The sequence below is a fragment of the Oryzias latipes genome, chromosome 3 (assembly GCF_002234675.1).
Source record: "Oryzias latipes chromosome 3, ASM223467v1".
Lineage (NCBI taxonomy): Eukaryota > Metazoa > Chordata > Actinopteri > Beloniformes > Adrianichthyidae > Oryzias > Oryzias latipes.
The window spans coordinates 20502742-20574830 of record NC_019861.2 but is presented as its reverse complement, the minus strand read 5'-3'; the positions used below and the strand labels follow the sequence as shown (position 1 = coordinate 20574830).

At 40.2% G+C, this 72089-nt stretch overlaps 3 protein-coding genes across 3 annotated transcripts; 1 reads left to right on the top strand and 2 right to left on the bottom strand.

Moving 5' to 3' along the window:
• Positions 1-28740: 28740 nt before the first annotated feature.
• On the bottom strand, positions 28741-47499 carry dhx38 (DEAH-box helicase 38). Its single transcript, XM_004066986.4, has 27 exons — positions 47248-47499; positions 44890-45221; positions 44382-44569; positions 43918-44079; positions 43677-43839; positions 43320-43438; positions 43170-43246; positions 42924-43079; positions 42645-42806; positions 42108-42215; positions 40953-41074; positions 40721-40858; positions 40419-40605; positions 39817-40002; positions 39569-39709; positions 39200-39310; positions 38839-38955; positions 38632-38739; positions 38425-38537; positions 35860-36068; positions 34739-34893; positions 34265-34420; positions 33829-33963; positions 33288-33413; positions 33116-33211; positions 31959-32080; positions 28741-30340 (listed from the first exon to the last, which is right to left on the bottom strand). Exons 2-27 carry the CDS (start codon positions 45216-45218, stop codon positions 30259-30261), a joined length of 3768 nt encoding a protein of 1255 aa, XP_004067034.1. The 5' UTR covers positions 45219-45221; positions 47248-47499; the 3' UTR covers positions 28741-30258.
• Positions 47500-48378: 879 nt separating this feature from the next.
• On the top strand, positions 48379-54461 carry LOC101155998 (cytochrome b5). Its single transcript, XM_004066988.4, has 5 exons — positions 48379-48813; positions 50825-50953; positions 52005-52028; positions 52124-52155; positions 53329-54461. The coding sequence occupies exons 1-5, from the start codon at positions 48634-48636 to the stop codon at positions 53417-53419; spliced, it is 456 nt and encodes a 151-aa protein (XP_004067036.1). The 5' UTR covers positions 48379-48633; the 3' UTR covers positions 53420-54461.
• Positions 54462-55734: 1273 nt separating this feature from the next.
• On the bottom strand, positions 55735-61336 carry LOC101161474 (histamine H2 receptor). Its single transcript, XM_011489032.3, has 3 exons — positions 61291-61336; positions 60370-61178; positions 55735-58779 (listed from the first exon to the last, which is right to left on the bottom strand). Exons 2-3 carry the CDS (start codon positions 61172-61174, stop codon positions 58487-58489), a joined length of 1098 nt encoding a protein of 365 aa, XP_011487334.3. The 5' UTR covers positions 61175-61178; positions 61291-61336; the 3' UTR covers positions 55735-58486.
• Positions 61337-72089: the final 10753 nt, after the last annotated feature.

Genomic DNA, 72089 nt, shown 5'->3' with positions numbered 1-72089 from the left:
CATGGACAATTTGGAGTGACCAATTAACCTATGAAGCATGTTTTTGGATGGTGGGAGGAAGCCGGAGTCCCCGGAGAAAAACCCACGCATGCACGGGAAGAACATCCAAACTCCACACAGAAAGGTCCCCCATTGATGTTCTGTTTCAGGTCCCCCAGCCAGGACATGAACCAGGGGCCTTCTTGCTGTGAGGCAAACCACTGTACCACCGTGCAGCCAGTCCCAATTAGTGCAGACAAATATTTTAACAGGTCATAGCCTGTATGCTAAAATCTGTCTGTGAAAGCTACTTAACTGAGATAGAAAAATGTAGGCCAGGAATGATTAGGTTGAAGCTCGTACTAGATTAATGTTTGTAACCAGAGGCAAGAACTGAATAGTGAGATGATGTGTTTTTACAGCACAGTCTGGCCATGCTTTGGGATGGCAATAAACCACGGCCTTCAAAGAACAGCCAAGCGCCACTTACTGCTGAGTGCTCCTCTTGTGGTTGGACGAGATTACTCTCAAAACAAAGTGAGGAAAGGTTGATTAATAGAAAGGTCTGCAGGGGTGCGTGCTGCAATATTTTTTCACACTCGACATACACTCGTTCATTTCTCTCGCAGAGACTTTTATGGGCTGATGGTGTCACTTTGTGAGTTTTTTCACTTCATAAAAATGCGCCTTCGCCTTTGTGATGAGTGGAAATGCATCCAAACTCTTTCTTTACCGTCATTTTGGTTGTGTTCAAACGCTGTAGTCATAAAGGAACCTACTTGAATTTGTACTTCACATATTCTAAAAAAATATATATATATATTATGTATGGTCCTGATCTATTTCACTCCAAGTCTCCAGAAACTCCCACATAAATCTGGGAAGTTTACAAGTGAAGAAGCAGGATTAGTCAAAAATAAAGGAACAAAAAGCTCTAAATTACGTGTCTGTGGGACTCTGACGTCTAAGATCTGCATGACGTGTTTGGAGACATTGATGAGGCAAAAGAGGAGATGGCAGGAGGGTGGACCTTTCGTCTGGATGAAATGATAATGCAGTAATGATGAGCAGGCTCAGGGTGATTGCAGTCATGTAGAGGTAGAAGAACCGACAGCAGTGTGCCGTGAGGTCCCCCTCTCCTCACATCACAGTGCAGGGTTCTAATTAACTTCAGCACTTCTTCAGACTGCAATCAGCAGAATCGCAGAGAAAATTAGATTTTCTTTTTCCTGGCGTTCACTGGCAGAGTGTTAAAATGCATATTAGTCTTGTGTTATTTTTTTAATTAACATTTTGTGCTTAGGAAGCATATTAACAGTAGACCAAAATGAGCTTTGAAAAAGCAAGATGCATCAGGGACAAAGAGTAGCTTTCCACCACATTTACTGACAGGAATCTTTTCAATAATTGTGATAGTTTTTCACTTCGTTTCTGCACAATGTTTATCAAAAATCCAAATTTTCACAATGTTTTCTCAACTGTATGCATTGATAGAGCTGTTTGTTTAAACATGCATCCCTATCATATCTACTTCACATTTTATTAAAGAACCATGTTATACTCAGTGTGAGGTGGGGGTGATGTGTCACAACTTCTCATTCAAAGAGTTTTCTTTATTTTCATGACTATGACAATTGTAGAGTCACACTGAAGGCATCAAAACTATGAATTAACACATGTGGAATTATATACATAACAAAAAGTGTGAAACAACTGAAAATATGTCATATTCTAAGTTCTTCATAGTAGCCACCTTCTTCTGTGATTACTGCTTTGTACATTCTTGGCATTCTCTTGATGAGCTTCAAGAGGTAGTCACCTGAAATGTTTTTCACTTCACAGGTGTGCCCTGTCAGGTTTAATAAGTGTGGTTTCTTGCCTTATAAATTGGGTGGGGACCATCAGTTGTGTTGTGCAGAAGCCAGGTGGATACACAGCTGATAATACTACTGAATAGACTGTTAGAGTTTGTATTATGGCAAGAAAAAAGCAGTAAAATACAGAAAAACGAGTGACTATCATTACTTTAAGAAATGAAGGTCAGTCAGTCCGAAAAATTGGGAAAACTTTGAAAGTGTTCCCAAGTGTAGTCACAAAAACCTTTTTTATATACATATGTGTGTGTGTTTATTTATATATGTATGTATATATATATATATATATATATATATATATATATATATATATATATATATATATATATATATATATAATGCATCTGAGGATCTTTGTCTTGCTTTTAGTTTCTAAAATAGGCAGATATTTTCATGGACAAAAATCTTTATTTGTTTCAATAATTAAAAACAGATTTGCTTTGGAAAGTTTTTTGAAAAGATGATCACAAATATAAAAAAAAATAAGCAGAATTGCATCTCATCTTTGTACGTGTGCTTTTATGAGACTTAGATAATATCATCGATTCACAAAGTGTATTTGATTAATTTGTTAAAATCTTTTAAATGTAACTTTTTTTAAACATTTTTTTTATTGTTTCTCTTTTGTTCTGTCTTTTGTCCTTGCATTTATTAAATGGGACTTGCCTGTCACTTCAGTGCTGACAAGATGTGTTGAGTTCCTTGAAAGAAACGTATTTATTCATTTATTTCAGGTTAAATCAAAAGTCTTGAATAATACATCTCAACCTGCTTCATGTACTGTTTTTATCATTAGAATGCAGCCCAAGTTATCTGCAGAATACTTATGAGTACTGCTGAACTGTTTGTGATGTTATTTATTTATGTTGCCCCTTTCAATTATTTATTTGTTTATTTATTCATGGAAGAACTAACCGAAATTGGAAAATTCATTTTTGCTGAAGGGCACTTGGCCTCCCTCTATTCCCACCCTACACAAAGAGAAAGGAGGGGGTTGTAAGAGGGTTGTTAGTAATTGCTCGGTTCGGCGTTCCCTTTGACTCGACTCATTTTTATGCACAAAAAGAAGACACCAAGAGAGATGAGTTGAAGTTGAATGTAGGTAAAAGCAACTGAAGAAACAACCGCACGAGGCACTTAGCTGATCTAAAGTGGGTAAAAAGGACAGGTGATGAAATCCGATTTTATCGGTACTCAGAAAGGACACCACAGGTTGGACTGGAAACTCATGTTTTAAAAGTGGAGTAGGCTGTGGTTAGACCCTTCTGTTTTTATTAGTATTCTCAGGGTTTCTTTCTAATGTGCACTTTTTTTTTTAAAACTTTTTAACCTTTTTTTATAGGCACTAAGATTTTGTCTAGATTCAAACTTCCACCAACATGGCAAGTTGATTTGGTTATACAAAACAATCCAACCATAATCTCTCATAACCTGACATAGGTCTAAATTAAACCTGACATGCCAATGTCCAGCTTGACTATACAGCAGTTTGCTTTGATTCCCCGCACTCATCTGTTCATTACTTTTTTCTATGTTCTTCTCATCAATTTATCCCTCACCCCAAACCCATTCCTTCTGATCATCCAGTCATCAGTATGCTGTCCTCATCCATTTTTCCGCTCCTTACTATTTTTTTCATCCAGTTATTCATTCTTTTCACATTCTTTGTCATGGTGCCTCTGTCAGCTTTCCTCCCCTTCCCCTCTTTGCGTGGCTCCTGATAATTCCCAGCTGTGTCTACTCACCTCATTACCGTCCAGACCTACTTAAGGAGATCCAGAACCATCATTCATCGCCAGTTCGTTGCCCCTAATGGTGCATAACCTGGTCTCTCGTCCAGTTTAGTCCAAGTGTTCATGTTCACGGCTAACTTTTGTATTGCCTTGCCTTCAGGACATTCTGACCACAAGTGGACACCGGAGTCACCGGATTACCTGAGACACAGAACCTCTTGGAACACCAAGAACCTCCAGCCTCTCCTCGAGCCATCACTGACCTCCAGCCTCGCCACGAACCAACTCCGACCACCAGTCTCGCCTCAAGCCATTACTACCTCAAGCTACTTCCAGCAACTTCACCCGCTGCTCTCCAGCCTCTAGCCACATTAAGATCTCAAGCAACTCCGAATATCATTAAAACTTGACTTACCAACTTACTCTGTTTTCCTTCCGAGTTCCAGCGGCTGGGTCTGCCTCGCCTAGCTTGCCATGACATTCTTACTCTTACCTATCTATTACTGTATTTACCACATTGTTTTTCCATTCCTTCATTCATCCTTGTTTTGTTTTGTTTTTGTCACCATGCATTGCCCTCTGAAACAGTGTCTTCAGCTTTGATCGGAGAAATCCACCATCCTTGTTTTCCAGCTATCTTAGCCCCACTCCCTGCTGATTAGCTGGATCAGGTGATACAAGGTTTTGACTGACTGAACACACGTGATGCAGGCAATCGGCAACAAGTAGGACATAGTGTTTGGAATATGAGCTTTTGTTTATGAAAGGAAATCAGAGGAAATGCTGAAGGTTGTAGGTGGATGATAAATAGAAATGTTTCAGCATCTTTAGTATATTATTCAATTTATGCCAAGGTTTGTATGAGAGCCGGGGCAGCTTGTATCGCAGTTTTCTCTCAAACCTCAAGTCGAAAATTTTTAAATTAATGGATTTAAAACGGTTACCTAAAATCTGAGGAGTAATCAATCAGTGCTTTTACCCACCCGCACGCACAGCACACGTTAGCAACCAACCGGTTTAATTATATTGCTACATGCATGGTCAGTGTGCCAACATTTTCCATGGGAACTCTTGCATTGTCTCCCCTTTAGACTAGAAAAATGAATTTTCATTTTAAGATGTCAGCATCTAAAACCTTTTTGTCACAGTTTGTTAAATGTTCATGTAAGACTTGATTTTGATGTTTCGGCAATGCTTTTCTCCCCATGGTGTCAGCAAACACAGCACAAGCCATAGAATGAATTTGTATAATTTAATTAAGGCACACTTCTACGTGCACAGTTCATTTATTCCAATCTTATTTAAGCACCTTGATGGCTTCACAACAAATGTTTTCTAATTAATACAGATTGATTAAATTGCAATGATTGTGTATGCTTATTTAATCCCCCCCTCCCCATCGTTTGCCTTCTTTATTTTTCATAATTAACATTACAGTATGGGGCTGTGTTCATTGGGGGACTACTGACAGTACAGCAGATTTCTGTAGTCAGCAACTAATGACTGTGTTTGCGTTCCTAGAGGAGCATATCGACAGATATTAAAAAGTGGAAGAGGGGGTTCTCTGAGAGGTGTCAGACATGCTAATGCACAACAATGGTGTAAAGCAGAAGATAGCAGGTTGAGCTGAGGTTGCTTTCTTCTCAGTTCAGTTCAGGTCACCTCACCCATCAGCACTGACCTTGGGCTGTTAGGACCTGCAAATGCTGACAAGTATTCAGCCCTGCACACACACCCACACACACACACACACACAAAAGGTTCTCCTGCTCGCACAGAATCTCATTTCAAACCCAGCGCTCTTTTTAATTCTGATTAATGACTCGGTTTATCTTTGCAATGACAGCCCTGTAAAACCCCCCGCCAGCACCCCAGCAGCAACCTCGCTCGGTCTGCCTTGTAGATTCTGATCCCTCTACCCATCGAACCCCAAATATGGAAAGACCCCCAAGATGAAAATGATATTAGAAACAAAATGAGATTTGAAATGTAGTGTTTGACAAGCAGCTTGATAAAAGGGATTTATAGGAGGGTCTAATAGCATGGAAATTTTATGCTAATAGTGCTGCTGGCCAAGCAATCTACTTGAAAACTAATCAGTTGGCTGGACGGAAGGAGCGAAAAGAGAGGGGAGAAGAGAGGAGGTTACTTCATAAACACCCTAACCCCCTCTTCTCGCCCCCATTGCCTCTCCCCAGTTCTGACTCTCATCTGAAATAGCCATGGGGTGTTGTCTTTGTGATGGTGTGAGGAGAGAAATAGGCAGAAAGAAAATTACACTGCAGCTTAGCACTGATTGATGGGGTAACTTATGCAGCCATACAGCGAGCTGCCATATTATGGATTAAACCTAAACACTTTTTCCACCACTTCCCTCCTACACTGAGGACAGACATACACATAGGTTGCACACAAACACACCTATTCAGGCTTTTCTGTTGATCTTATCTTATTCCGCTTTTGCTGCTCAGCCGCTGGTGCTGGTGTGTAATTAGCTTCGTTTGTAAATGGTGATTCCGCCTAAGTGCGTTTATTCTTTCCTCCATACCATCATGCTTTCTTGAACTCTCCTTGTATTTGTAGCACTTCCTCTCTAAACCCTGGGAGTCATCATTACAGCGAGTCCCTAATGAAGTCATTATCAGATTTTGCCCATTTTAAAAGGAACACAATTAGTACTGATGCCCTAATGATGTTTGCAAGTTAAATGCAAACTAATCGTTTCTTCCACATTTCTCTGTCTCATTTCCTCCCTGCCCTGGCTCGCTGCTCAGCGGGAATGAAGAAAGTAAATGAATCTCTGAAGTGTTTCATGGATGCGGGTGTCTTTGCGAGAGCATTTTTCTACACCGTGCTGCTATTCCATGTGATTTATTATTTTTACCCCAAGAGACATCTGTTACACCATTCCTTGTTTTTGTAATGCATCATCAGCCAGAGGAAAAACAATATTATCCAGTCTGGGATATTGTACTCTGCAGTCTAATAATCTAATGTACACTAGAGCTGGTGTCATAAAAATGCCAGTGGTGCTGTAGGAAGATGGTAGGTACACATCTGTCTCACTGTTAATTCTCATGGTGCTTGCTTTCTATCTAGCTACCTGCCCATAAGCAAATACACACATGCTAGAATATAATCAAACCAACATTTGCAGCTGCAATAATGGATTCTCTCACTGTTGATGTGGTCTTACTAATAAGTGAACGAGGAGTTCTGTTTCCTGTTTGCCAAGGATGTTGCAACACTTAGTTGTTTATGATAGCATAGCTTCTTTTTGATGAGGATGACACTAGGAGAACGCGAACACTGAATCAGTTGTGCAGAAAAAAAACATTTTTAGCATTTTCTGACTGCATACTTGTTTTTAGATTTTGAGCTAGTTGAAGTTGATCTGAATGACTCACAAAGAAAGCTATGGCGCTCAATGAACAAGCTGGAAACAGTTGAGCCTGAACTTCCACATTACTACAATTGCAAAATCCCCAATAATCCTAAAGATGTGAACTTTTTTGTTACACAGTCAGTTCATGATTACCATTAGACTTTTTACTTGAACATGGGCAAACCAATCAGGCAAGACAACCTTGTAAATAAACAATTGGAATTATGTGTTACACTTGTAAAATGAAAAATACTTTCTACAGGTTATCAATAAATGTTTTTTAACTTTAAATAAACTGGACATTAAGCTGACAAAAATAGGTTTGGAAATTTTGGAGTAACTCAAGATTTGATTTGCAATTAATGGTGAACAGTACTGTTTATCTCATAAAAGCACTGATAATAAGCATTATATATTGTAAGATTGTTGCTTGACATCAGCGGTGGATATCAGCTGGTCCAAATTTTAGACCCGGAATTCATCAAAGAAGAGTAGCTTAAAACACTTTTTTTCACTTGTAATTTTCTAACTCTTATTGATAACTTTCTGATTGCCCTGTGTTTGTTCATGTGTAACACCATCAGGAGAAAGTGATGGCAAAATCAACATTTTTCAGCTTACTTGGTTCAGAATACGTGTTGATGAAATGTGGTCAAAAGCAAGTTTTGTACTTGTTTCATCAAGCTCACAAAGAATCTTTGTACAGACACAAAAGTTTCAAATTTTGTTTGCGTATTTCCAACTCGTTTTTTTGTGCTTTTCAGTTGCCACAATTCTGGTTTTTACTGATTGCTATCCGAGATACCAAACCAGATGAAAGGCACCTCAGTAAATCCAAGACTGTAAAAAAAAGCATAAGCCATCGTGCCTGAGGAAATACAAGCCCCAGTAGATACAAGATCTAAGTTTTATATCATGCAAAGGCCTTGGACTGCATGGCTCAGCCAGTAAAAAGGCAGAACTGATATTTTGACAAACTGAGTTGATGTATGAATGCAAGCACGAGTACGAGAGATCGAAACCCTGTACTTGAATACCGAAATGTGATGCACTGCTTTCTGCTCATTCATAGAAATGCCACAACAGATTTATGTGGACTGAATGTGAGTGAGGACACAAGGCTGCGGTGAGATAAAAAGGTCAGGATCACCTCCGAGCGCTGCTGAACCAAAGTGGAAACTCATGCTGAGAGAGGTGTGCTTGACAAGTAAAGGGTGTGGATGCTCAATGGAGACCAGCAGCGGCTGAGGTGAAGACACGGGTTTGACAGAGGGCTCACCTCCTCCACTGACTTAAGTGGTGTGGTCGTTTAAGAACTCCTCCATTATAAACAAGTAAACCCAAGTAAAATGTTTCTCACTGAACATTTCAACCCTACTCGTCTGTAACGTTTTTGATTTAAGTAAGTCATTTCAAGTCTGATCCTCTCTTGATCTACAGTAAAAGCATTCCCAATTGGCTTTTAATTAGGATTATACTGTTTTTAGCCAAAATAAAAAAAAAAATAAGTTTAAGTTTTCTGCTAACCCTATTTAAAATGAGAGCCTTTCAGGAAGAAGGTTTACATTTTTTTTGGCTTCCAAATCTTTTAATCTCATCCCTTTAAAAATGGAATTAGCTCTGCAGAAAGGTCAGATGCTTAGGAAAAGCTTTCTGCTGGCTTCTCAAGCTTTCGGTGGTAATTAGAGGTTGTTTATTTCACCTAATGGTTCATCGGCTGTATTGGCTTTTTTGAAACAGGTGTGTTGTTCTAATTTCAGTTAATCCAAAATCTAAAGAAGTCGATGCACCACTTACTTTGTAGCTTTTATCGACAAAAACATTTGACATTAGTGTGATGGGTGACTACAACCACCAAAAGAAATATAAAAGAAAAAAGAAATAGCAGTTTCTCATGAAAAATACCAGTTCCAGTATAGGTGTTTTGTTATCTTTTTAAAACCTTAAAATAGTTTTTTTTATTGAGAGTTTAAATAAATAAATAAATTGGTGACCCAATGCTGCGTGAGGTGTAACGACTTGCCCCAAAACTTGCAAGGCCCCCACGCCACAAGAGCCCATACCCACAGCAGTGACTAATTGTTTGTTAGTCATTGCCCGTCGTGCCCGTTTGACTTTAATGGAGTACTGTTCAGTGATCCATCAGGCTGTCGAGCAAGCCCAATGTCAGTTGAAATAGCCGAGTGTCAGTGGAGCGAGCATGCCATAGACATGTGATTTAGTGCGGTGCTTGTTGCCTTACTGTGTGCCTTTCGTCTTGGGCAGGACACTCCACTCCTCTCCCTGCCTTCCGTTCTATTCTCACTCCAGATTGATTACCTGAACAACTGGCTCGTGACACTTGCCATCTTCTGGCAACCTTTTAGTGTCGTTTTAAAGATGGTTAGTGCACCTCATTTGGCTATTTATACATCTGCAAGGGGCCATGAAATATAGATTTGTCTTGATAGGTGTCAACATTGGAGCCATGGAGCCCAAGCACACTGACACCTCATTATTTTAATGGTGTGAGATAAAGAGCCTCAATGGTAGGAATAATTTTCTAACAGTGGTAAATGATACAGCTTTTAATGTTTCTGGTCATCTTTTACTCAAAGCAATAAGACAGCGTTCTTTCCGGGTTTGTCTGACACTGAAAGGGAAATGGACGATGAGCTTTAGAAGAAGCTGAGGATGCAAGGGAAGCGTCATGAGCCTCTTTACCTCATCTACCCAAAGCCCCACACTGAGTGTCAAGATGGTTGAGAGTGAGAAAGAACTCTTTACAATAACGTGATGTGTGCCCACCATCCACTCAAATACACCCACACGCATTTAATATTTTATTCACAGCCCAGGTCTCACACATAATTACGTGTTGGCACCCACTCTTTGTAATGACCTGGTTAATTGAATAGTTAGCACATCTGAGGTAGACCTATGCAGATTGGGGGTGACACCTGTCAGGGAGCCAGCCCTTTCTGCCCAGGACATTTCCTACCCTTCCTGATATATATGTCACCTTTATGGCAAAAAAACAAATTAGGGGCATGCAGCAGATCGAAAGCAGTGCAGCAGGTGTGTGGATAGCTTGAGGGGGTGGAAGAAGGCAGGCACTTCTTGCCCTGTCCTTCAAAAAGAATATGTAAGTCTTAGGGCACCATCTTTACTTTACCTCAGGGCATTTCTATGGATATGTGACAGAAAGTGACAATGTGTTGGGACTGCATGTGTGTATGTGTACATTAATGCCTTAAGAAGCCCTCCTCCAGCTGAGAGCTCAAGGCACCCAGGAGGGGAATATGCATCATGTGGTGATGCCCAGAATGAAGCAGCTCAACCATGGCTGTCTGCCACACAAACTGCTGTTGGCGAAAACTTTGCTGTTCATAAAGTGCACCTTCTTATTCCTTAACTTAATAAAACTGTGCAGTTGAATGTGTTCCCTAACTGGTTACTTTACTTTTATAGGAAAAGAATACTGCAGGCACAAGTCTGGTTTGGACCAGTGCAGTCAGCTGGTAATAAAAGCATGGAGTGTTAATGTGTTACCACTGTGGAGCAAGACCTGGGGGCCGCTTGCAGCCAGACCTCTGAAATAGAGCACACAACAGCTGGAGCAGGTTCAGCCTGGTCTTTGCTACAGCATCACTGGGCTCTTGACTCTCATTCACAGAGGGTTGTAGATCAGTTAAAAACATACGTTTTTAACCCTTGCGCTATCCTAGGCACTTTAACATTGGGAGTTGGGTCAACTAGACCCACTAGACAGTGCGCTGAACCTTTTTTCTTCAATGATTTGTGATCTTCACTGGTGTCCATGGATTACATGAAATCTTTCCACCTTTATCCACCTTTGTCATGGTAGGGAGAACATGTCAATGCAAGGGTGGGGTCATCTAAGATATGGAAGCGATTATGTAGCATGCTATATAATCGCTTCCATACTAAGATAGCACAAAGGTTAAAGGGGTTGAAAAGACACCCTAAGTAACATTTTTTTTGTCCAACCATCTATCAATACTCATAGTTTGATTTGATTTGATTTGATTTATTGATTTATTTCAAGCATTGTAGTCACAGCAATAAAGAATTTACACATATTTATCAAACTCATTACAGAAATGATGAAATGCATGGATTGAAAAGACAGAAAAATAAAACAAAACAAAAATGTCACTTAAATCACATTTGCTTAATTAAATATAGTGATTATTAACTAAAGTATAAGTAGAGTTTGATTTATTGCTTGAAAAGGAGTGGGAAGAAGCAAGCTTATATAATCCCACCCCTACTGAGTTCATTCATTTGATAGTTTTACAGTGTTTTGAATTCGGTTCTGATCAGATAGATTCTCTTCAAGTAACAAAATCCAGTGCCTAGTAATGATTGATGATCTTCAGAAAACATTCATTCATGATTTCAGTAAACAGTTAAAGGAACAGCAATATTCAGTGATCAAAACAGAGTGTTTTAAACTGCTTGATATTATCTGTTATAGTTTTACCAGGTTTGTGAGGAAACTCCTAAAGTTTAAGCAAAAGTCTTTGCACATAGCACATCTCACTGTGGTCACATGCAGAAGGTATTTTGATGCATCTTTCTTTTATACCGGAACATAAAGTGGTGAACCTGTCAGATTAGACTTTAGGTTTTTATACAAATGATGCTAGATACTACATGTTTATTACTTACTTACTTTTTACTTTTTTCTATTTTTGCACATTTTTGTATTTGTATACTTGCACAGTTGGGAACACCCCTCACTTTTGCACATTGCTGTCACTTTTCTCTGCTCTTTGGAACTGCTGTGACAATTACATTTCCCCAATGTGGGATCAATAAAGAATATCTATCTATCTATCTATCTATCTATCTATCTATCTATCTATCTATCTATCTATCTATCTATCTATCTATCTATCTATCTATCTATCTATCTATCTATCTATCTATCTATCTATCTATCTATCTATCTATCTATCTATCTATCTATCTATCTATCTATCTATCTATGTTAAAATACATCCAGATAAATGTGCTTTTGTAGTCTGCACTGTGTACAATTAGGTTCAAGCAACACGCTCTTTTCATCCCTCTATCATGTTCTTTTTTAGGTTTAAGGCACATGATTCCAATGTTTAAGGCTTGATGTATTTCCAGTTTCCTCTATTTTTTGTGTATTTAATCTACTGCATCCACACAGGTGTGTGAGCCAGTTGTTCAATGGGCAGATCATTTGAGGTCAGGGACCTCTCGGGCAATCAGATGTTTAAATAGCCAGCTGAAGTGGAACAGCAGCATCTTGACCAGCACCATGCCAAAGGTTTCATGTTTACTCAGCCACTGGGAGTCCTGTGAACATGCCCGCCAGCCACCTGCCAATAGGCATAAAGGAGGATTTAGTAATTAAGTCAAAGGCTGAGGACTAAATTGGGTGTTTGTGTGCTGGTAGGCCACCCCAGAGGTCCCCACAGCCATGCAGATAGGGGATTCTAATTGCCAAGAATATTGATCACGCTGGCAAAGGGGGAGCACATGGAATTCACTCACCATCGATTACCTGTTAGTGCACTTCTCTCGTCAATGGAAGAGGGAGGTGAACATTGAAAAAGCTCAGGGCCTTTCCCCCTCACATACTTGACCACCAGCAGGTCCTGACACATGAATCAACAGTCACAGACAGTGACACAGCATGTTGACCAAAGCTGCTCCTTTTACTCCACTCTCAGGAGACAAACTGGGACAAGAGAAGGTGCTCTCTGTGAATTTATGTTCCCTTGTAACTGTTTTTATGGGCACCTTGCGTTTGCTTGATAACTAAAACTTGCCTTGATGAATTTTTAAAGACCTTTATATGTGGATGTCATCCCAATTAATGCAGCAGAAACGGCGCACTGACCTCTGTTGCTGTGTCCTGGCACATGTACACATGCACTAATTCTTTTCTGCCACCTGTGCTGAGGTGATGCGTTGCCATCAAAACATAACATTTCAGTGTGCATTAGAAAACATAAGAAACTGTATGTCCAAACACTAAATGTTAAAGCTTGGAAGATTACTTAGCATATAGTGTGCAGCCATGGTGGTGTGCTGATGTAGTTTCATGCATGACCTGTTCACAGGATGTTGGTTTCCTGCCTTAGCTGAACAGAGGACACATTATTTGAGACCACTAAGGAGAGTTTGACCTTGTTTAGGACCTTGACTTAAAGTGGGATCAGCATGAGCTCAAAATAACTGTTGGATAAAATTGATTTGGCATGAATGAAAGTTCTGTAACATCTACAGTTTCAAATCTTAGATTTTTTATTTTTCAGGTTTAATTTATTGTACAAAAAGTGACAACCCACCCACGAAAGCAATATTTATGTTTCCATTCAGCAAAAAAAGTAAAGCATTTACTTTAACCCTTGTGCTATTCTAGGCATAATTAAAAAAAAGGCATATAAAATTTAAATTTTTGTATACTTGCTGTGGGATCCTGCATGACATGGTCATTAGCTGAGATGTCTAAGCACTTCAAAATACAGTTATATTTATACTGAAATGAGATGCAGAAAAAAAACATTGACATGGTTTGCTGCTCAGCAGTCTCCAGCCTAAGTCATTTAGAGCCTATTACAAAACATCAATAAATTGACTAACCTAAGTGTCTCGGTGTGCTGTTCTGTAAACACATGCATGTTCTGGTTATGCAAGTTACATTTGCTGCAACTCTATCAGGATGTTATACATTTATAAATTTAGGTTACAGTATCTTATACTTTTTAACCATCATATTAAAAACAATCTGAGGGTTGTTTGGTTGTAACTGTTTTCAGTGTGTTAACGGAGGACCAGAGGAAGGCAATAAAAAGCAGTAACCGAACCGCTATAGAGAACTGGGGAAACTGACAGTTATAAAAAACCATTGACCTGAACATACTAGGGATTTAATCAAAAACCAAGAAGCAGCTCTAGTGATTCCAAAACAGATGCAGATAGAGCAAAAAGAAGTGTAAACTGAAAAAAAATGAACAATTTACAGATAAAGTTTTGAAACAGATGCCAATCCCCAGAAAAACAGGAAAAAATGTGTTGTTTTATGTAGTTGACTTATTTTGGTTCTTCTGCAGGAAGAAATTAGGACTGTTGCTACCCTTTGTGCCAGACATAGGTGGCAATGCAGGCCCCTAAACAGATGTAGCCTTTCGGAAAAGCAATACTATTGAGAAAATGTACACATTTCTGTTGGTATTTACTGTGTTGGACAATCATCTGTAACACAGTAAAATATAACAAAGAAGTTAAATTCATCATTAAATTCATCAGCCAAAGCCCTTAAGTTACCTTTTAACCCTTGTGCTATCCTAGACACTTTAACATTGGAAGTTGGGTCATCTAGACCCACTAGACAGTGCACTGAACCTTTTTTCTTCAAATGATTTGTGATCTTTACTGGTGTCCATGCATTACATGAAATCTTTCCACATTTATCCACCTTTGTCATGGTAGGGAGAATACGTCAATGTAAGGGTGGGGTCATTTAAGATAGCACAAGGGTTCAAGGCAGATTGATCCGCCGTGCTTGTTTTCTGATTGAAGCCAAGTTGCAACTATTTATACAACACTCAGTCCCCCTCTAGTCATGCTCACAAATTAAATTAGTTTCACTCTGAATTTGTGTTTCCAAACTAGTAATTATTTTTAACCCCAGTGGAAGCCAGCCAAAATGAGTCAGATCTTTGCAAGTCATGCAATTCAATGGTATATGATTTAACACCAACCAAAGGGACACAAGCCTGAAGCATTGCAATTTACCATCCATTCATGTGTTCGCAAATTAAACCACGGCACATTTGACACCTTTTATAAAAAGTTAGTTAAATCTGATGAAAAAGGTTTTCTCTCAATTACCATCTGAAATTAATCTCCTTAATCCCAATTTGATCTCCTTCATGCATTTAAGAGGTATCCTTCTTCTGCATAACTACATTTTTAAACTCTTCTCAAAGCTAAGATGGAAAATGACTAAAACACATCCTCCTAAAAGATGTTAATTTTCAACATGTTGGGACTGAAAATGGTCACAGCATCTTTTGTAACTTTAGGGATGTTTCGTCATTTCATCTTACCCTTTCAAACAACAAGCATTCTGTCTCTAAATTAGCTCTGTGGCTGTGTCTGAAGGTGGAACAAACAATAAATTTTGACACCTGTTGCAGAACAGACCATTTTAAACAGCACTCGAGGTGCAGCCTTGGAGGTGGAACGGCTGCATGAAAGAGGCTTTTGTTCTTTTTAACCATTGTGCTATCTTAGACGAACCCACCCTTACATTGACGTGTTCTCCCTACCATGACAAAGGTGGATAGAGGTGGAATGATTACATGTAATCCATGGACACCAGTGAAGATCACAAATCATTGAAGAAAAAAGGTTCAGAGCACTATCTAATAATAATAATAATAATGGATTGGATTTATCTGCGCTTTTCAAGACACCCAAAGCGCTTACATTATGTCCATTATTCATTCACTCCTCATTCATACTTGGTGATGGTAAGCTATGTTTGTAGCCACAGCTGCCCTGGGGCAGACTGACAGAGGCGTGGCTGCCATTTCGCGCCTACGGCCCCTCTGACCATCACCGGGACATTCATACACATTCACACACCAGTGGAGCCGCACTGGAGGCAAGGAGGGTGAAGTGTCTTGCCCAAGGACACAACGACATTTTGGCTGGGTCTAGTGGGTCTAGTGGTCTAGTGGGTCTAGATGACCCAACTTCCAATGTTAAAGTGCATAGGATAGCACAAGAGTTATGTAGGCAATCAGCTCAAAGAACAGATCAGATCGGCATGCAACCTGTATGAAGTAAGAGATTTTTTCTGTTAATATTGGTTGACACACAGCTTTACTGCTGTGCAACAGCCTGCTTTAAATAGCTGGGCAGACGGTTTTAATGCTTCATTTTATCATTTTTAGAAATCTACCGCCTGCTTGGGTGTTCTAGAAGGATTAGTTGTTTCCTCCACAGGGATGATCATTAGCAAAAAATTATACATTCCCAGAATGTGGTTGCTTTGATAGCCAAGTTTAAATCCTTATGGTGCCTCCTGTGACAATTTTAAAATCAGATAAAGAAAATGTCATCAAGCAGATGTGTGCAGTTGGAAATTGAGTTTAAGGACTAAAAAAAATGAGCCCAGCGTGTCAGGATAAATACAGATGTGCTCACTCAATTTTGCAGAGCATGTTTCATCAGTTTGTGTAAGAGGGAAGATTCATGGGGCATCAGCTCCTCTCTGTGTTACATCTCATCTCCAGCTGTGGAGCCTTCAGCTCACACAGGAGGACAGCATGAGAGGACTGAGCCTGAAACTAAAGAGGTGATCAGCCTCATACCACCAGCAGATGCTAACATGGTGGCACTCACCAAGACCTGCTCCCAGTAACCCGCACTGCAGCTGATACTGATCAAACCTAGTTACAGCAGTTTCTTTAACAGCACTTTGAACAGCAGGAGCAGATCCCATGCACTGCCATAATGGGAGCTTTTTAATGGCAAACGAAAGGGTGTCTGCTCTTCTTTTGAAGTGGTCACATTAGCTTGGAAAGCCAAAGCAAAAGGCACTGTGAAGAAGAGCTTTACAGTCATTAGTATGGACCACAGGGCTCGTCTCAAGCAGAGTGATAACCTGGAGAGGTCAGACTGTTCACAAATTTTACACTTTGGCCAGGATCAGATTGTGTTGTCAGGTAACTGGGATTCGATAAACTTTGTCCAATGAGTATTTTCTAAACCTGAGTTTGTTCTCTAGGACTCTCTGAGATATTTAATTTAGACCTCTGTGCTTCTTTTGTCATGTTATATATTTTTTTTTTACATCAAGGTGTCGCGAAACACGTTTCTGTGGCCTATATGTATTTTCAGAATGTTTAGTTTATGTGATACCTTCAACATCAACTGCATCGTGGGGAAAACCATCGGGCCTTCTTAAGTGCTCAGAGTCACGTGGTGAGAAAAGCCTCTTAATTGGTTTAGGGAAAACCTCCTTGCCATTTTGCGATCAGTAAGCTCTGCTGGGGAAAATGAAGTCCAAGCTTTTGCCACCTCCTCCTCTGTCATGATTTGAACTTGTCTTGTTTTTGGTCCTTGTTCTGTCTTGTTTCTGTTTCCTGTTTTATTTTGAAAGTCTCCTGTCTTGTCTGTTTTCTTGAGTTTTACTTCCTTTGGTCCCCATCAGCCCTGATCGTGTCCACCTGTGTCTTGTCTGCCCTGTCAGTATTTAAGTCTTGTCTCTGCCTTCCTCCTGTGTTGGTCCATTAGTGTTCCTGTTCTGGTGTTCTCGTCTTGTCATGCCAAGTTCCTTGTTCTCTTGCCACGTCACAGTGAGTTATGTTTCAGTTCTGAGATCCTGCTCTGCAGCGCTTTTCGTTTGTGTTTCGCATTAAACCCCTTTGCCCCTGATCCTCATGCCTCCGCCTCTGCGTCTGGGTCCAACCGGCTCTCAAGCCACCCTGCACCATGACAGAATGGACCAACCATATTTTTTGGACCCAGCAGAGCGGGACATGCAGCTCCTAGAGGCTTATTGTCAGGAAGCCGAGCGCACGAGGTCTTACTGGGTTTTCGATCAGGCCCAGTTTGCCTCGTATGCCTGGAGTGGGAGCCACCTGGACTTCACAGGGAGCCGTCTTGCCCTGAGGGGGGGTCGTCGCCGTCGTCCCCGCCGTCCCCTTCCTGTTCCAGAGGTGGTCCGGCACGCACCACATCGCTTTCCAGTGGTGGTGCCAGATGCACCCCATCCCCGTCATGTTCCGGTGGTGGTCCCGGATGCACCACAACCACGTTCAGTGGTGGTCCCGGACGCACCCCGACCCATCCCAGCTCCCAGGGGGTTGCCGCCTGCACCCCGACCCGTCCCGGCTCCCAGGGGGTTGCCGCCTGCACCCCGACCCGTCCCGGCTCCCAGGGGGTTGCCGCCTGCACCCCGACCCGTCCCGGCTTCCAGGGGGGTTCCGCCGGAACCCCGACCGGTCCCCACTTCCGGCTCCACGCCTGACCCGCCTGAGCTCGGCTCCACGCCTGACCCGCCTGAGCTCGGCTCCACGCCTGACCCGCCTGAGCTCGGCTCCACGCCTGACCCGCCAGAGCCTGACTGCTGGCCCGACCCGCCAGAGCCTGACTGCTGGCCCGACCCGCCAGAGCCTGACTGCTGGCCCGACCCGCCAGAGCCTGACTGCTGGCCCGACCCGCCAGAGCCTGACTGCTGGCCCGACCCGCCAGAGCCTGACTGCTGGCCCGACCCGCCAGAGCCTGACTGCTGGCCCGACCCGCCAGAGCCTGACTGCTGGCCCGACCCGCCAGAGCCTGACTGCTGGCCCGACCCGCCAGAGCCTGACTGCTGGCCCGACCCGCCAGAGCCTGACTGCTGGCCCGACCCGCCAGAGCCTGACTGCTGGCCCGACCCGCCAGAGCCTGACTGCTGGCCCGACCCGCCAGAGCCTGACTGCTCGCCAGACTCCATGCCAGACTCCATGCCAGACTCCATGCCAGACTCCATGCCAGACTCCATGCCAGACTCCATGCCAGACTCCATGCCAGACTCCATGCCAGACTCCATGCCAGACTCCATGCCAGACTCCATGCCAGACTCCATGCCAGACTCCATGCCAGACTCCATGCCAGACTCCATGCCAGACTCCATGCCAGACTCCACCACGCCAGACTCCACCACGCCAGACGACTCCACGCCAGACGACTCCACGCCAGACGACTCCACGCCAGACGACTCCACGCCAGACGACTCCACGCCAGACGACTCCACGCCAGACGACTCCACGCCAGACGACTCCACGCCAGACGACTCCACGCCAGACGACTCCACGCCAGACGACTCCACGCCAGACGACTCCACGCCAGACGACTCCACGCCAGACGACTCCACGCCAGACGACTCCACGCCTGACGACTCCACGCCTGACGACTCCACGCCTGACGACTCCACGCCTGACGACTCCACGCCTGACGACTCCACGCCTGACGACTCCACGCCTGACGACTCCACGCCTGACGACGCCTCCACGCCTGACGACGCCTCCACGCCTGACGACGCCTCCACGCCTGACGACGCCTCCACGCCTGACGACGCCTCCACGCCTGACGACGCCTCCACGCCTGACGACGCCTCCACGCCTGACGACGCCTCCACGCCTGACGACGCCTCCAAGCCTGACGACGCCTCCAAGCCTGACGACGCCTCCAAGCCTGACGACGCCTCCAAGCCTGACGACGCCTCCAAGCCTGACGACGCCTCCAAGCCTGACGACGCCTCCAAGCCTGACGACTCCTCCACGCATCTCATGCCGGACCTGCCTCGCCGGACCGCTCGGCCCCCCGGCCGTCCTCCGGACCTGCCTCGCCGGACCGCTCGGCCCCCCGGCCGTCCTCCGGACCTGCCTCGCCGGACCGCTCGGCCCCCCGGCCGTCCTCCGGACCTGCCTCGCCGGACCGCTCGGCCCCCCGGCCGTCCTCCGGACCTGCCTCGCCGGACCGCTCGGCCCCCCGGCCGTCCTCCGGACCTGCCTCGCCGGACCTCTGGGCCCCCCGGCCGTCCTCCGGACCTGCCTCGCCGGACGGCACGGACCCCCGGCCGTCCTCTGGACTCTTGTGCCCGTCGAGGTTTATCCTCCGGGGCCCCCCCCTCATGTGACTTTTGGAACCTCGGAGCGGTTCCTTGAGGGGGGGGTACTGTCATGATTTGAACTTGTCTTGTTTTTGGTCCTTGTTCTGTCTTGTTTCTGTTTCCTGTTTTATTTTGAAAGTCTCCTGTCTTGTCTGTTTTCTTGAGTTTTACTTCCTTTGGTCCCCATCAGCCCTGATCGTGTCCACCTGTGTCTTGTCTGCCCTGTCTGTATTTAAGTCTTGTCTCTGCCTTCCTCCTGTGTTGGTCCATTAGTGTTCCTGTTCTGGTGTTCTCGTCTTGTCATGCCAAGTTCCTTGTTCTCTTGCCACGTCACAGTGAGTTATGTTTCAGTTCTGAGATCCTGCTCTGCAGCGCTTTTCGTTTGTGTTTCGCATTAAACCCCTTTGCCCCTGATCCTCATGCCTCCGCCTCTGCGTCTGGGTCCAACCGGCTCTCAAGCCACCCTGCACCATGACATCCTCATCCCACACAGACAGCCTAACAAAAAGATAATGATTATGTGGCGTATGTAGTTGTGCATTTTCGGTTTTTACTTTTTGCTTTTAGATGTAATTGCTGTTGGTTGTCTGGCAGCATCAGAGGAAGGACATTAATGATTCTCACTGGCCTCAAGGAAACTGCTCTGCAGAGTGCTGGAGAGCAGCTAATTTACAGTACAGCTAAAAGTAAACCAAAATGTACGTGAGAGGTTGTGTGTACTTGTGTTTGACAATACAGGCAGTTTGATTTTTTTATTTTTTATTTTGCTGTCAATAGTTTGCCGCTAAGTGCACATATATGAGGACTTTTAATGTGCACTTGTGTGTTTGTTTGAGTGCACATATGTGGCTGTCCTTTCTCAGGGATCGTCTGGAGAATGCTGCAGGAGGATGATCAGACAGGGAGCACAGAAGGGTTGCTCTGCGATCACAGGGATTATGAGGGATATGAAGCTGTACAGCATTCCAGGGCAGCCTCCAGTTAGACTCATCTTTGCCACGCTCCCTTAACACACAGACACACACACGCACAACTTTAATTGCCTTTGCTTCTTTCATTACTTTTATTGCCTCTCCTCTGCATTGCATTCTCTCCAGGCTTGTGGAAAGGTCATTATAATGGCAGTGCTGTACTTACAACCACCATCTCTCTGACTGGCAGGAAAAAAAACCTGTGAATCTGTTGCATTAGGTGAAAGAGAAAAGCATGTGACAACAGAAAAGTAGACATTTATCATAATGCAAAAAAATAAGCATTTTAAAATATACGCAAAGTGAATCATAATTCCAAATTCTACACTTTGCAAAAGGATTTAAAAAGTAGTATCATCCCTACTCTCCATAAACTGCTACTTTACGGGGGAGTTTTGAGAGCTCGAGTGCCCCAATGGTTTGGGGTAAATGCCCTGGTAGGGAAGGGCAGAGGATAATAAAGGTTCAAACACAAAATAAAAACACACAAAAAAACAAGGTCCACAACATTGCCTAGACCAGTGGTTCCCAAACTTTTTCTGCGGGGCCCCCCTTTCTGAAGATTAGAATATTTTCGAGCCCCCCCACACTGACACAAACAGTGTTTCACTGTTTGTGTCAGTGTGGGGGGGCTCTAAGGGGGGCGCGCCCCCCAGTTTGGGAACCACTGGCCTAGACTGACATCACTGGGCCCCACCCTTGTCAGACCAGGGGTTGGGCCTGGGGACAGACCTGGTGGCCTCTTCCCACAGGTCTCAACTTTAATGGATTACTTTTCTGAAAGCTGGCCACATGCTGGAAGAACCACAAAAGGCCAATGCCGTGTGATTTTAGGTGGCAGCCCAGTCCAAGGACTTTAACTCTAACCACGGAATGTCATCTGAGTGGTAAAGAGCCTGCTCTTGTGTTGAAGCCTGAGCATTACTAGCTAAAGGTAGTCAGGCCTCCCTCCATTAATTGCTTTGGCTCTGATACCAAGCACCTAGAGAAAGGTTCAACTCTCTGCCACTCTGAAGTTTTCCCTGGTAAGAGGCTATGGGTTTGGTGTGGGTTCAGTCGTCATGTGCTCTTAAGTGAACAAGAGGGTCATGTCCTTTTCCCAGTTGGGTGCAGGTCTCTCTGTGTAGTTTCAGTTTTTGGGCTAAATGACAGTACAGATTATGGCTTTCTTGAAGTCTGCTTGAAACAGGGCCTCACTATCCTACCAGTGATCCATTAGAATACGTGCCTGGAAGGGTGTGATCTGGAGGAACAGTCTCCCTGATCTAAGCAGTGTGTGATGTTTGTCAATAAAGAACAATATGTTTGAGCACAGTGGTATCCACTGGTGCGTGTGGCACCAGGACACCCCAAGCAGGGGTCAATGATCAACTTTGTAATTGTGTCATCAGACCTTTAGGCCTGAGTCATGCCCACGTAACCCTTGTGCTATCTTAGATGACCCCACCCTTGCATTGAGGTGTTCTCCCTACCATGACAAAGGTGGATAATGGTGGAAAGATTTCATGTAATCCATGGACATCAGTGAAGATCACAAATCATTGAAGAAAAAAATTACAGAGCACTGTCTAGTGGGTGTAGATGACCCAACTCCCAACGTTAAAGTGCCTAGGATAGCACAAGGGTTACAAGTGTGAAAAATATGGAAGTCAAATGTTAAAATCATGTTCAACCATCTACCCATTTTCTATTTTAATTTATTTCTTTGTATTTTTTTAAGTATTTGCTGATACGCAAACCTTGAACTTGATTGAATAACTTGTAATTAGGTCATGTTTGGTGATAAATAACTCATCAAAAAAACACAATCAATTGGCTAACCCAATTGTTCAAAGCACCCGTCCAGCCACTACACACTGTTAGCTCTGCAGATGTTTAGCAGTCCAGGAAACAACCTGCAAAGCGATGCGTAGGTACCACTTATTATTGAAAGGAAAACTTATCATCGTTAAATCAGACACATGGTTTGTTTTAAGATTTTGATAATTAGACTGTCACTCTAAAAAAGATTGTTCTTTCTGTTTATTGAATTGGCAAACATCTGCCAACACATTATCCCCTAAACAAAGTCAAGACAGTACCCTTATATCAGTTTTGAATTATTCATAAATGGAGCTCTTCTGCATTCCTCCCGACCATTTGACTAAAATTTAAAGTGGGGCTTGTCGGAAGAAGAAAATTTGTTGGAGCTCTCTCAGCGACTTCATATACTCTGTCTTTGCGTAACTCAAGAGGGTCAGTGACAAAGAAGTCAGCTTTCGGTCAAGACATAAGTATTTCTGAAGTGGCTCATCTGAGACATGGGTCAATAGAAACACTTAGCAGCACATCACAGACACCAACAAACATTGATGCTTTATAACTGAGGATTGTATTGGCTGTGGTTTTGATTTTTTTTCTTGTTCTGGGATTAGCAACGCCCTTAGTGTGCTTCTGTGACTAATGGTCTGTGTTTTCTTGCTGTGAAATCAGCAGCACAAGAGCCTTGGACATCAGTGTTTGAAGTTGGCCCACCCCAAAGGGTGCCTCTGGGTTCTGCTGCTAATGCAGCCCCAGCACGTCCCCCCCCATCTCCAAGCAAATGCCATTCTTTAAATACAAAAGTGGTTAATACTTCTCTTTATCTGCACCCACAATGACCTCTTGCCTGTTCAGTTGGAGCCAGCTAGTGTCGTCTTAACCTGTGTGGCCCTTGCGTGACTGATGGCGAAAGCTTGTTAACAGCGAAGACACATTTGTGTAGTTGGCTGGGGAGTGTTGAGGGTGGCAAAAGAAGTCATTGATCAGAGGAAGAGAAACTGTTTTGTATTGCTTGGCATAGTTTGAACCCCTAGAGATGGCAAACCTTTCCTCTAAAAAAACCAAGGACATTCTGTCCTCTGTCCAGAAAGACAGATTAATAGTTGTCTATGTTTACTGAAAACCCCAATGAGACATGTCACTTTGAAAACATTTTCTTAGTAAAATATTTATTCTGGGTGTTGCTTGAAAGGGTCATTTGGTGGCAAAAAGCTATTCCGCACCAGAGGTGTCTCATTCTTCTCAGCTAACATCTTCTACCGTCAAAGTAAGCTGGGTTCCTTTTACCTGGTATTTGCTTGCAACACATTCTTATCTGACATTTCCTCAAATTGAAAACAGGAAAATTGGAGCTGATGGAAGGGATACGTTTTTGGTGATGGAAGGAAAGGAGGGACGCAAGAGCGAGGGGGGGAGGGGGGTTGAACCCAATCTGCCATGTGTTGACTGTACTGATTAGGGGCTTTTGCTAAGCAGAGTCTCTCTATCCCCTCATTCCGTCTGTTTACTTTGAACCTCAGCACCCCTCTTTGCACAGGCTTCCCTCTCATCTCAACTTTCGTTATGTCACCTGCAACACAAGGAGCATGTGTTCAACTTTGTTTGCCATTCCATCCAATTAAGAAAGCTTTACCAGGGCCAAAAGAGGTTTGGTCACTTTTGCAATTATTAGAAAGAGTTCAATGTTTAGTGGTGTTAAATATTTCTTCTTTGGTTTTGCCCTTCAGTAAAATGCAGGAACTCAGCCCTTTACCTACTTCTCTAGGAGTCCAGCTTATATTACCCAGACTCCTTAGTGGGACATGATGACAGAATAAGCCAAACCTGAAGCACAGGGAATGGTAATGTATAAATATGGAGGAAATTTTGAGAGGAAAGGTAGAAAATAGCATATATTTTCTCCTTCAGCCCTCTTGTTTATTCATAGCATTTACAGGTCTGGTCTGAATGAAGGGCAGGGGCTTGGGAAGAGCACCCCCAACCCCTCAACCCCCACTCCCACGGCTTTCCAACTTTCATTAAGTGTCATTACCAGTACTTTCAGAAAGCTGGACAGGCTGAGACCTGACATCCCCTCTGCAGACTCTGTCTCCATGCATATGGATGTATTTCTGATCCTGTCAATCCACCGCAGAGGAGGGGGGAATTAGGCCAACAAGAGAGGATGGGGCTTTAAGACTGCTTCCATATTTGGCTCTAATGGCATAGATGGAGCAACTAATTTGTCTTTTTTTCTTTTGCTTTTTGTTTTCTTTACATCACTTATAGCTGGCACTTACAACATGCTCAGAATATCCCTTTAGATCCTAGGAAGAATCTAAAGTGATATTCTGATACAGCTATATCTGACATTATTAGATTTTTTTGTGAGCTTAAGGGTCTCATACCGCCCTTTCTGTGCATTGAAATGCATTTTATCCTCTTGTGAAAAATGGGGTTTTATTTTCAGCCAGTACACAATATTCTTGTATTGCTAGAAATGTGCATTTTCAGCTGTGTGGTATTCATTAGCAATTTGCCATTCCAGTTCACTTACATTGAGACTGTCTGCTTATTGATGGCAGACCTTGTTGTGTTTATTTGTATATCGAGGAATGAAAAATTAATATTATACGCTTTCTTGAGCAGAAGTTATCAAGATTCAGTGTAAATGGTACTTGGTATTAAATTTTCACAGCAGATTGCTGTTATTAGGGAGAAAAAGCCAACTCCTTTGAGCAGTCATCTTCCTGGGAGGCAATCTATTTCTCTTTCACGCCGCCGGAGTGCTGGACCCGGCTCTTAATGCACTGAAGCAAAAATGCTTCGGTCCGCAACCTTTCACGCCTTCAGCTCTCCTTTATGTGATTGAATAGTTAATAACTGTGAGTCGCCTGTGGAAGCTTTGTGCCTCGGTCCTTTTGAGGCACTTCTCTTCTTTTTGTCTTCTCGGTTGCTGTACCTGCCCAGTGCTGTCAGCCTGCATGTCTGCTTGCCCCCGATGTGGAGTCAATTGATAGCCCACACCTTTTCCAACAGCCCCTCGTACTTTTATCCGTATCTCTTCTACCTGACGTGCTGCTTGTGTGTCTGTGCATTAGAGTCTGAAGAGCTACGCATCAGATTGTCATCGCCCCTCCCTGCCTGTACACAACCGCACAAACAGACACTACTTCTTCATGCAGCTCATTAGCCCATCTCACGCTCACTGCTGTAGCAGAATGTGACCCTGCCTAATTGTGTACCATGCTCATTTGTTCTCCCTGCATGATGTGACGATTGCTTATTTATTCTCCTCAGGGCTCCCATCTCACATTAAAATGATTGACTCATTTCATTCACTGAACATTTTCAGGGTTTATTTGATAAGCTCATTTCCCTTGGCATTCAAATCCTTCCTTCTCCCTTGCTTAAAAGTTATAATGTTACCCAGACACATTGTTATTCATAGCCTGGATTGCTTTTTTCAGCTAATTATCTGTTTTACAGCATAACTTTGCATGTGTGATATTGTTTATTCCACTGGAATTGAGCTGCACAAAGGGCAGAAATTAGTGATGCTGTAGGAACGGCTGAGGAGCCAATTGTGTTCTCAAAGCTGGCAGACGTGAACAACGAGAATCTTAAAAGGGAATGGGACACTGTGCAAGCTCGGCCAAAATGAGCCAAGTAAATTTGCATTCTGTTATTTATGTGTGGTTGGAGGCCTGTTTTACAAATGAAAAATGCCATCGAACAATCATGTAATAAGGGAGTTTCAACACAAAAAAGGAGCAGAACAAGCAGCTCCAGGCTGGGAATTGTGCTAGCATTGTTAGCACTTGTTCCACCAGCCTGTTGCCAATGTTTTCTCCCTCCAGCTATTGTACATCGACCAGGCCTCTGGGACACAACCGGTGGGTCAGGTAAAACGAACATTTTTGATCATGACGAGCCTAAAAAAGGTGTGACCAGTAGAAGTCTGAGGATTTTGCACTTTGGTGTAGCAAGTTTTCACAAATATTTGAAGAAATTGTATTTTGAGCTCTAGTAATGGAATCATTCCCATATGCTTTTTAAAAATGATATTACCTGATTTCAAATTTTTGGTGAAACAAAGATTTCCAATGTTTTTATGTGTTTGTATTACACAAACAAACAAAAAAGTGTAAAATCCTGCCACAGGTATCATCATCCCTGAATGAAGATGAAGCCTATTTCTCTTTTGGAACAGCCTTTGTAGTCTTTGTTCATCCCGTAATTGGAATGTTTGTTGTTGTTGTTGTTGTAGGGCTTTGGGCCCACAGAGGACTGAACGTCTGCGAGCCTTTGTGTTCCACTGATCTTTGCAAAGTTGGAGGATATTTTGAGGAAGATGAAATCCCAGGCCGAACAGGTGGAAACAACTCGAAGTTCGGAAGGTACTATGATTGGAAAAAACCTCACCTTTCAAAAAACCTTTGTCTGATGATGATTGTCAAATAATTTATTAACTTTGTTTACAACCCAAACGTTTGCAGCAACATTGAACAACGATATTGTTAACATTAGCACTATTAGTGTTACATTTTTTTAAGATTTATAGAAAGAAAAACATAAATACCTATGTTTTTACCGTGAGTACAAATAAAGACCATCCAATTATTACAGCTAAAATCTTAAAAACCTTAGATAAATGAGAAATCACAGGCAAATAAAACAATAATAAAGGCATCCAAACCCTAGCAAGTCTGCTTTTGTTCTTCCACCCCACCCAGCACAAGCAGGCATCGCTGCAGCTCTGAGAGTTCCATGCCCATCGGCCTTCAATCACATGGGATGTCTGAGTTTGACAGTATAAAGTCTTTCTTCTAGAACAAAATAAGAGCCCTAAGCAACAGTGGATGAGCTTTTGGTTACTGTGGAGTCCACAGGGAGGCAGACCAAGCTCGGTTGAACAGTCTACCCAAAGTGCTGGTTAGGGATGAAACGGTAAAGTAAGGGGAGGGATGCCATCGCAGACCACCATCTCTTACCAATGTGGCTGTCCAAAGGAGGGAAATTCACCCATCACCTTCTGCCGTGGCAAAATGAGAAACAGTGGTCCAACTAACAGAGCTTTCACTTCTGTTAAAAAGAAATTCAGTTTGGTGACATTAACCCTTGTGCTATCTTAGATGACTCCACCCTTACTTTGACGTGTTCTCCCTACCATGACAAAGGTGGATAAAGGTGGAAAGATTTCATGTAATCCATGGACACCAGTGAAGATCACAAATCATTGAAGAAAAAAGGTTCAGAGCACTGTGTAGTGGGTCTAGATGACCCAACTCTCAACATTAAAGTGCCTAGGATAGTACAAGGGTTAAACTATTTTCCCTTCATGTACATGCACTGATAGCCTCTCCGTCATATGCGGAGCAGTTATGAAGTGAAGGACAGCCAACAACACATCGCCTCCTGCTTCCATCATAAACCACATGTGGGTTTAGACCCATTGAAGGTAAAGGACTGCAGAAAATGTGTGGGTGTAGGGTGGGGTGGGTGTAGGGGGGGCTAGCATTCAAAATTCAATCAAGTGAAGGCCATCTCCAGCAGGGTAACAGCGTGTGCAGGCAAAGAAGGGATGAGGGAAAACTCAGCTGAAGTTTCCACTGGGCCTGCTGTGCTCCTAATGCAGCCTTGGATGTAATTGGGTCCCAGAAGGCTGTTCATTATTGCTGGTGAGTGAGGCAACAAAACAGAAAGGGGAAGAGGGGAAAAGGAAAATATCTCATTCTTTACTCCCTGCTTTTGTCCTGGCACCAATATGGGACACCAGTTAATTAAAAGAGAAGTTCAAGTCACTGTTTTTCTCATCAATCTCACTTGTGCTTTTATTAAGTTTGTAATGACAGCAGAGCTTGTCCCTGTCAGCCACCAGACACTCGGCCAAGGGGAAAAGATGAGAAGGAGACAGGGGAGGGGCAGTTAATGTGAGGGATGGCTCATTTCAGCAAATCTCACAGTGGTCAACCTCTAACATCACCATAATCCCTCCATCAAATCTCAGGCTGATGAGATGTTGTCTGCAGAGGACAGTCGGCTTATGAAAAGGGAGCTGCTTCTTTTTTCTTTTTAATTTAGGGTGCAACAACAGAGCCTATTTAAGAGGCGTGGCCTCTGTATCCTAATATTGGTGGCTCCTATCTGCACAACCCTGGAGGCCGTTTTAATTCCTTCCATCATTACAGGAAGCTTCCACGGAAAGCTTTAGCAAAGGCGGCTGCTCAAACTGCCATTCACAAAGACAATTTTAAAATGTCAGTCCATTGCTAAAATTTGTCTCATTAAAATTGGTGAGGTCTATTATATCCACCCCTCCTCCACCTGCCACACTCAATCAAGAGGACTCAGAGAAGTGAGGGGGTCGAGGGCAGGCTCATAATGTGTTTATTTGCATGAGAGTTACAGCGACACGGATGATCATTGACCAACAGGAGAGACATGGAGCGGAGGGAACCGCAAGGAAAATCACTGATGGCCATTACGGTTTTTCCTCTGTCCTCTAAACTGACCCAAGATGGTCAGGACGTGTTGATGCAACTGCAAAGACGAGTATTACAGACTTTGGTCCATCAGTGAGCTGACCACAAGCTTAAAATCCAACAATAATGGAAGATGAAGCTTTTATTTTATTGAACCCTTGTGCCATCCTATGACCCCACCCTTACATTGACGTGTTCTCCCTACCATGACAAAGGTGGATAAGGGTGGAAAGATGTCATGTAATCCATGGACACCACTGAAGATCACAAATCACTGAAGAACAAAGGTTCAGAGCACTGTCTAGTGGGTCTACATGACCCAACTCCCAATGGTAAAGTGCCTAGGATAGCCCAAGGGTTAAATGCATAATTGTTTGCTTAAAAGATTGACCTTTTGCTTGCTTTGAGTCTTAAAGTGCTAAACCAAGAATGTTAATGTATCAGCATTTTTAGATTGCTCCATTTTTCCCAAAAGTTTGTCTTTCAACTTGACTAGATGTCAGAGTTCAACATTTTTAAAGAAACCTTTCATTTCACCTCTCTAAAGCGGTCGATTTTTAAGCCATTTATTGGCAATATAAATTTGAAATTCCATTTTCCGTCTGATTTTACATAAAGTCGAACCTCTTTGCTTTAAATGTCCACATCAAAGAAAACCTTGCACTTAGAGAAGTTTTTTTTTTATTTTTACACAAAATGTTGGCATAAAAGCAATTGTGTGCTTTATGTTACAAACAGAACACTTTTACTGTTTTTATTGAAGACCTGATCTGAATCTCTATTATATATTCATCAACAAACGCATAACAAAATCCATTGAGATGACTGCAGCGAGCCCGGTGCCCATGAGGCTCTCACAGTTGATAGGTTTAATCTAGCGTGCTGGAGTTTTAAAGCCTTGCTGAGGTGCACTACTTTACTTAGACCAAGGTCCCACACAAGCACCTAAAGGTCAATATCTTAAGCTTGCACGAGTGTGTTGTGTTTTACAACTCAACTTAAGAATCAATACACACTTCTACCACAAGTACAGTTTAAATGGTGCTTCCGCCTGTAGGGGCACAGCCTGTAAATGCAAGGACACAAAGATGCATAACAAATATTCCTTTTTAGGTGACCAGTTAGGAACAATTTCAGAGCCTTGTTTGGCTCAAATTAAAAAATGTAAAATCTTTTGCAATGATCACTAAATGTAAAAAAATAAAACATTTCTTTAAATGTATCATGGGGACATCTAGAAGCTGATGGAGGTGGTGCGAGGCGTTCCAATGGCCTCATGTTGAATTTGTGCCTTATACAAGTTCTCACTCTAGTGGTCGGTTAACAAACTGCAGTTGTAAGGAAGTGGCAGCCGGAGGTGGACTCGTCATGTGCTGGTGTTGACCAATAGTAAGCCAGCTTTAAAGTCCAAAGCGAGCCGGGGTGCGTCTGGGTGTCATGGGGGCCTCTTCTTTTCTTCCCGGGGTGCAGATTTTAACTGCCCTATAAAAGGTAAGACAAAAAAAAACAAAGTAGCTCAATTTGCTTCAGTAATCATCTCTGTTCAGTCTTTATCACAGCGTGCAGTCGAATGCTGTGCATTTCTCTAAAAGTGAATGCGGAGAACAAAAGCCAGCAAATGTGGGCATGAAGCTGCAGGATGGGGGGGGGGGGGGGGGGGGGGGGGCAGTGAAAAGGTAGACTGATGTCTCTGTGAAGTGTTTGGACATGGAGCTGAAGCCTCTGACAGCACAATCTATCATCTTTAATTACATGACACTGACACTGCCCACACTTCTGCCTCCTGCTCACATACACACACCTGCAGCAATTACACCATCAGGCAATAACCCCCTCCTGTCACCGTGCTCCCCACCCACCCAACACCACCTATCTTTGTCTCCTTGTTCATTTCACATGTGCTGCACGTGGCTTCAGCACAAAGGCTTCATGTAGATTTCAAGGATAAACAAGGAGGTTTCCTTTCATAAAAAACAGTATTTCCCATTTTTGAAGATGGGAATCGGAAAATAGAGTTTTGTCTGAATCTCGTTAATTTTCCATGAATAAAACAGTACAGATTAGCACATACATCTAGTAAAAATGTGACATTGTTGCATTTAAATGGTGGAATCTCTGTAATAGCTCTTATTGGTTCTTACTTTTCAATTGATGGAAAGGTCAACATAGGCTAACATAGAGCTGCTAAAAGCTAAAGAAAATAATGTCGGAATTCCAAACTGCACATTGAAAATGTCAGAGGCATGTGGATGTTAATCTTTTTAATTCCTCTTAAGATGTAAAAAAAAAAAAAAAAGAATTAAGAAATATTTGGAGTAAATCCGTCTTTATTAAGTAAAACCTCCAAACAAAACAACTTAGCCTAAATAGAGTTAAAGTTCCAATGAGTCTGATTAAACCGGAAATCACTGGATGTCTATTAATTAAACCAAAGTGCACATTATGTTAATTGCCGGCAGTTTTTTGGAATCAAAGAAAAGAAAAAAGAAAAACTAAGTAAAAGTGTCATCCTAGAAGAACTGAGCGTATTATTAAAAGCCTTCAGAGAAGAGTCTGCCATAAGCCCAAGAGAGCCCCCAACTCCAATAACACACATTTAAGTTCTGTTGTTAGATCCCATAATCCTAAACTTCTAATATGATTATTTTCACACAAACCTCAAGACTGATAAATTAGCTGATTAATTAACAATAAAAAGTTGCTTTAAAATCACTCTTTAAAGTCTAATTTTTCACTACAAAACTCACAGATGGGTGTGAAATGATTTTTTTGGTCTAATTTAAAAATGAACGCTCCCCTCCTTTTGCTATTCTGCTATGGCACAATTTAAATTGCTGCAGTAATGGGGGTCAGCCAGGAGTCAATATTATTTCTTTTTGTCTCGTCTGGAAGGACCAGAGGTGAGAAAAGCTCATCATGAAAAGTGAGAAAGGTGGAGTGGAGAGAGTCGTGGAGTGGAGGAGGGGTGGAGATATGGGCTGACAGCTGGATAAGTAAATGAAACATTTCTAATGCCGTCTGTGTATGGAAAATGGGGAACCATTGTTGAATGAAGCCTGAATGATGAGCCACAGTGAATGAAGGTGCAACACCAACTTACCTGACAATGTTCATGTTGCTCTTCTTCTCCTGCTCCTCTCGACGCGTGCGGAGTTGCTCCTGTGCCATGGCCATTTCCTCCTCCATGTTGGTGATCTCATCTTTGGCACGACGGCGGTTCTCCTATGATAACAGGAAGCACAAAGGTTCAAAGATGGCACTAATGTGCTTTAGGTGACAAACTTATCTGAGTTACCAAAATAAAAGTAAGAGTTAGAAATCATAAAAGGCCTATATCAAGCAAAATCAACGTTTTAAGCTTTGAAGTGTGTTGTAGTGTTCATTCCTCACAAAAAATAACCTCAAAGTGGAATTTTGATCCATCTGAGCATTTTTCTAAAAACCTGTGTTCGGAGCAGCAACCACAAAAACGACTGGGCTCTCACATTGTGACGTAAATAAGTGAGAAACAGCCCCTTACAGGAAGCGTCTGTGCTGCCAGCACCACCCCCAGGCTAACACACACACACACACACACACTTTCTCCGCTGAGCTAACGATGATCTGTTAAACGGTTTTAATTTCTATACACAATAAGCACATCCATGTTTGCAAAAGTTTAGATGTTTGTTTCCGTGGGTAAAACACACACATGGTGCAGAGGATGACACTAGGTTGGTGTCATGAAGTGGGCGGCACCCACAAGGAGCGAAAGGCGGAGCCTCAGAGATCGAGTCGTCTTACATCTGGGTAGAAAAATTAGCTACGAGAATAACTTATTTCATAGAAAAGTTTGTTCTTTAGTGTCCCAAAGGTTAATATATTATCATATATATGGATGTAATTTACTCTGAAAGACAAGCATGAAATAGGCCCTTTAAATTATAGCTAATCCAAGTTCAACTTCTTGCTTTACTGGCAGCAACCGTTGTAAAATTGATTGAGCATCGGTTGCACAAAAACAGAGGCTGAATGGTGTGAAACACAAAACACAAACGCACAAGTTTCAAACCCTTTCCCTCACAAATATTCTCTATGGAATAATTCTTCCCATCTCTCTACTTTAGATACGGGGTACTACTCCTTCAAATAGAGAGCTCACAAAAACAGTAACTATGAACCATATAATCTCATTAATTTCTTTAAGAGGGCGCTGTCATCTCTTTAATTTGTAATGCATGAACCAGATTGCTCCAGCCTTCTTTAGTTTGAACTTACTTGTCTGCTTCTTCCTGCTTGCTTGACGCTGTAGAACATTGGTCCAAGCTCTGCTAGCCACTCTCCATCCACTGCAGTCACACACTGCATGTACTCCTAAAACCCAAATAAAAAGATTAATAACCTGTTCGTGCTTTAATTTCATAGAATATTTCCTTCCACCTTTACTTACCTTAGTGGTCATGACAAGTTCGTGGTAAATGATGTAGTCAGGAGTGTAGCCCATTCCGAACAGGGAGCTCGTAGGGTGCAGATGGCATGGCATTCCAGTCCTCACATTAACATACTCTCCAATACCCTGGGAACCAAAATACATTCATAAAAACAGGTTGAAGAAGCATTTGGTTGATGCAGTGTGTGCATTTTTTATGTGGATTAGTGCCTGCGTTTACTGTTTCACTATAAGATCACAGCAAAGCAGGATTTCAGGGTCAATTTTCTTCTGGAACTGGATTAGACAGCAGCAAAATAAATCTATACGATATCCAACATTACTATGATTGCTTGGGTTAGCTGGCTGCTCATAAGTCAAACCGAGAACCATTATTATAAAGTCATGATTTCAAATTCCCTTTCAGATTTTAGCACAGTATTAATGTGAGGCCAGAGGGGATATTTCACCACTTTGTAATTATGCTGCTATAAATCTGCAACAACCAGTCGCCACTGGGCCTAACATATTAACCGAGGAAAGCCCAGAGAGCAGAAAGTACCTTCAGCTTGGCTGCTTGGTGGAAGTACGCCGCACAGATGCACTTTCTAATAATATCCCAGTCTGAGCCGCAAGAAACTAGGTTCATCTTCTGCTGCACCATGATGTCCTTTAACTGGGAGCGCACCTCACGCACCTGCACGTTTATTAGAGGTCAGTGTAAGAAACATGATCCTTTTGTTTCACAGCCGACATGAAAAAAGGAATGTAAATATTCTTTAAATATATCCTGGAACACATTACAGACTAGAATATTTATGGATCATTGTCTGTTACACTTTTTCTGAATCATCTCCTTATATATCTGCAGAAAATAAGTAATTTATACTAAAAAATAGTATACAGCATCACACTAGTGTTGGCATGACAGTTACAATAAGTTCCAATAAGGAGGACATATTTCTGGAATATTAAAAGTAAAGGAGAAGCAGTCTGACCTTGCGCATGGCTTTGGTGTGAATGAAATGGTCGTTGCACCAGATGCTGGAGTAATTGTTGTTCTTCCACTGGTTGTAGACATTCAGGTAAGTGAGATGATCGCTCTCTGGAACAGAGAACTTTTCTCTGACCTGATCACTCTCCTCCTCACGACCCTACAAAAAGACAGAGACAGAACTGTGTATTCAGATGTGTTAGCTGTTACAGGTACAGAGACAGTTTGCTGTTGAAGAAATAGTAGAACCATTGTTTAAATTCACAGCTCCCATTCTGTACATCTTTTTTTTTTTGTCAGATAATTACGGTAAGTGTTTTTTCAAGTACCTAGCTGGCAGCTTGTGTTGCTTTTTCCCTAAATAATGAAATCATGACACAGGAAATTGGGCCACAAGAATGTCCTCCTGACCTACAATCCTTCAACAATATGCTGCAAAAAGCTCTGAAGAGGGGAGAATTTTGCATCAGATCGATACCTTGGGTCTGTAGAAGATGGCAGGCACAGACAACATGGAGACAATGATGAGGATGTCCGCACTGCACCCCATATCACAGGACACGATGAGCATCTTGGAGAGAGCAGGGTCCAAGGGAAATTCCACCATTAGACGTCCTGTTGGTGTCAGGGCGCCTAAAAAACAAACAACAAAAAACAACGGTATTATCAGATGTGTAAAATACAAAAAAATACACTGGATATAGAAAAGTAAGGGAGGGGCAAGAACCAGCATTATTCTTAGAAAGGTGAATTACTGACAGCTTGAGCAAAACTAGTTCAAAAATTAAAGAGAAAGATCAAATAACTTTCCAATTTCTGATTTAAATGATTAGACAAAATAGTGTAAGAAGCTTATGATGTGGAAAACCAGAGTAGCAGAGCAGGCAGTTTGGAGCAGGTAAGCGAGATAATCTGCTGTTAACACACTATACAGGGAATCATCAAAAGTTCCTCCTCATCATCAAATCCTTAAATCCTCCCAGGATCTGGCAAAGGATGAGACAGAAATGAGACCGGGCCAGTCAAATCCAACACCGGATCAGTTCCTGTGCAATTACTTCACTAGCTGAACCCCACAACTACCTCCTCCAAGAACGTCTGCATAATCGATGCCGCATCATTTACACCAGCCGCTCCCTCACCTGCTGCAGCTTAAAGAAGCACTGAGGAGGAAATACTTCAATAGGAGGTCTGGTTGCCATGAATAATTTTGTCTTAAATAAAAAATAAATTAAATGTTACACCCAGTACATAAAAAACAATAAAACATGTAAAGGTGCAGAAATTCCTGATTGGATTTTCTTTCTTATTATGTATTATGTAAAGATATTTGAAATATCAAAAGCAAATCACAGATTCCAAAGCTTGAACACTGTGCACAATCATCTTTATGAAAGTATACCTTAGGTCCTCAATTACAGCAATTTAAGTTTGGAAAACAAAACACACAAAAAAGTGTTGCAAAGGTTTTAATCTTTCAAAGTCCTTGTCACAAATAAGCTATATCATCTTTTTTAAACAGTTAATATTTAAATGTCACTTAAAAGTGTGAAGCAGATGAAACAACATTTCTGATCTGCATCTGTAGCTGGCACTCACCTGTGTTGTCAAGAGCTCCTAAAATCCACAGCTGGTACATGGAGTTTAGCATGTTGTCCTCTGGTGGCGGATCCATGAAATGAAATAGGAGCAAGTCCTGAACCCCTAAGGACTTCAACAACAAAACCACATTGGCCAGGTTGGTCCTCTGGATCTCAGGAATGGTGGTGGTCAGCATCTCATTCTTATAGGCACTCTGAGTGTATAGTCTAGTTAACAAAAACACAGAAAACACAGACATGAGAGTGTTGGCATTATGAAAAACATTTTGATTTATTCACAACAAAGACATACAAATGATGTAAACGGTGCATATGAGGCTTTTCTGAAATGTTATTTAGATCTTTACAATAGACACTGTCCAGAAGTTCTAAGTAGACCTAAATCTAAAAATAAAAGAAAACCCTGGATAACAAAGGGCTTACAGAATGCTTGTAAAAAGAAAAACAAACTCTATAAGGACTTTTTAAACTTAAGAACAGCAGCAGCTGAAAAACGTTATAAGGTTTACAAAAACAAGTTAACAAATGTATTGAGACAAGCTGAAAAGAAATATTATCATAGGATTCTGTATGAAAATAAACATAACTTAAAGGCTACGTGGAATATTCTGAATAAGGTCATAGGAAATAAGTCAGGATCAATAGAACTACCTCACTTCTTCCTTAAAGACAATGTGGTCATCAAAAAGCAAGAGGACATGCCAAATGAATTTAGTTCATTTTTTGTAAATACAGGACCCAATTTAGCAGAAAATATTACATGCAATATACAATCAAAAGACATTATTAAAAATAAAAATTGGATTTCCCAATCTATGTATTTATCTGATGTGACTGAAAATGACATTTTGACTACAGTATACAAACTAAAAAACAAGACCTCAAAGGACAGTGACGGGATTGACATGAAATTAATAAAAATGACCATAGATTGTGTTGTTAAACCACTACATCATATCTTTAATCTTTCACTTCAATTAGGAATTTTTCCTGAGAAGATGAAAATAGCTAAAGTTATTCCTTTTTTTAAAAATGGAGACAGACATACTTTTAATAATTACAGACCAGTATCATTACTTTCTCAATTTTCTAAAGTTTTAGAAAAGTTGTTTGTTAGCAAACTAGACAGCTTTATTGAAAAAAATAAATTGTTAAGTGAGAATCAGTTTGGGTTTCGTTCTAATAGGTCTACAGATTTGGCTATAATGAAAATAGTTGAAGAAATTTCAACAGCAATTGACAAAAAGAAATACACAATAGGAGTTTTCATTGACTTAAAGAAGGCTTTTGACACCATAGATCAGGGGTGGGCAATTCCAGGCCTCGAGGGCCAGTGTGTCTGCATGATTTCCAGATAGTCTTGCCCTACTCATGGCTGATTACCTGGTTCAGGTGTGTCCAGCCAATAATCTTGCCCTACTCATGGCTGATTTCATTCCGCGATGATCCAGTATAAACTGAGGGAAGTGACTTTAACAAAAAAAGTAACAAACAAAATTGAAAAGAAGTCGTCCGCTCCCGCACTTAACTAGTCAAGTGGACCGGCGGATCGCGGACTTACAGCTTTGTGTTTGATGGGAAGGGGGGGGTGCTCTGTTACATCAGCGCTATGTGTGGGAGATTTAAGACTGCGATCCGTCCCGCAGCTCTAGGAGTACGAGCTACCGAACTCAGAACCGGGTCTAAAAGTGTGTGTCTGAGCAGAGCTCGGATCGTCAGCACACACACAGCGCTTTGGGGCGTTGTAAGCTTTAAAGCAGAAATGTCGCTCAGTCCTTAGAAACCGTTCAAACAATCACGTGGATTTGTGTTTCCAGTCGTGTCCCGACTAAATAAAGGCTGATGTTATTCCCACATGTTTATGTGCAACCAGGATTCAGCGCCACCCAAAGATAATGTTGTTAGCCCGTGTTAGCATACTGCTAATCCTGGCTTCTTTCCGGCTCCGTTCTTCAACAGAAAAAGCACTGACCACACGGGTTAAAATTCAAATGATGAGCGAACAGGTGTTTCATAATAACCATTACATTATTAAAAGCACGTTTAGAAGATCGTCTCGTATATTACCGAGCTGACGTGTCAATGTATATAGCCGCTCGGCGCTGTTTAACATTGTTTTGTATTGAATTGTTGCATTCAATAAAGTTTGAAAAAAAAATAGCCGCTCGGCGGAAATTATATCCTCTTCCGGTTTTTCAAACCCTACTGCGCATGTGCGAATGATTTATTCCGACCGAAAGTGTGACCTTAGTGAACGTTTGTTATATTCTGAAAACATTTTTCTGGGCCCATGTACACAGTTCAATTCTAATCTGACCATTGATCCGGTCAAGATATTTTTCACATGTAACCGCGGCTTATGGTGTCGACTCACAGCGTGGCGGGGGCGTGGCATCACGATGGTGTCTCTCCATCGGGATGTCACTCACCCATCACGACAACCAGCACAACCCTAGTTCGATCTCTAATTGTTGATCTTGATTCAAGAATCGAATCTGTAAGTAGCAATCCACAGCCCCAAGTAGTTCCTATCCTCTGAGAGGATTTAAGGTAAATCTGTTACCTATAGCACTGCCCTGGTCCTGTACGTCCGGCTCGACCTGAACGCTGGTTGGCGTTAGCCTGGCTGATGGGGTAAACCTGGAGAGCGTCCATACCAATCCGAGGATTGAAAACCTGTTGACATCAAATTTAAAATTGAGTGACATTTCATTTTTAGGTATTTGATATTTAGAATCTACTATTTAACTTTCAAGAAATCTGCGAGTACCTTAAGTTTACAATATCCTGAATCCACCACAAACATGATCCCATCCACCGTGAGGGAGGTCTCAGCGATGTTTGTAGCAACAATACATTTCCTCACACCATCTGGAGCCTAACATCATGTGGCACAAGGTCAGTTAGTAGGGGAGCAACACTCTGAAAGATGGATATGCATGAAAAAGCAATATTGAGTCTCGTAACAAAAACTAACCTTCTGGAAGATCTTGGCCTGGAGGTCAGATGGAAGCTGTGAGTAAATGGGAAGCACAGCCAGAGGAGGAGCATTATCCAGTTCTCCCAAACGCTCCACAATCTGATCTGATGTCACCTGAAGTGAAGTGACGAGGTGAAATGTCATTAAAATGAAGGAAGCCATTTTCACTGCAGCAAAATTAAGCTTTATGTGGAATTGTACCTTCCGTTTTCCCTCTCAACCATAAAGCATGTCCATGGTTAACAAACATCCCATGTTTCTATCTTCAAAATTAAACCATTCACTTTTATTTGTTCCCCAGAATGAAATCAGTAGCTATGTATTGAAGAAAGAATGATTTTAGTGACTGTGTCCTCACCTCAATATCCTCCTGCCCCGGCATGAAGATGAGGATGTCTCCCACCATCCCACTAAGGTGGATTTGAAGAGCCTGCTTTACTGCCGCCTCCACATAGTCCTCCTGAGGGGTCTAAACAGCACATGGTATGCGATTAAAAAACACAGCAAAGATCTCAGAAAATTCATGAATTATGTTGGGGAAAAAATTATTTCCTAAATTTCACCAAATTCAACTAAAACTGCAAAAACAAAAAAAGGCCTTCAATAAATGTATCTATCTTTGTCAAGAGTACAGGGTTATAATTAAAACAGGATTCTTTTAAGTAAGTTTTTGGTGTCTACTTTAAACATAAGCAGTTTATTTTAGGTACAAATAGAAATAGCATACCTTGCTGAACAAGATGTCAACTGGAAATGTTCTTCCTGGAATATGGAATATGGGCACATTGCCGAAAAAGGCAGCAAATTTGTCAGAGTCCATAGTAGCCGAGGTAACGATGAGCTTCAGGTCATTGCGTCTTGATACAACCTAAACAAAAGTTTGATTTAATTTATTGCAGAAACATGAAAGATCTGATTTGCAGCACCCATGAAACATTGGTTTCTTTAGCAAATCTAAAATAAAGGTGACTCTACCTCACGTAGCAGTCCAAACAGAACATCAGTGTTCAAGGAACGCTCGTGAGCTTCGTCCATTATAACAGCGCTGTAGTGATCCAGATCTGACTCCCTTAAAGACTCCCTGAGCAAAATTCCGTCCGTCATATACTTGATCATTGTGCTCTCTGAGGTACAGTCCTCAAAGCGGATTGCATAGCCAACCTGCAAGAAACCAAAAAATAAAGTGAAAAGTCCTGAACACATCACACATCCTTAAAAGACCAGAAACATTTATTTTTAAAAGATTCTCCTGCGTTTATTCGACTTTTCCTCAAACTCTTTCATAATGTTACCAGGCTTCACTTGTTTTCCTGTAGATGGCACTGTTGGACACTATATGACCAGAAGTGTCTCAGTGTATAAACTCGACCTATTTTTACCCGACTTATCAAATAACACCAAATACAAAGAATAAAGTGATAAAAATATGCTTTAAAAAAGAAAATGCACTTAAAAAAAATAAAAAAATGGCTCTACCATCATCCCTTTTAAAACTGAAATAATGTTTTTCACACTGGTCCATGTGAAAAGAGGAAAGAGGCTGCAATAGGATCTCCTGAAATAGCCGACTGTCTCACCTCTTCACCAAGGTTGCTGCCTATTTCTTCGCTGACTCTCTTAGCGACACTCATGGCTGCCACTCTCCGAGGCTGCGTGCAGCCCACCATGCCGTAGCGAGTATAACCATCTTCATGGAGGTACTGTGTTAGCTGGGTGGTCTTCCCACTGCCCGTTTCCCCAACAACAATCACTATGCTGTTGTCCCTGTAGAATCAGGATATTACAGTGAGTTCATACACATTAAAATAGAATACGAGCAACAATTCTCATGTTCACGCTGTAGCTTTAGGTAGATTTTAGAAGAGCTGTGCTACAATACCTGATAATGTTGAGCAGTTGCTGCCTGACAGCAAAGATGGGCAGATACTGTCTTTGCTCCAGAAGACTTTTTTTCTTGGCAAAGTCGCTGCTGGCCTCAGACTTCTCTTTCATGTGGTCCGCAAATTTCTGATCTGCCCTGCAAAGCATTCACAAAGAACTTCATTATTATAGCACAGATGGAAAAAAAGATTTATTATATGAATTTTTTTAAAGGTCATTTGCTTAGTCACTTGTAATCAACTTTTCCATCTTCCCCTACTGGTTTGCCACCAGGCTCTTCCTCCTCTGTCTTCTTGATGCCCATAATGTCACCCAGTTTGGTGCCTGCCAGCTCCCAATGTTTGTGTTGTGCCTGAAAAAAGTCGTTCATTTTAAATCTCTTGGAAAATGTAAAGTTATCACTAAACATCTTTACAGAGATGCTGACAGCTGTCACTGTTTTGAGAGAGTTAGATTCATTTATTGTGGTGAAAATGACAAAAGTAGCAAAAACTTGATTAAAAAAAACAAACTTCAAGTTAAGGACATTTCAATAAATGGAATATGAGATTGTTTAAACTGCAAAAAAAAGTGGTTAGTAAAAAAGGTATGTAGTAAAAATGTATGCTTTTGTGTTTATTGTCTTAATAAAAGGCAAGTAGATCATTTATTACATCAATATAGAAAATCTTGCTTATCTTCTAAAAGCTGTCACTTTTCAGTATGAAGTAGAATAAATAAATCTAAATAAAGGTTTTTAGTATGAAGTTACCTTATGTTTAGAGCATATTGCTGTGTCTCAACACTTTACTATAATAAAACTTCTAATGTGCCTAAAATTTAAACAATACAGTGTTCATCCTGAAACTATTGTTTCTTTTACTTACCTAACTATTCTTCTTACAAATGTATTTGTAACCAAGCTTCTATTTCACATTTATGTATATTTTGTCTGTGTTTACAAATGTGTGCAGTTGAAAAAGGCTCAAAAAAAGAAGTCATTTAAAAAAAAAAACTTACAGGAATATTTATGTATATAATGAAAATATGGCATTTGTTTGAACGACAAGTTCAAAAAAAGTGAACAAAAGCTCCAAGAAGACCCTACTACTAACAAGATTAGAAAAATGCTTACAGATACTTTGTGAAAGATAAGGCTCTTTCAGTTTTAGCATGTAGTGATGGTAAATAAATGTTCCTCTCATAGAGAGAGGTTTTGCGTGGTTGCTCATATAAAGTTGCATTAGGTCAACATTTGAAATAACCATTTGTATGTCAAAAAAAAAAACAAAGCCTAGAAAAGAAAAGAAAATCTGGTTGTTCGTTTTTCAAAGACTGCCTTTTGGAAAAATCCTACACAGACCATGCCTTGATTTGCCACAAAATTCCATCTTTGTTGACCATACCTTCTTGCGTTCCTTCTGCTCCCGATGTTTACGAACAAGTTGGCTGCCTTTTCGAGAGATGATAGCCATATCAGAGGTAGCATCCTTCACCGGAATGACAGGCTCTGGCTACAAGAGAAAACCAATGTCTAAATCATAAACTACTCAAAAGTGGGAATAAATGTTTCAAATAAGCGCATGATATATTTAAGGATATTACAGTAAAAAAAGGGGGAAAAAAGTGGTTATCTCTGCGAATAACTCTAAAAAATAAAAATATAGCTCATTCATAATGAGGTGTTAAAACCCCTTGGCACCTGAATTTATTCCAGTGATGAAAAATAAATGACACTTGTGTTTTTTTCTTTAAAGTAGATGCTAGATAAAGGTAAGTCTAAAGCAAAAGCAGTTTGATGCATATTTGCATCAATCAGTGTCAAGGGGCTTAAGACTTTACTAGAGTGTGTTTATTTGAAAGATACAAAGTACTGTACAGTCCATCTAGAACATAACTTTTAGAGCAAACCAAATATAAGCCCCAATGTTGCTGTTATTCACCTGTTTAGTGAAGACTATTCTCCCATCCAGGAAAGGAGGAACCAGGTTATGAACAAGCAGATGAACTTTGGTTGCATTGTCCTCCTCAAAGTCCTCATCCACTTCCAGCCTTTGCACCACACCACTGGTCAGCATACGGTTCGTCTCCCACCTTTCATTGTCCTGGAAGAAAAAACAAATTATTTTTAAAATGCACCCATGGAGCAAATACAGTACAGCAAATAAAGTACACTCATACATACTAACTAGAGGCTTTATTTATTAGTATTGTGCTTGCACCTCATTGATCTGTCGCTTCTGGGCAGATATTCTTTTCTGAGTCTGTTTCTGAAGAATCTGCTCTCTTTTCTTTACATATTCTTCAGATGTGGAGGTGAAGGGATTGTGGAACTCATCATATCCTTCATCCATCATGTACCAATCTCGGTCAGCTTGCTGTAGATTAAAAAAAAAAAAAGAATGTAAGTACAGATCAGCAATTGCTTAGTAAATCAGCAAACACCCAACAAGACACAGCAATGAGACCTTTTGGTCCTCTTCCCACTCTTCTTTCTCGCTCTCCTTATCAAACATAATTCCTCCTTCTGCGCCTTCTTTGCGGCCTAAAAGATTGAGGAAAAAGTCAAAAACACACTGCATGTGCATGACAATGCAAAAACATTTTTTTAAATATACCTTTTCCTTGCGACAAACGAGGTGTTGAGCCCAAATGTTTTCTGTCATTGGCCCATTCGTTGTACTTGTAAGACGGTGTTGGGAGAGGTGTATCGTCTGTGTAACGACCTCTGACTGATCTGAAATCACAACAGATGAAAGCAGCTTCAGTCTCTCTGCAATTCAAATTGATTTTTTTAAGTTAAAAACTAGATTTAGAAAATTGTTGACAATTATTCTTTTGAAGAAAAATTACATGGGTTGCTCTGTATTTTTTATGTGCTTCAAATAATTAAAAATAAAAACACATTTTTTCCTTAGGCCTTAAAACTTCAGCAATTTAAGTCATAATGGAGGTAAGGTTTTGGAGTCACTCACCTGTCCTTCCTCTCACTTTCTCGTCCAGAGCGATGGCTTCTTTCTGAGCGATCTGAATCTCTTGGAGATGGAAAAGGAGATGGAGACTCCCACTGGGAATGCCTCACACTGTTGTAACCACTGTCGTCCTCATCCCAGTTGGAGTGGGAAGGTGTGAAAGAATCTGTAAAAACAAAAGAAGGTGACTTCCAGCAGCTACATTAAAAATTCATCTGGAGAAACAGTCAGAAAAAAGGCAAACCTCTGGGGCGTTGCAGCGGTGTGGAGGGTTCATCTCTTTTACTCCCTCGGCTGATGCGCTCCGACCATACATCTCTCTGCGAGCGCTCGCTCCTTTCGCTGTGTTCCCCACGTTCCGAACGACTGCCGCTGCTACCACGTCCGTGGCTGTGTTCCCTCTCATCTACAACACGGTCAAAACCAAAGCTGTGTCAACACACTTAAATGATCCTTCTCTCTTTAGCAGATCCAAACAATATTTGTAAAAACTTAATTTGTGGTGCTTTGATGATGGCATTACAGTAGAAAAGAATGTATGCTCTGTGTATCACAAGCGAATAAAAATGTAAAAGTAAAAAAGTGGGACAGGGTGCAGGGTCAAGATTTTTTTGGTTTCCACTAATGTTTCACTAAATTTACAGTCAAATATTTGAATCTATTACAGCACAACTTTATGGATGAAGACCAAATGATCCGTAGAATCACCTCTTTCACTCCGTCGCTCCCTGCTACCATCTCTGCTCCTGTCTTTGTCTCTCCTCTTGTCCTCCTTGGAAGAAGCATAGACCCCATGCTCTCGCCTGTCCTTCTCCCTCTGCTGGTGTCTGCGTCTGAACTCTTCACTGACTCCTCCAGGGTTGGACGGTGTCTCAGACCCCGTCACTCGATACTTCCTACAAGCAAACATGCAATACCAGGAGGCACTGTTAAAGATGGGCTACGGTACACAAAAATTCACTTCACATGGAGAAATATTGACTGCAAGCTGTAATTTGTGAAAAAAGAATGCAATACACAAGGCATTTTTGTTTTTAATAAAAATGTTGCATGGGTAAAATGATTATGTATACTTAAAATTGAAGAGAAATGTTATAACATCCAGAATATAGTATAGACACTGTTCATTTTCATAATAAAAACAACCTAGTATAAATCATTTGGGGAGCCAAACATTGGGCATTAATTTCATAAAGATCTAATTTTTTCAAATTACCGTTCTTTCTTGGCACTTTTATTCTCTTCGTCGTCCTCTTCATCAGAGCCGGAGTCACTTTTACCCTCTTCCCAGTCCTTGTAGGAAGAAATCTTTGACTTCTTTCTGTCTCTTTCATCGCAGTTGAATTGTTCCTGTTCTTTGGTCTCCCGCTCCTTTCTCTTTTGGGCAGCCAGTAGATCCAAGCCCAGCAAAGATGTACGTGGTGTAGGTGCTCGAAAAACATGAGGTTCTGCAGCAGTACTCTTTTTCTTTACAATCAGACCGCCAACCTGAGCTTCTGGACTGGTCCCTTCCAGCCTATGCATGGAAACATCCTCCTCCTCCATCCTCTGACAGCAAACACAGACAAGTTGAGCATAACAAATAACAACAGCACTTTTGATATGCTGGTCATGAGAGCACTTAACATTTATAAGTTCACTGAAACTACAAATAATGTGTTTACTATGAATAGATGCAAAACTTAACAAGTATTTGCTTGAAACTTCTAATTTGTAAAAAATAAAAAAATAAAAAACGAAGTAGTTCCACAACCAGTGAAAAGTTTTAGAACACTCCCATGTTTCCAGTTTTTATTGGAAAGTAATCAGTATTATAAAGGCGCTTGAAATAAAATGTATTATTATTATTATTATTATTATGTCTGTTATCCTCGCAATCTTAAGAATATTAGAAATTAGAAAGTGGAAATCCTGGAGCGAATTTACAAGCTAAAATGTAACTTTTAATTATTTAAAGTAGCCACTTTTTATAGATATAGCCACTAAACAGAGTCAGGCATTCTTTCTGCAACAGAAACTCTTTAAAAACGCATCTCCAGGCCTCCTGCAGGGGTTCACATAAATGCTTGCCACTTTGCTTTTCCTTTTCCATCCACAAGTTTGAAGGATGTGCAGGGATCTCCATGTTTCAAAGATTACCATTTTGTTATTTATTCTAAGGTAGTTCTGGCAATGCTTGGATTTTTATTTGGAGTCATTATGTTGTTGAAGGATTAGCCCTTGACCAACTAAATGTATACAACAAAATAAAAGTAGTGAGCTTAGAATGCCGTAGTTTCTGTTGGTTTTAGGTTCCTCTCTGTGCAACCCACTGAGCCTGGGCCCAGAAAAACAGATCCATACCCTCACATATCCTCCTCTATGTTTGACAGTTGGTATCACAGACTGTGGAGCCTTTGCTTCACCTTTTTGACAAAGATTCTGTGACACAAAGCAAATATTTCAACATTTTATTAATTGATCAATACCTTATGTAGAAAAGCTGTTGAACCTTAACCTGCCTGTTAAGTCCCACAAAATGAGTTCACCAATTCAGCGGCGACTTTGGATCTTCCAGACTTTTTCCTTTCAAGAGTTTTCCCAACTTTCTGTGCACGTTTTGATTATGAATACAATTATATTTTTATACAATAAAACTCACTGACGCCTTGACTTTCTTTATTTGTCTGTACAAAATACCTACACTTTTTGGTGTTTTGATGGGCTGTGTCTCTTCCATTGTCGTTTTTTTTCTGCTTTTTCTTTTGAAAACAAAAAAATACTTTTAGATGTAAAACACTGTTTAACTACTCCCTGCTCTCATGAAGATTGAGAATGTTGCACGTTATCAAAAAAAGTAGGAACACCTGTACAAATTATTTTTAAGTCTTGATGAACATCTAGCTTTAAACTGTTAATCTATTTCATGGTAGTAGACATTTTGTGTATTTCAGAAATCTGTACTTTCTTAGTTTAGCCATAATTATTATGGCTAAATATGAATATTTATTATTATTAGCTGGCAAGAACTTGTAACCATTTCATGTTATTATTTGGAAATTACCGCCCTGAATTCTTTAAAATCGTGTGGATTTTAGATGTTCTAAAGCTGTTGACCGACAGAGTAAATTGTTAACTAGGAAAATATAAAATTAAAATCAATTATAGTCTTCAGTTAGATGACTGACTTGCAAAAAAGAAGAAAAAAAGGAATAGGCAAACCTGCTGTGCTTGTAAAGGCGCATTTACCATGGTATATTGCTTTGCAATTATACAATTTCTCAATGTTTACAATTAATTTGCGATTCATAGATTACTTTGGCTTTATTCGGTTAATCAAACCTTTTTTTTTAGCCTGAATAAAAATGGAAACAAAAACCCTTGCCACCCCCCCCCCTCCTCCTCCTCCTCCTCCTCGCATGAAAATAATTCAAACTAAAAGTGTTGATGGAAAAATCACCTTGATCAACCTGATTTTGAACATAGTCTACTGAGTATGGTGAATTTACGCACATTGACCTGCTCAAAAAGCGATTATAAATATTTGATTTTTACTGTTATTCACTGCAGTTTATTGTAAATGAATTGGACCTACCTCGGGCCGAACAGCTACCGTTAGCTTTCCCAAAAGCTACTTGTTAGCATAGAGCACCAGAAGATAGAACACCGCCACTTCTATTTCTGGGAGCCAAATGAAAAAAACCTTCATACGAACTTCAAGATCAGACGACAATGTTGTTCACTTCTGAAGACAGAGACAACAAGTAGAACGTAAATTCGTATATACGACGCAAATGTTTACAGACGCCAAAACAGCCATTTCAATCCCACAATGCACTCTGTTCTTCTTCTACACATGCCTGCAGTGTCTATGCTGCCACCCACAGGACATTCTAAAAAATAAAATAAAATAAAAATTTGTTAAAACAACTTAAAATCTCTTTTTTGTCTTCAGGACACGAATATTCGGCTTACCGTTTGTTCACATAATCAGCAACGGCAGATACATAGAAAAAAGCTAGTAGAAAAAGCTATATATTAAACACCACAGACGTGGACTTATATTTTTTTGTTCCCTAAAAGTCTCCTGCACACAGAAGTTATTCTTAAAAGGGTCATTTTGTCCCTTATTTTTAAATATAGGGGGACGAGTTATTTATTTGTGTGGCGTACTAAGGTTTACACTTGTTTACCAGCATCTGTGGCTTATGTTTTCTTTCACCACACTACTACAGTTTTGGTTCACTTGCTCTAAGTATGTCTTTTAGCCAAAGTTTACTTTATATCCTTTAAGTAGTGACTTGTCAGTGTATTTTTTTCAAAGAAACTTACTCTATGAAGTTAAAATAAAAATGATTTTGCCCCAAAAGAAAAAATAAATCTGGCCCAAGGTTATCTTGCAGGAAAATATGGAAACTGGATGTATTGCTGCCTACTTTGTGTTTTGCAAATTTTCGAATGGATGGAGGAGACCTTTTTTAAAATATATATTAAAAACTACAAACCATAAAATGTTACCCAGATTTTTTAACAACATTATTCACGCCACGAAAAACGCAAGTCATGTTCTCATGCGCAATGACAGCACACACTTGACAACCTTTGCGCATTTCTTTGGTCTCATGATCACAAGGTGGCTGATCTGATTGGCCACCACTCAAAATCTCGCCCACTCATTGGTTGATGACCACGGGTCTGCTGGCAAACTAGAACACACATGATTGGTCAGTTCTACGTCCCTTCTAGTGTACCGGTTTGTTTCATGATTTCGTAATAAACAGCACGGTGGCGCTGTCTACTTCTGCCTTTCTACGTTCTTATTCGCTGTACCCGTGAAAACATTAAGTAGCTACCCTTCAGTTGCGTCTTTTTTAGAACACCGTTGAAGTCGCAGTCGTTAAATCCATACCTGGCTAACATAGGCTAACATTAGCCAACACCTAGACGACTTTTTGTTTTGTTTTTTTTGTATCTCGCTAGAATGGTCGAGGAGGCTAACTTAAAGTCGAGCGGCAAAAGCACAAATAGTGACCATTGTGAAACCGTCGACAATGCCTTAAAATACTTTACATTAGAGGAGATAAGAGTACACAACATGATCAATGACACATGGCTGGTAATCCACGATAAGGTATACGACATCTCGAGTTTCGTAGAAGAGGTAAGAAGAGGCTCTGTTTGTTTCAGTTCACAATACATGTTTTGTCTTTTTTATGCATTAACAAAATGTTTTTTGTTGAAAAATGGTTGGTTTACTCTTCTCTGTTGCCATTATACAACCAAGAGTTAGAGAGTAACTTGCCAAGTTCTTATCGGAGACCAGTCCTCGGAATGGCCTTATCTTAAATAAGTAGGCCTTGCAGAGAACCGCCCTTCAAAAGAGAAATGGTTGATTATAAAGATCATAAGTGAATGTTAGCATTCAAACACCCCTGGTTCTTCTTAAATCAAAGAGAGATAATAACATGTACATTGGACAATCATGACTCCACACAACTTCAGTGCACCTTCAGGGTGTCCTTTCATAAGATCTGGGTGTGGACTCTATTGTGGTTTCTCCTTGATATGAAGAAATAGAAAAACATTAAAATCAGGAAAAGGTACAATTAGAAAAACATCAAACCTGCTCACAAAATAGGATAAGTCCTCACTGTGCCCTTCTCTACCAGCCAACTACTTTTAACTACACTTTTTATTACACACATCCCTTTACTCCACCACTTAATACACTCAAGCAAACACACACACATTACACAAGGTGGGATCAGTGACCTTCTGTCCCCTACCCCACTGTCCCAGGCCTTGCTGCCCTCTCTTCTGGCAAAAAGGGGGATCCCTGAGTTCTCTGGCTAGGCCATGAGCCGTGGATCACGTCACATCTGAGCCACAGTGTATTAAGATGTATGTGTGTGAAGGTATGTTTGTAATATTTGAGTGTGTCTGGTGACAGGCCGAGCCCTTTTGAATAGCATCTGCACCTGACAGTAATGACGATAAACCTCCAGCAACTTGTTTCTTTGTGATTCTACTGCCTCATACTTCTTTAGCCATCCTTCAACTTCTATAACCCCCATTTTCGTCCCTTTCTTTTTCCCCCATCTCTAACATCCCACTATCTCCATGATGATCCATTTTGGATCACAGACTTATGATGTCTTGATAAATAATTTCCCCTTTTTATATAAATTTAAATAACACAACTGAATGAATGAATCCAAAGATGCACATTATTTATTAATGCAAGACACTTTTTGTACAGCAGAAATAAGTGCTTAAACTCCAGCTGCCCTTGCTGGGGCAGCCGGAGTTTAACTTTGCAGCCTCACGGCTGGGAATTGGACTCCTTTGCTGTCCCGGTATGGGTGGACACTGTGGCGATGTTCCTATGGCAGAGTGGGTTCCTGGTATAAAGGGATTCCCAAATACTGTTTCCTCACAGCAGAGCCGAGCCTTAAATTTCTGGGGTAACTGGGTGGGTGGGGGTGGGGGCGGGGGGTGGTGAGGGAGGGGTCCCTTCTTTGTGTGATTGTCCTTTGTTTTCCGTTTTAACAACTTTCATTTTTTATGACTGTTTTATCTGTTTTTATGTGAAGCGCTTTGTGTTTTTAACCAAAATGAAAGGCGCTATATAAATAAAGTTTGAGTTTGTTACTCTTATCCGTATTCATTGTGTGCCGGGTCATGGTTCGTATGTTTCCCCCAAAAGTATAGTTCATCTTAAATAAACTGATCCGGTGAAAGCTGTGTTTAAATGAATGGCAACACTGTCTCTTTATAAATTTAACTATTTACGTAATGCCCGTTTACTGTTCAACTATTTATTAATAAATGAATATACATTGAAGATAATTTAGGAAAATATAGTAGTTTGGTCTTGTTTATTTGTAACTTGAGTAAAATATTTCCTCACCTTACATAGTATTTATACAGAATTCAAATAAAACCCATCAGAACCTATGGTTTCATCAGTGTAACATCATAAGTGTGTTCTGTGGTCCACTCGGTCTGTGGTTGTGGTTCTGGTTTCAAAAAGTTAGTTATTCAAAGTATAGAAGGAATGTATGACCTTAATGGTAAAGTAAGGTAAAGAAATACCAGTTTTACCAGCCCAAGTTAGAAAAAGAAAACCGGATTTTCCGAATCTAAACTAACTCCCTTCTTCATTGATTCAGCATCCAGGGGGTGAGGAGGTTCTGCTGGAGCAGGGGGGTGCTGATGCAACAGAGAGCTTTGAGGATGTAGGCCATTCCTTGGATGCCAGAGAGATGCTCCAACAGTACTACATTGGAGAGCTGCACCTGGTAAGAAAAGACTTGACATTCTAGCTGGGTCACATGGTTTTACACTCTCACCCATTTATCTGGTACTTTAGGTCAAGTTTTTTTTTTTGCAGGTTGTCATCCAGGGATAATCTAATTAGGCAGATCAAGTTCTTAAACCCACAACATTTCTTGCATGTAAAATGAAGAGGTTTGATACCTGCAGCACCTTGAATCATTTGATTCATAAAATGAAACATGTTAAATGTTTGTTACAACTTCAGATGGGCTGTCACATGAGCAAACATTGTTTTCAGTAGTAAAGTCCCTTCCTTTGACAGCCTGGATATGTGACCAAAACAAGGTATTTGTCTTGGAAAACAAAAAGTGCAGACCACATAAAATATATTTGAGTCATTCATTTAATTTATAGCATTTAAGGGCAGCTTCACAGTGATTTAGGTTTGTTTTTATCTACAGTCATAGCTGTCTGTTCCCTAAAAAGCAAACCAAATGCAGTGTTCGTTTTAGTGCAGTTCTTAAAGCAAATCCTTTAATGCGTTTCCACAGGAAAAGCTGAGGGACGGGTTCTGAGCTATGTGAAAAATGCATTTCTGAAGCCAAAACCAGGTTTAAGCTTGAAGTTGCTGTATTAATAGGGTCGTTTCCATGTTAAAATTAATAACTATAGCTTCCATTTATATACAAGTGGCATAAAATAAAAAACAAATGAGTAAACAATTCTTAAAAGACTTAGAAAATCTCTTCTCCAGTTTTTGTTCTACTGAATATTTCTGCCAAAGTAGGGAACAACATTGGTTGCTATCAATTTCATCCAAAGCCTATTTTTTAATATGTTACCTCTATGTCATTCAAAACTTTACTGGAGGAAACATTTGGGAAGGCTGTGCTTGTATGCTGGGAAATCCTTCAACATCTAGAATGATTTAGTGTTTGCCTCTAAAATGTATATTGTATGAACTCTACAATACTTAAACAAATAAAACAGCTGTGACGTAAATGACGTGTTTCATGCATCAAATTGAAGTAATTGTTCTGCGTGTGTGTCTGTCTGTGTGTGTGTGTGTTTCAGGCTGACAGAAAAAAGGAAAAAAAGGTCAGTTTAGTTGTTTCGCTAAATCATTTTGAGAATCCTGAATGTTTTTTTTAAACATCTTATTCAATTTATCATCTGTATTGTCTCTGCTATAGAATGTAGAAGCTTCCAGTTCACAGGAATCTAGGTAAGTCATTGTGATGGGTGTGGGATCTTTCTGCCGCTTTATTATGTCTGTAACCTTTGAATAACAAGCTCCTCCAGGATCTTGTGGGCATTTTTATGATGTTTGCAGCACTAAAAGCCTCAGGCTAAACTCCTAAAAAGTTGCAATATTTTTTTATAGTATTTTTCAGCTAAAGGGTGTAGGAAGATGTTCAAATTTTAAACCATTTTTCCCCCCAGTTTATTAACGTGTAATATTATTTAACCCACAAGAAATGCACTGCAGGAATGAGATTCCTTATTAAATTTAATTTAAAAAAAAAAAGCAAACTTATTTTAATGCTCGTTCAAAAGCAACTGTAGAACGTGAACAATTTTATCATAGTAGCATTCTTAGTAAATTTTACACAACAATGACCTCCATTACACTCAAAATAATAAAAACTGCCATTCAAAATACAACATTTTTGTTATTTTTAAATAACAAAAATGAATTAATAACCCGTTTTACTTTCAGCAGAAAATAATGTTTCAGAATATTTTAGTTTTAAGTAAAAAGTTGCTTTTGGTCTTTTAGGGCTATTTTTTTTTAACGTTGTTACTACTAATATTAAAATTTAACTTCCATTTTTGTCTGAAGTTCTAGAAGTCTGAAATTGATGTAAATGTCAAAATGTTTATATTCGACTAAAAATTATCATTTATTTAGCTTGATTTTTTTTTTAGGTTGAATTGATTTGGATGTGACACACCCCCTTACTTCTCTGCTTTTTGATTGTCTGATCTGTTTTCCCCACCACAGCTAAAAAGTACTTGCCAACTCTTGACTTTTAGCAAACTGTTAAGCATCATTTTTAGCTGGGATTTTAGTTGGTAACGTAAAGACTTTATTCTCGTGTCAGCATCACCCTCACAAAGAAGTGGGGATGTTAAAGTGTAATGTAGCGGCACGTTTGATTGTTTAGAGTGATGCCGTTTATGTTTGAACCTTTGTACAGTTTAGCTGGTGGATCTGGATCTTATTCAGAATTAGAGCAATTTACCAAAGTTGCAGCAGTGTGTTGTGTTCACAAAGAGGTGCAGGAATTCCTAGAACTGCTTAATTTCTTGGAAACAAAACAGAAAATTTCCTTTAATTCTTCAAATCTGTGAAGTCTTCCAAATATTCTATTCTTTTCCCCTTCTTTTTCTGCAGCTCTTGGACCTTTTGGTTGATACCTGCCGTCATTGCTGTCACTCTCGGGATCCTGTACCGTTACTTCACCCTTGAAAACAAGTCATCTTGAGTGATGCTGTCCTAAAATGATCATATTTTTGTCATCAGGAGGCCTTCATTTTTTTTTTTCGACCAAAACCCTTTTTCACACCAAACACTTGACAAAGTTTCTCTGGGTACCAGTTTGTCTGCCTTTCACTGTTTTCATGTTGTTGTCATGACTTTCCATGCCTTTTTCACACCTCAAACATGATGGATGCACTAAATGGCGTGTTAGGATGTGGCTGGATGGCCTCTGGTGCTTTTTGTAGAGATAATAAATTAAGATTCTGTGTCCAAAATTTGCTTCCAAAATCTCAACCAAATCAGAAGTTCTTTTCATTATTGCCTTGTGCTTAGCTATCCATCCATCAAATCCTCTATTTCCCCTTTTTTTTACAAATTTGAAATTCTGTTTCATACATGGAGCTTTTTTTTAAAAAAAAACAACTTGAAACCATATGTAGACGAAATGACATCTCGGTCCACTTGCATTCCAACAAAACAGCAGCGAGAAAACCCTTAGAATTAAATGCTGTGTATTATGAATCTGATAGATTTTTTTTCTCTACATGTTTCATTAATAGGAGAGTTTACTGTCATAGATTTTGCATTAAGTTGTGTTGTAACTGTTCTGTGGGTTTCATGCCAGGTAGCTTGCCAGATACTGACTTCCATAGATGTGTCTAGGTCTCCAACACAAAAATGTTGTTTTAAGTTTCAGCATAAAACTTTTGATATACTATTGTAAACAAATAAGGAATACATTCAGCATTGAGTTGCTTTTCTACCTGTTGCACACAGGTTTTGATAGGACATGGCTGCCGTTGGATCACATTATTTTAAGTACTTTTAACGTCCAATGTGTGTTCATTGAAATAAAGGAAACATCACCCATGATTTACATTGTAATGATAAAAATGAGGAACAACTGAAAAACAATACAATATGTCTGTACCTTTGTATGGTATCTTTGTATTCAGTACAATATGTGATGCATTTTGGGGAGATAAAAAGTTCAAGAAGTAAATCTTGTATTTTCCTAATGGAATAAATAAAAGTTTTAAAAAGTTTTCATAATTGAATGTGTTCATAAAAAAGGCATTCAGGGGTCAATTAATGAGATAACTCAGTGTTAAAAAAGAAAAGACGAAATGTTAAAGGTTTTGCTAGATTACCCTTGTGCTATCTTAGATGACCCCGCCCTTCCATTGACGTGTTCTCCATACCATGACAAAGGTGGATTAAGGTGGAAAGATTTCATGTAATCCATGGACACCAGTGATCACAAATCATTGAAGAAAAAAGGTTCAGCGCACTGTCTAGTGGGTCTAGATGACCCAACTCCCAATGTTAAAGTACCTAGGATGGCACAAGGGCTCCTTGGGCAAAGATTCAATGAGATACTCGAAACATTCTTCTGAGAGTTTGGTCCTTATTGACACGATAAAAGTAAAAAAGGAAATTGTGAATGACATTTTTTTCAAAAATAACTTCAAAAGTATGAAAATATTCTTCAAACTCTGATGTTAGAATCTATATACACCATTAGCAGCATATTTAGAAAACCCAGCTTGGAATGTGTGTTAAAAAAATTAATATAAGTAGATTATGAAAGCTGGAGCCAGTACTGCAGTTTCTGAATGAGCCTATTTATGGTATTGGTTTCTTTGCAAAGCAAATAACACTTTCATGCAATGTTTCTAGGATGCTTGCTGCTCCCCTGAGCAATTTTTCCTGGAAAAGAGGTAAGTGGAGAAGAGCAGGAAGGGGTGATTATTGAAATAAAAGCCCTTCCATCTGCAACCTCCACAAGAGCCCTTACTTGCTGGATTAGCATATTACGAGAGCACAGATTACACCGGGTGATTCATCCCCTTCTATCACCTTATGGCTGGTGTTGTAAATAAAGAGTGAGACCTGTTTTCCCATTCATCATTCTGTAAATAGAAGTACACCAATAAAACTCTTGAGATGTATTCAAATGATTATTTCACCAGCTCATTCAAAGTTGGGGTTGTCTTTTCTACTGCGGTACCTTTTATAGACACAAGATGGCAGTGTAGACCCAAGAAAATATCGTGACAGTCAATGATATGAAAAATAAAAGGTTTAAACCTATTCATGGGCTCAATCTGAATTTATCTCAAGTCTTTAATAGCCACAGACCAGAAGAAAATGTGGTACAGATGGTGTGAGAGGCTGCATTCCACTATGAAAAACAATAACAATGGTTGAGACTGCAATGATATAACATAAAAAAGGAACTTGTGTATTTATTGTAAATGGAGATTCATGGAAAGCTTCTTACATGAAAACATGTTACAATGTTGACTTTTTTTTTTATTTAGCATAGTGTGGAGGCGACACACACCCCAGTTGTCTTGTGCGTTTACTGCATTTATGAAAAGAAAGAAAGAAGCACACTGACAGTCATGTTTTCTCATTCAGAAAATATGAAATCCATTCCCCATCAGTCTCTGTGACTGAACTGCTTGTTATTTCTAGTAGCAGCAATTGTCAGGGAGAGTGAAGGGTGAGAATGCACGACACATCATTGTCCTCTGAGACCTTTGTTGGTGACACAAACACAAAAGTAAAAAATAAAAAAAGGAAAACTGATCAAAAAAAGAAGAGAAATTACACAAAGATCTGAAGTACCTTAGTTGCAAGGAGCATATCTTATCTTTAACCTTTTCCTAAGCAAATTCATTTTCCTTTCATTGCATTGCAATGCTTAGTTGAATACAAACCTTTTTACCCATCAAGATTTGGTTGATTTTTTCATCATACATTGATCGCATCAATTCATTTGACATGCAAGTTACTGTTCTTTTCTAACGTCATCCTATGAAACGGATTTTACATACAACTAAATAATTTGTGTACATGTATAGTTTTTAAACAATTTCTCACTGCATGTTAAAAAGTTTGTATGGAGCTCTTTTTTTAAAATAGAAATTAAAACCAAGCTAAATTTATTCCTACTCATAAGTGGCCACACTTAAATGTAATTATTTTAAACTTAAGTCCTTTTTGGTTTTCTCTATAGGGTCAATAGCAGAACTTGTTACTCAGTATTTTAAGAGAGGAAAGGTGCAAATGCAAATAACCAAAGTGATGGAAACTGTATGCAGCTTAGATCATTTACAGAGAGCTAATTTAACCGTTTTGGTATTGGATTGACATAATTGATAGCATGAATTCTAGCTTTAAAGTTATGGAGAAATAAATAGTCTAAATATCTCAAAGATTTAACATATCTGAGCCAGTGATCCAAGGGGGCTTTGCAGTTATCATGGCCACTGAGGAGGATCCTGTTATCAGGGGAAGAACAGAATTGCTCTACAGAGCTCTTAGGGAAAATGTAGTTTAACTGAAGAGAAAAAAAAACTATGATAAGATATGCAGATGTCAATTTCCCTATTTTTTGAAAACTGGTAGTACAGTGTGAAATCATGCAGTTAAAAGCTCTCACATTCAATTAACTGCAGGTTTCTTATGATGCTACTGTCTGACAGCCCATATCTATAACTAAAAAGAGAATAGTCCTTTCACTTATTGGTATAAGAAAAAAGAAAATATAGACTCTCGTCGATTAAAACTGAGGTAAAAATCAGGTCTTTTTTATATTTCAAGGGGGGAGGGGGGGTCATTGAAAGACACTCTGTTGAAAACATGCTGAGAAAAACATTCTTTTGAACACGCTTTGCCATCTGTCAAGCAAAATGATTGAAATGTTAAGATTTTTGGAGAGTCTTGACAAAAAGGGTGTTGAAGTCAGCAGGTTCTTAAAATCTTCACAGTAAATTTAAATTCTTCTGCAGTTTGTTGAGACAAACCAAAGCTAAAATGGGTCACTGGGAATAGAATTCAATCAACAAAAACAGGAAATTCAATTTCATGCATTAGGCATGTTAATATTTCAACAATTCTCAAAAGAATTTACTTAAAATTCCACAATTAAAGTCAAACCATTCAAAGGCATTATGCTTTATTTCACAGTCATTCATTTTTCTTTATATCTTAAAATTAGAAACAATGTGTACATTCATAGACCATTATTACTTCCAAAGGTCACAGTTTTGTAAATGCTGCTTTCCATTTATGGCAATGCCAAGCAGCAGCATACATGCTAAAATGAATAAAATTGTGATTTGCTTAATTGTTCAAAAGTCCTCTTTATGCAGTTTGTGTGCGCTTACATGTCTACAACTACCTTTACAACAAAATAAAGTTTAGCTAAGATAAAGATTTAGATGTCAATTTATCAAAATGATGTCAAACTGAAGGTGAAGGTCCCAGAGGATTTCGCTCCCACGCCTTTATTTGTTTGGAGATATTAAGCTCAGGATCTTTCCAGCACAAATGTAGTGACCTTTTGTGAGGTGGATGTGCTTAATTATCTTTCTCCTTGCATGCTCCGAAATGCGCTGACTTAAAGGTTAAATTCTCTTAGCCGTTACATGCCAAAGTCTTCGACACAGGTGTTAGGGTGGAAAAGTAGATAGCCTTAGTTCTTCAAAGTGCATTTGATCAGAAACATTTAAACGTCTATAATGAAAGGCAGATGTTACTTTTGATTAGCTGACTGAACTTCTTGGACGTGTTGACCTGAGTAGCTGAACAGGTTGACATTATTAAAAGCTTCATGCAGAATATTGGAAGGAACTCCTGGGATACAGACAAGGTTAATGGCTAATAACCATAAAACAACTAAAAAAGGTGATTTAAGAGGCCATCTCTGACCAGAGGGTAAATCCTGGTAACTGTGCCAATGAGTGTTACAACATTTGAAATCACATAAGCAAAACAGTGTTCAGCTGACAAAAACACACGCTCTGTTTTCTTTACATTGAATTCTGATTAAAAGGATAAATAAAATACACAAAAACCTCAGATTATTATTTTACAGTGTTTGTCAGCAATGCTCATTTACGTTTCCAGCCAATGCTGCCTTTTCCTGATCCTTGGGATCACAGCGAGATGTCAACAACACAGCACTGACTGTGAAGATCATCCAGAAAATCAATGATGTCACTCAGTTCATTAGCTGTGTCATCTGCCATGTTTGTGTTCTTCTTTTAGCCTGCAAGTTCTAAGCCAGGCTGACCAATGTACAGGTGGAGGACACACTGGACGAGCGCTCATGAACACTGTTGTTGTTGTCCAAGAATCCAGACTCAAACGGTGTGGTTGAGATGCTGATGCCTAAGCTGCTGGCCAATTTAGGACAGACAGCCAGAGCCAGCCTGTGCAGGACTAGATGAAATTTCCTGCGAAAGTTTCGATTTATCCAGAAATAGAAGATACAGTTGAGGAAACCATTGGAGGTGGGTAGCCACACCACCACAAACTCCACCCACTCTGGTACTGTGTTACCTGAGACGGCTGTGGACCAGAAAGTGTTCAAGTAAGGCACGCATCCAACTCTCAAAACACCAGAACACATTGGTCAGTAAAGCAGCAAACTTTGGTCCAATTCCCAAAGCCTAAGTGCATATGGTTTTACTCAGACCGTATCTTTACAGAGTTGATGGGTTAAATTATTGCAAACAAATTTTGGTTTTTTTTCATTTTGAAATATTAGGATGTTTTGTGAAATACAGACTACCAACTTGATCTCAGAAGCTGTGGTATTATAATGACAACGTGTAGACCAAAGGACTACCCTTGCTAAACTTTGGCCCAAAAAAAGAAGAGAAAAAAAGAGAAGAAGAAAAAATGTTTTAGATACAAGTTTTGTTGTTGGACAACACAAATAATTTGAAATTTTAGGGACTTTCTTCTCTTTTTAGCACAAAAATAGAGGCCTAAAAATATTCACTGACAGATTGTCATTCCAATGGACCAAATAACCTTTAAGGAAGAAAAAGTTTGATTCTTTACTCAGGATTATGAAGAAAGCATCAAGCAGTATACAAATTAACTGTGCTTGGAGCCCTGAACCACCAGAGTGATGAAGAAACACTTTAGACAGAATAAAAATCAGCCAGACTCCAAAGCTAAATCCCATTGAAACCATAAAGTGGACACCAACACTCAAAGAACTGATGAAGCATTTAAAATGAAAAATCCTACTCAAAAACCCATGGCTCCCTTTGCTTTCATAATTTTCATTTGAAAAAAATGATAAAATTAAATTCACAAAACACAAGAAATCAAGATTATTTCATTTGAAACTTGAAATGTATATGGATGTTTCTCCTAAAAGCAACATCAAGTGCATATTTGTGTTCAAAGTGCTTGATTTTTTTAAGTAAGAAAGGTATGGCTTATTTTAAGACTATGATTTAGATCATTACAATTTAGGATTGCTGTCATCATTTTTGCAGGGATTTTTAACCCATCCAGCTTTAAATAAACTTTTGTACTCAAAGGCTTCATGTCCAGGATATGAATGATAAAAATGAAGGGGAAAAAAGACAAAAATCTCTGAGTTAAAACTGCCGTTAAAACAGTATTAACATGTTTATGTAAAAAGTGTTTTTCCTGGGAAAAATGATGAAAATCAAAAGAAATTACTATTTAAAGTACTCCGTAGAACGAATAAATCTTAGATTAAAACTTCATGTTAAATATTGGTATAAAATGTCACAATTGATTAAAATAGATAAAACCGCAACCAAATAAAATGTCATCAGATGTTTAGCAAAAGTCTGTCAGAACTCCTACTTAAACTAATTTTCATTTGCCATGCCTGAGAATTAAAAATCAGAGAAAATACCAGCAGTTTGAATAGAAAACAAATCATCCCACACTACACCCTGGAATTGATGCAACCTTGTCTTCAACTGATGACTTATGCAAGACAGACTACACCCCCTTCATCTTCAAACAGGAGCAAATTTGCATTCAAACTTGCATATTAATTCAAGTTGATTTAGGGGATTGCAGCAGAACTTTCATGGACACAAATATTGATTCTTTTTTTAGTGCTTCTTCACATATTTAACTTCTCCCTGTGATGGCTTTGCTTACCATTGTAGATCATGGTGGCCATGCAGGGAGTCCAACAGGTGTAGTAGGCCGTCATCACGGGCACGAGCACTCTCGATGCCACGTTGTGCCTGCTGCGAAGCGCACAGCCGTATTTGCGCATCTTCAGCCTCTGTCTCTTGGCTGCGCACCACACCCTCAGGTTTGCAAAGGTCATGACGACGGAGCACGGGAAAAATATTAGAGCTGTCAAGCTCAGTGAGTAGGCGATGTTTGTGGAGTAGGATGGGTTGCAAACCAGTGAGGCGTTGGAAAAATGCACCTCGATGATGCTGTCTGGAAATGAGATTGGCAGGAGGAGGAAGGGGGGGAAGCACCAGGCGAAGGCGATCAGCAGCAGCGTCCTCCTCCTGGTCATGAGGGTGGAGTACTGCAGCGGGTAGAACACCGCTATGTACCTCTCCAGGCTGATCGTGGCTAGAGTGTACATGCAGGTGGAATAGACGGTGGCGTTGCAAAAAGCCACGACGTGGCAGAGAGCGTCCGGGCCGTCCGTGTAGTCCTTCAGCAAACTGACGCACAGGTTCAGGGGCATGACCAACAGTCCAAACGCAGAGTCTGCGGCGGTCAGAGAGAGCAGGAAGTACCGAGAGTTTCTCGACCAACCAGCCACCGACGACGTGATCACTAGGAGCACCGCAACATTCCCTAGAGTGATCATCAACCCCAAAGCGGTTATGATGCCCACTTTGAGGGAGCGGTGCTCCAGCAGCAGCAGCAGCCTCTCAGGGTCAACATCTGACGCGTTGGTGTGGTTGGAGGCTGACAGCTCAGGTGTTTGCCACATCGTTCTTTAGAGTGGCATAGAGTCAATCAGAGAAAACATGTTGAGAACAGAGATCTGGAGTCACTTCAGCCAAGAGCAGCTTCAGGCTGCCGCAGGCGCAACAATCAGATACGCACCTGCTGCAATCAGTGATGGGCGGCAACAGCCCCCTGCCCTGCCCTGCCATGCAACAGTCAGACCTCAACAGTTCTCTGCTGGATCATGGAGTTCATTGAAAAGTCTTTCAATACAATTATGCCACACTTTCACGTCTCAGACTAATACATGGGCAACACATATTTTATTCATTTCAAAAGTATGTTTTATCTGTATAAAGACCCACTCCAATGAAAATAGTGTTTTTGGTGTTTTTAACATGTTCTCGTGGGATTTTTCTCATGATAGAGGACATATATAAATAAAATTAAGATTAAAATTGCATTTCTGAGTATTTTTTTTTTTCAAATCGTGGTGAATCAAGAACAGACGAAAAAATGTAGTTTGAAAAAGCCTGTAGTTTTTACTAAAAATTGAAATCGATGGGCCACAAGCTCCCTGCTCCACTCCATTCTGATGCACATCTAGATTCGTGTATCTATTTGTTTTCCTCATCTGAGCTGCCATCATGGCTCCAAACTGTACAGCCGAATGACTCCAATATTGTTCGCCATTTTTGTTGCACCGCTAATATTAGGTTGGGGTTGTGAGGTGCTGTAAGATAGCAGGAGAGAGTGTAAACAGATGGATGAGATGGGAAGTGGGGTTGGGCTCACTCGGCCACTCTGCAGAAACTGTCTTAGAAGATGACAGTTGTTGGGTTTTTTTGTTTGTTTGTTTTTTTGGCAAAAAACAACTGGGAATGCTTTTAAAAAGCTCAAAAGACGATTTGAGTTGGGACTTTAAATGTCACACTATCATGTTTCAGACTAACACATGGGACTTTGTCTGTGCAGCAAATACAATTTTCATATCAGAAATTTTTTTTAAAATGATTTCAGAAATTAGAATTTAAAGAACAGTTTTCAGTCCAGACAGGAAACCCTAAAATATGGAGATGATCTTCTGCAGTCACTGGCCAAATGTGCTCATTATTGGCTGAAAAAAACCTAGACTGAATAAGACGTTTTGCATGAATCAAAACTGGATTTGACATGGATGTTATTAATTCTTGGCCTAATTAGTCTATCTGTGTGTGTGTTCATGTTCACAAAGGAAAAGCTAAATTAAATCTGAAGAGTGTGTGATTTCTACGGTTTAAAGCTTTTTTTTGTCAACATGATTACTGGGTTAAGTGATTTACTGATGATATTGATTATTTTGTCTGGTTTGTGAAAAAGTCTTATGTCTGAAAGACTTTTAGAGATTTTTTATAATTATTTACCCAAAAACTGTTCAGAAATAAAGAATCCATCCATCCATTGGTTTCCTAAACCTGTTTTTGTCCCACAGGGCTGCCGGAGCACACACCTATGGACAATTTATAGTACCCAATTAACCTATGAAGCTTGTTTTTAGATGGTGGGAGAAAGCCAAAGTCCCCAGGGAAAACCCACTCATGCACGGGGAGAACATGCAAACTCCACACAGAAAGGTCCCTCAAAGTGTGTTGCTGTTTGTTTTAACAGTGCACATCAACACAGCATATTGGCATCGACAAAGGACAGAGTAAAGCGTAAAATAGTTTGTAAGTAAATAAAAACATAAGAAAATGGTGAAGTATCAGTTATTTGTTTTCTCAAAACTCTCTTTATGATTAACATGAACTTTTTTTTTTTATCATTACTGATGTTTGTCATAAATTGCAGTTAAAACAAGGAAAAATGTCACGTCTGACTGCATTCCAAGTTTTTCATGCTTCCTACTGTCAGCTTTTCCCAAAGCAATAACAACTAGTTAGTCAACATTTCACCACTCAGAAGAAAACGTCTCTCACGTCTGGCAGAAATTATGCTCTAATTTCAACCATTAGTGTCAGACTTTCAACCTCCTTTTTATACCAAGGTGTTTTGGGTCTACCCTGCTGAGCTACCAGCACCCCTCCTTCTGAAAGATTTCATAACAAGGGTAAAATAAAAATGCAGGAAATATTTTTGCAGACCTTTTTCATTGAGGTTACCTGGTTCAGAGGTAAATCTGTTTAGGACTTTGTGATGGTGTATCCATCAAGCAGACTACCATTCTAGCAAAACTGTTTGCAACTGTTTTCCTGCATCCTAAGAGTCACTAATTTATTTAAAATTATTTCATATTAAAACAGTTTTTAACCTTTACCATGGCATTACTTTTAAAAAGTTTCTGTACACATGGAAAAAAAAATTCACAGTATTAGTGGAACTAATGCACAATGTTGTAGTTTATGCAAAACTGTGACAATTACATTAGAAAATGTCAACACCAGAATAATGTTCCCATGCAGATTTGTTAGGCTCCAATCTACCAAAATGCTTTTTTCAGCATCTTCTGCACATCACGAGGTGTACAAAAGATCTGTTGTTAATATGCATGTATGCATGGCGGAGGGTTGAGGGGGGTTGAGGGAGGTAAATCAGGCAGCTCTGTTTTGTCACAATACTCCAATACCCCAAGGGAGAACAGCATGCCATCCCAGTTTAATACACGTGCCAGTGACATGATTTGCTTAATGATCTCTAACACCTTAAAGCCTAAAAGACTGAGGCTCTTGGATTAATATTCTTTTACTGGTTTCACTTCCTCGTGACCACCTCAAAGTCTAATGCTCATTTGGCAAACAGCCATTTAAAGACCCACTCAGATGAAAATCATGTTTTTGGTGTTTTTAACATGCTCTTGTGGCATTTTTGTCATGATGAAGAATGGAAATTTAAGTTTAAAATCACGTTTCTAAATAATTCGTTATTCAAATCATTATGAATCAGGAGCAGAAGGAAAAATAGAGTTGGAAAAAGCGTGTAGCTGAGACGTATGGTGCTGAAGTCGGCGGACTACAAGCTCCCTGCTCCGCTCCATTCCGATGCATCCACTTGTAGACAAATATGAAGGTCTTTGTTTTCCTCATCCAAGCTGACATCTGCTTCAAAACTGTATAGCTTGATAGCTTCAATCTATCAAGCTATACAGTTCAACATCATTTCAGTCAGACAACTCTTGCAGTAAGAAATATTTATTTGACATACTTAATTTTCCACATTCTTTAAGTTGGCATTCACATCTTTTTCGTTTGGCATAAGGCTCCGTTCAATTCCATGAGAAATTTCCATAAAACTTTCGGGTAACAAAACCCCCCTTTACGGAGCCCACAGGTGGAAGCCGGGGAGGAGGGAGGGGCGAAGAATGAGCGCTGAAGGTAAGAAAGAGAATGAACAATTGCGCACCTGGGCTTAAATAGGACGCTGAGCAGGTGAGTTAATTGACTGAACCGTCCTAGGGTAGTTACCTGTAAAACACTGCTGCGTGTGTCTGCCTGAAAAATACGACAAGTCGTCATTTTTGTTGCACCACTAATGTTAGCTTGGGGTTGTAAGAGGCTGTAAGCTAGCAGGAGAGAGTGTAAACAGAGGGATGATGGGAAATGGGCGTAGGCTTACTCTGCACCAACAGTTCAACAGTGGGACTTTCAACAGCTTAGGCCAGGGGTCCCCGAATCCAGACCTTGAGGGCCGGTGTCCTACATGTTTTCCAACCAAACTGCCATTGAAGCTCCTTATTGGCTAAACACACGTGATTCAGGTAATCAGCAGCAAATAAGGCTGGAAAACCAGCTGGATGCCGGCTCTCGAGGCCTGGATTTGGGGACCCCTGGTTTAGGCAGTGGAAGATGTTTTATTGACAGTGAAAAACAGAGTAGGATCTTCAAGACTGACATCTCAGCAGGGTAATTTTATTTTATCCTAACTGCCAAGACCATGACTCAACTCAGCTACAGAAAGTTCTGTTCCATTAAATCACACAATCAGTCTTTCAAAGAAAAAGTAATGTGTTGTACTCGTGCCCCTTCACTATCTACTCATGTCTCAAGAGGCTTAAAGACGTCATTTATCATCAAAGCTTAAGAGATTTCCTAACATTAATGAAGAGATACAGTGATAAAAAGGTCACTGTCATTTTTTTTACTTACATAGAGAACTGTTTGTACTTTAAAAGGAGAGGAGTGGAAATAGGGACATAAAATGAAAGGACCCAAAGCAATGCCTTGAAGTATTACTTGTTAGTAGTGAGTTCAACCCATTAACACCAAAGATGTCACCTGTGACACCTAAATAACACACTCTTTGACATACTGTAAAGGCCGGTTTTTACTTCAAAGCGATCGGTCATCATTACACCAGTCGCATTCACAATCACGCGGTTTAGTTCATACTATTGTTGTCTGCATTTGCTTCCGACTATCTGCGAGAGCTGCGGTGAACTTCTGAGCGGTGTTTATACTTTTCAAACAATGCAATCGTCTCCAGTGTTTATTTTTAACATGAACGACATCCTGCTCATTCATATGCTGCATCTACGAACATGCTGAGGCAGAGGAGGGTGGTATGTTTGTCCACTAAGCAGAAGCAGGCGATACAGAGGTGGAAAAAAAAGAGGCAAATTGTGTTCTCTAGTCTAGTGCAAAATCTGAACATGAATCAGATCATTTACATTGATTGCATAAGCCCTTCACTACTGTGAAGTGTTGAAAATCAGCACAAGGCTACTCTTCCCGCTTCAGAATTCGCTGGAATTACGTTAACCGCGTAAACAGTTAGAGTTATGATAAGTCAGAAGAATGTAAACAGTGGAGCTAAAGTTCAGGTCTTAAAGGGTTAAACTATTGACCTAATCTTTTTCATCAGGGTATATGAGATATTCTACATGTCTGCAAAGTTTGCATTCCAAAACTTTCCTAATTTGATATTTGCCTATACCGAAGTAAAGTCTGTTAAGTTAACAAATGTTTTGGGTGAGAGCAGGAAGTGCAGGCTAAGGAATAGTTCATTCATGATTCCCGCCTTTTGGAGGATTTCAGCATGACTTTAGTCTTGGGTGTTTTGGTGTGATCAAGAAAGGTTGTGTGTTTGTTTCTATTCATCTCAGCAGTTTATGTGTAGGTGTGCATGCACAAGCGGCACTTGCCCAAAGGTACATGTATAAAGGCAGCTGATCCTATATGAGCGAGAGTGAGATAGAGAAGATGAATTTGAACATGCTTGCAATTGAATACCCTGTGAGTGGGTGGACTCCTCTGTTGGCCACCTACTGTGTAACGCTTCCTGATGTGGAGGAAGGTAGCCATTGATTTGATCTGTCTCTCCATGTGTGTATATGTGAGAGGGTTTGTGTGGGCAACAACGCCATTCAATGCAACCAGTGAGTGTTGGTGCATGATGTTTAGGAGAGGAAGCGGAGCAGGGAGGCTTGATGAGTGATTGTGTGAAAATCTGATGTGTGTCTTGACAGTGTGTCTAACTGATAACAGGGCTCTGCGGGCAGAAACAAAACCAAACCTGGCAGGTTTGAAGTTATTAAACACTGCGTGCTCCTTGTGGTCTCAGATGAGCGTAAAAGCACACCACAATGTGAGTGAGTGAATCCAGAGAGGGCTGTCAGTATTTTTCACTGTGTACTGCATGTCAAACACAAAGCAATACGTGTTAAAAATATTAAAATTTGCCTCTCTAGTTGCATGTAAATGGTATTTATGTGTTTTTCTCCTATCTACAGGGTAAGAATAATAATATTGATGTGTATTTTTTGTGTAGACTGAAAGAAAGGTTGATTCATCCAACAAAAGGAAAAGAACATTATTATTAGTACTGTCAGCGGTGCACATTGACCCTGTTACACAATTGTTGCAACTCAGAGTGCTTTTGCTTTAAACCCAAAAATACATGGGAGGCTTGAATTTTAACCTGTCTCCAGAGCTTTTTCACTTCCATGAAAGAGACCTCAAACATGACCGATTTTTGTATTTTTGTGTATTTCATATTTTTGGTTTGTTTTCAGAGAATAGAAATTGAATTAACATGCTGGCTGATTTGTGTGAGATCACACACAAAAAGGCATTAGGAAAGTAATTGGCTAAAGAAAGCTAATTCCAACGTTGAGTTTACCTGATCATTTTCCTTTACCTTTTCACTTGCAGGAGCTCCCATAAGCCTTTTCAAGCTGTTATCAGGTATTGGGATGTGCGCTGGACAGATCATCCATCACAGACTCACAGTCATTAATTCCAAAGGGAACTTGAAAACACCAAAAAGCTTTTGAACTGCAGAGGAGCTTTAAAATGACAACATATTCATGCATTAAAGCTAACAATATGGCTTTAAAACAGACTGCCTGCCGTACCTGAGGTTTGATTTGGGGTTGAAACAACAATACTTACAGAAGCTTACACATATAAACCAATTTTATTTAAACTTTTAATTTATTTCATCCTGATTTTCCTGCACCACCCAGTCCTCAGCTGACACGTTACATTTCAGTCGGGAGGCCAGGTTAGTGCTGAGAGGAAACCTGTACACTGTATTTGCAGTAGCACTTTGACACCAATAAGTGATCCATCCCCCATGCAGGAAATGATAACAGATGGGAAGTGAATATGCCCTTCTTTCACAATGCTCACAGCTCAACCCACAGCACATGACGGCACAGGGCAGCTTTAATCAGAATTTCCTTTATGCCCTGTCTCCAAGCACAAATGTGTCTTTTATCAGCTGGTGCCTGCTGGACGTGCAGAGCAATGTTTATTGTATGACGTCATTCATGTGTGCGTCAAACCTTTGATGGCAAGCAGTCTGCAGAGAATATCAATGAGTCCACAGAGTAAAAAGCCAGAGCATTAAAGTTATGGTGATCCTTCTCTTTGCTTTTTGTGGCTGTTCTTACATTGAAAGTGCAGAGTTTGGGAGCTGCTGCTCATCATATTGTTCAACTGCATTTTCAAGATTCTGTTTCTATCTTTGAACCATCAGACAGTAATTAACCAGAAATAATATTTGTTGGTAAAATTAGCACTTTTTCCTAAGTGTTTCTTACATTCACAATGTCAAAGAAACAAACTGGTCCAAAGTATTTCAAAAGACAAAAAAAGTCACCGTTTTTGAGTGTGTAATGTAATTGTACGAAAGCTGAATTCTAAATTGCAGCAACAGGAAGCTCTTAGGTTATTATTGCAGTCTGGTTACAAATCAAAAATTAGCAGCACGGCTCAGTGGGAGCTTTGTGCTTGTTTCCTTCAAATGACATTTCCATTGAAAAAGGCAGCACCTGTTGCGTGTTTCACTATTAGTTTATTAAAACGTGTTCACTGCAAAGAAATCGCTTGCTTTGTTAAGATGTCTTGTTGAAACTGTAGAAATATAAGGATATCGATGTTTTTATGGTTCAATTCTTTCTTTTTATTGGCCAAAAACACTCATAAGTGTGTCTCGCCAAGCCCAGCTCCAGAAAAACAAACTCTCGTAAATGGACCCGCTGCTCCAGCAGTCAGCACATTGATCAAGCTGCATGATTTGTCCCTCTAGAGAACACATCTCCGCTGCTTTTAGAGTTCAGTGGTGGCTTGCTCTACACCCCTGCATCAAAGACTTTGTGAATCATTGTCAGGATGGATAGTCATCAAAACCCATTCCATCAAGCATTTTTTAAGCAAAACCTGAAGGACACATGAAGTTTAGAGCTACGGAGGGCTTAACAGCAAGAAAGTTGGTGACCTCTGTGCTTTTATGCGCCTCAGAATCTCGACTTCGCTCTGCCACTTTATGTGGTTACCACTTTGTAGCTGAGTTGCTGTCCTTCTCTTTCATACAACGCCACTGACAGCTGCCTCTGGAATATTTACAGTGGGAGCGGGGAAGTGTTCCCAACTGCACTTGTTGCATAGATGGCCTTCTATCACACTGAAATTCATTGAGCCACTGAGAATGGTCCATTCTTTCACAATTGTTTAGAAAAATAGTCTGCATGTCTACTGCTTATGGACCTGTAGCTATAGTAATTATTAAAAGACATGTTAAATGTTATTTGAATGGATGACTGACACTTTTGACAATACAAATCATTGCATGTTAAAAGCAATACTTGTTAAATCTTATGATATTTAAGATTTGTGTGAACAATTAGCTGTAAACTTACATGGGATGTGAGTGTAGAAGTCATTTAACGTGATTTTCAGGTTTTTCTTAGGTTTCTCAAGAGTTTTTCAACACACATTAATGTTCATGTTCATTCAATGGTTCAGAGGGTGGTCTGCTCCACTGTACTACACCAAATCATTTGTTTCACATCTGATCAAATGCAGAATAAATATTGTGCACAAACTGTCATTTCCTTCTCTCCAGCCTCAGTGTGGCTGTCAGGATCAATTATAGCCGCCTGTCAACTTTGTCAGCTTATATGCTCACAAAAAATCCAATTGTCGCTGTCTCAGATGCAATCTCACTGGCGAAAACAAGAATGCCTTTTAAAGACCACTGAATTAACAGTGAAAGACTCATCTGCCACACTGGTTGTCAACACCAGACAGAGTTTAAAGCCATACTCATGCTTCTTTTGCAGATGCAGATGGCGAAATGCTGCTCTCTTTATTGCCTGGTGCCACAGCCTTGGTTATCATAATGACTCAAATATAGCTTCATTGCACATAAATCCTAATCTTCCCTTGTTGCCCTCGTCAGAGTTTATAGTCTGTACTGTCAGAAGCAGCATGTTGGTACTTCTCTAATTGCAGAGCTCCTGTTTTCTAAAAAAAAGAAGAAAAGAAACGGAAAGGACCCTCAAATAGGTAACAAAGATACAACACAATTTTGGTTCCGTTTAAATATTGACAAATGATGTTGAGCAGTTCTACTTTCTCACATTGGAAAAACACGACTAAATGACAGAGTATTGAGTTTAGGGGTGATAAAAAACAGCCATTATTTTCCCTAACTCCACAATTTCCTGCAGCTCTGGATTTAAATAATAATGGATAGGATTTTTTTGTGCTTTTCCAGATGCTCAAAGTGCTTACAATGTGTAATTATTCCTTCACTCCTCATTCATGATTGGTAATAAGCTAGCAATGCAGCCACAGTTGCCCTGGGACAGATGACAGAGGGCATTTACATGCCAGTGGAGCCACACTTGAGGCATGAGGTGAAGCCCACAATGACAGTTGACTGGAGAGCGGAATTGAACTGCCGATCCTTCGTTCATTGGCGACCTGCTCAGCCACCTCAACCCGCACTGCCGCCCTATATTTACTGATGTTTATGTACAAGAAAGTGAGGGCAGGGTAAAAGTATTCGCAAAAGAAGCTTGTTTCCATTTTATTACACGCTCACTTCAAATGTGTCGCAAGAAAAAAAAAACTATCAAGATCCCAATAACAACACAACTTGAATATCATTGTAAATCCTTTTATTTGTTTTGTTAAGGAAACGCTAGTTTCGTTAAGACATTCCCTCTGTTATCACGCCCTTTTTTTATCCACGTTTCATTACAGTTACTGTATGTAGCAGTTCGTTTTTCCAATACAAAGCCAATGGCGCACGCTGTCTCTGTGAGCTTCTGTTTAGGGAACAGACTGTCTTTTCTTTGTGAAATCCCGCTGTACCATAAAATAGGTGCAGCACGCAAAAAATAAAACGACGAAGACCAAAGACTTCAGGAAAATATCCTGATTTAAGCAAACAAGTGAGAGACTTTCATCGGAAAAGTGCCAGAGTTGCTGTGTAATCCCTTTTTTTTATATCTTGCTGGAGGTACTATGGGAGGAAGTGAGGAAGTGGTATAAAAGCACTTTGCTATGGGCTACTTCCTTATCCTGAGAGCTTTGTTAATATGCAATAAACTTAAGGCAAGCATTTTTTTCACTCTTCTCATAATTATATGCTGATTTATAATAATAATAATTATAATAATAACAACAATAAAAATAAACTTTATTTATATAGTACTTTTCGAAATCAAGATTACAAAGTGCTGTACAATTAACATAAGACAAAAAGACCAGGATATGCTTGTTAAAAAAATAAATAAATAAACAATGTAAAAACCTGCACTTCACTGATCTGTCAATTGAAGAATCTTGGTGGAAATGTTTCTTTTTACAGTTTTGACATGTTTGCACACACATTTACAGTAACTATTTGACTGTATGGAGAAAAGGAGTAACAGGATGTGCTCAGTGACAGTAGAAATAACATGAATTTCTTTCTTGCTTTAGCCTGACCTATTGTGTTTCAGAAGCCATGCACCTCCAAGCTTGACTGGATGTGTAACCTTTGTACTCTTGACCATGTAGCATAAGTAAAAACTAAATGTTTCATCTGAAACCCAACCGCTTTACTTGTATCTACCTCCTTTCTGACCTCTCTGAACATTGAGGTCGATGCCTCCCATGGTAGTAACCACCTACTGTGAGACTCTTGACTACAAACCCAATAACATATAAACTTCATTGAAGATCTTTGATGTTGCCTATCAAATTCTATATCATATATCATGTTTTTCTTAATCATTTTAGAGTAAACGGTATCCATTTATTTGATAATATATTACCTTTGAAACACTAAAGAAATTTTTTCAAAAGTAAAATATTAGTTATTTTCGCTGCTAATTTTCCTTCTTACCCAAGTAAGACGACTTAATCTCTGAGGCACCTCCTTTGCTCATGTGGATGTTGCCCATTTCATGACATCATCTTAGAGCCGACTTCGGCAGTGGGTCTGTGTTTTGCCCACAAAAACAAACAATAACCATGGTATTGGTTGTTTTGCATGGTATAGGCCCTTGAAGTTAGATGGCGGTGGGAACCACCATTTTTTGGCAGCAATGAACTTTAATCCCATTATAGTGGTAGAGAAAATTCCTAGTTCAAGCATGTCATCTACCTTTCTCTTCCACTGTCCAAATGCACACAGCGGGAATTCTGCCTTGCCTGTTTGACTGCTTGCATCGTTTACTGTCTCACTGGTGAAATTAAACTTTTCCTCGT

Excerpts from the sequence above, each read along its gene's own strand:
- LOC101155998 (XM_004066988.4), top strand. The coding sequence starts at position 48,634 with ATGGTCGAGGAGGCTAACTTAAAGTCGAGCGGCAAAAGCACAAATAGT. Across the intron at positions 48,814-50,824 it reads TCTCGAGTTTCGTAGAAGAG|CATCCAGGGGGTGAGGAGGT; the intron begins GTAAGAAGAGGC and ends TCATTGATTCAG. Across the intron at positions 52,029-52,123 it reads ACAGAAAAAAGGAAAAAAAG|AATGTAGAAGCTTCCAGTTC; the intron begins GTCAGTTTAGTT and ends TCTCTGCTATAG.
- LOC101161474 (XM_011489032.3), bottom strand. The coding sequence starts at position 61,174 with ATGTGGCAAACACCTGAGCTGTCAGCCTCCAACCACACCAACGCGTCA. Across the intron at positions 58,780-60,369 it reads GGCCACCATGATCTACAATG|CCGTCTCAGGTAACACAGTA; the intron begins GTAAGCAAAGCC and ends TCTGGTCCACAG.
- dhx38 (XM_004066986.4), bottom strand. The coding sequence starts at position 45,218 with ATGGAGGAGGAGGATGTTTCCATGCATAGGCTGGAAGGGACCAGTCCA. Across the intron at positions 44,080-44,381 it reads GGAGCGACGGAGTGAAAGAG|ATGAGAGGGAACACAGCCAC; the intron begins GTGATTCTACGG and ends ACCGTGTTGTAG. Across the intron at positions 36,069-38,424 it reads GGACCAGGGCAGTGCTATAG|ACTATACACTCAGAGTGCCT; the intron begins GTAACAGATTTA and ends TTTGTTAACTAG.